We start from the raw sequence: 72,089 nt of genomic DNA on the forward strand, positions 1-72,089 counted from the left end.
TTATTCTGGATAAAATCAGAGGATTTTCTCGGGAATGTCCCATTTACCTGAACAATAAAAATTCTTTAAGTGCAGTTTGTGACTCTTCATTTAAACCAACTGTAAGTGTATGTGTTGATGCGTGGTTTTGATTCAAGTGTTTATTACGAGTATATATAATATTAGGTCCTTTAAAAATTTCCGGTTCTAGGAGGAGAATGTTTTCAGTTTGGGTAGTAGAATTATGTACTGTAATGGCTCGGGCTTACAAATTATAACATCACATTCCTCTCAGGAAAGTTCTTTGCTTTTGAACACAGTAGATATTATGGCAATGTTATTGGCGCATGCGGCTCTTGAAGAAATATTACTGGCCTATTACTATTATTTTTCTGAGGACTATTTTTTAATTCTATTAATAATGTGAAGTTGGAGAAAACTTCGGTAACTTCTGTATCATTTATTGCCAATGAAGAAGTTGTTCAATAATGACACCAATTTTTCTTTTAATTTGTGCAAGCGCTAAGCATAGTTATTGGAAGTCGTAATTTGAAGTTTTAAATTTAAACCCACGCTGAGTTGAGCTTACAAACCAGGGGTTCCGATTCGAATCCCGGTCAATCGATCCTAAATTTATAAGTTATGCTGCAAGCCCATGGTTCACGCAACATAGTGGTTTTCTCCAGGTTCTCTGGTTCCTCTGTGATATCCCAACAATTGATCATCATCATCGTCGTCGTCGTCGTCGTCGTCGTCGTCGTCATCATCATCATCATCATCATCATCATCATCATCATCATCCATTAAAAGTTAGTGCAATGTACAGTAGTGGCAAAAAAACGGGACCGACCCTTGTAGCTGATTTCAGAGCCTTGTTCACTCCAGAGCACGATAAACTGGTAACTAAGACTTTCGTGGTTCGAATCCTGCCTGGGAAGGAAACTTTTTTTTGTTCCTTATTCAAATTTCTTCTTAATACTTTTCGATTGCAACGATATTTTACTACTTAATTAACTTTTTATTCCCAGGACATGAATTTTAACAGCAATCGAAAAGTATTGGGAATAAATTTGAATAAGGAAGAAAAAAAAAAGTTTCCTTCCCAAGCAGGATTTGAATCACGAAAGCCTTAGTTACCAGTCTATTGTGCTCTGGAGTGAACAAGGCCCTGAAGTCAGCTACAAGGGTCGGTCCGGTTTTTTTGCCACTACTGTACATCCACCGCTTGTGGTTAAGGCTGGTTCACAATACACCGGAAACGGAAACGACAACGGGGATGAAAACGGAAGTAATGTTAAAATAAATGTATTTAAATATGAACATTCACAATAGTTAATTGTGAATGCTCCCATTTAAATACATTTATTTTAACATTATTTCCGTTTTCGTTCTTGTTGTTGTTTCCGTTCCCGATTTATTGTAAACCAGCCTTTAGTCTTTGATGAACTAAATGGTCTACGCTTCTCGGCATACCTACCTATGAGCCATGCTCATAGAGTCGGGACGAATAACGTCCTACCACTACAGAAATATAAATAAATAATAATTAAATAAAAATAAAATAAACATTGTAATATTAATCTAAATTAAAATCTACTGTTACTGTTTCCACAGTTTGTGTTGAAACTTGGTTGAAAGCAGTATCGTAAATAATGGCTGTTGTTCTTTTGAAAGAAAAAAAAAAACAAAATTTGAAGACGATAATCTTTTAAGACAATCAAGATATTTTCTTCATACTAGCAAAAAAAAAAAGTCATATTTTGTGATATAATACTGAGTTAAAAACGTAACTTATTAATCTTAACAGGGATTTCTTGATTTTCAGTCACTCACCACCGTTCCCCTAGGAAAAATGAGCCGAATACATAGGTAGATCATTTCACCGCTTTTGGCGTTGCCTCTGTTAAGGTTAACCTATGTTACACCTGTATGATAATATTAATAGAGCAACGGAAGAGGAAAGGGGTGTACTCCACGAAAATCTACCACAAACCACCGTCAATATCCATCACATATTCGTTTTTGACTCTCCTGGATATGTATCCGATTTCTAAAAGAACCTCTATTGGTCTTTATCTATTCTTTAACAAAGTAAAATTCATTACATTTTTACAGGAAAAACGTTGTGTACAACAGTTTACGAATAACTACATTATCTTATTAACTGCTTCTTTGTTTCCATATTGCTTCTCAAAACTAACCTGTTTCCAACCATGCAGGACGAGAATCTCTTTTCAAAGTCGTTATGTGCATTCGACATCAGTGTTGTTAGGCAGTCTTAGTTTCCTGTCACTCCACAGTTTCCTCCTCTGTCCACTCATTATCATTGCCGCTAAGTGACGTGAATGCTGAGACTCTTGCTGAGCACTAAAACAGTCACTAATAAAGGCAACTTGAAACTTAATTTCCAGTAAGGAAAAGTACTATATTACATAGCAAAATGACGAAACTGTAACAAAGTTGGCACAGATAAGATGCATCTGTAATAACTTCAATCATTTTCGAATTATTATTTTGTCTCGAGCGAACTGCTTTGCAAAGCGATTCATTTAAATTTCGAACGAATTATCAACCTTAATTTTGCCTCCCCTCCAGACACGGTTACAATCAACTGATTAAGCGTGTAATGCACTTAAATTATAATATTATTTTACTATAATTTCACTATCTTCATATCATCACCTCGCAGACGAAGAGACGTAACTCCAAAAAATCGATTTTAGAGATATGGTAGTTTTGAATACATCCGTATGTACTTTACGTATCTCTAAAATAGATTTTTTTTGGAGTTACGTCTCTTCGTCTGCTAGGCGACGATATAACCATATACCTAGTTATTACAATGCAAATTTTAATTGGAACAAGCCCAATCACTGCAACTGCATAGCATTATAGACTGGATTTACTCACAATCTCAGTTACTCCATATTAACATATAAAATGAAATCGCATCAATTTTATAGCCGTTTCTAGACTTTAATACTTTATTTGTATGCCCTTTACTTGTAGTTTAGAAGAAATGCCCAGGAAAGCACATGATTATACTCCTGTAGTGTAGGTTCTGTTTGTCTCTAACAAGCAAACGTTCTGATGGGGGCAGGGAATAAAGTTAATTTTTTTTCTGCCACCATATTAATAATGTCAAAAGAAGTGCTTATACAAATTTCGGCCATTCGACCGCAATTACGAGGGCCGTAAAAAATAATTTCTCCAGGGGCCGTTAACAGAAAAAAAACAATTTCAATGGACAAATTTATTGGAAGAGACACAGCAAATTTTTAGCTAATTTTCAACATATTTTCCATCGGAATTGAGACATTTCTCATATCATGGGATCGACAGAGAGAGGTGCAGACGCAGTCAAATGCTGGTTCCGAGCTGAGGCGGCTGACTTCTACGACACAAAAATTGATCTCATGGTATGACAAATGTCTCAATTCCAGTGGAGGATATGTTGACAAATAGCGCAACAATTGCTGTATCTGTTCAATAAATATTTCCATGTAATTGCGCTTTTTTCTATAAACGGCCCCAGGGAAAATCACTTTCTGGACGGCCACGTAATTGCGGTCGAGTGGCCAAAATTTGTATAAGCACTTCTTTTGACATTATTAACATGATGGAAGAAAAAAAAATTAACTTTTTTATCTGCCCACATCAGAAGTTTGCTTGTAAGTATACAGAAAATTTACCAAGAATGTAAATATTATGTCTCTTATCAGATATATTTCAATAGATATTTAAATAGAAATGTATCTTAGGATAATCGTAAAATATTCAAAACTATTCACTTTGGATTAAAAGAGTAAAACTAAGAAAATTAAAGCGATAAGAATCAAATAAAAGTTAAACACATGACTCCATTCCCGGTTCTGAAAGATGAGGGCTTTGCTCGGAGTTCTACTGTTTCCCCTGAATATTACATATTTCATTTCACCAACACTGTCCATTTCACCTTAATCTTTCCTTTATTTAATGAAAAATGTGGTTTCAGGGTAAGATGTACGAGACTGAATGAAGCTGCTTCTTTGTGCAAGACGGCGATGGCAACGCTCTATGTGCGGTGCCTGCTTCCTTTGTGGCGTTCCTTGTCAATAACCACGGGATGATCATGCCAATCGAGACCGCCTGGATGGTTGCTGTTGAGAGAGCGGTCTGTGTTGTCTTGTTCGCTAGAGACCTGGCTGTATGGTCTGCGCGGTATTTCCGTGGTTGAAAAGTAATTAGTAGGTCCACCAACTCATTTAATATGACCTCTACTTTCTATTTTTTTCACTTAGACAAACACACAAATTATTAAAAATGCAGAATAACATGTAGCGAAGTGTGTTATGTTCGCTGTACTTTAATATCACAGTTCTTGTAACCCTTGTGCATATAATTCTATATTAATTTCACGCCCAGTTTTCTGCCCATGAGCAGGTCTTTTATAAATACCCAGCATTCTCCAATATTTTCTACTTTCCGCCTTCCTCTTAGTCTCCGCATACATAATTCCACATAAACTTCCAAAATTGATCTACTGTATGCTACTGATACTGTCAACATGTTTTTATTTTAATCACAAGTGCAATGCATACTATAGTAAGAAGGGTCCAGCTGCAAATCTGACTGCTCTCAATTTGAAATCCAAAACTAGCAAACCAGAAATGATGAAGATTTCCCGCTTCAGTTTGCAAAAGAAGCAAGTGATGCCATTCTAAATCACAACTTAGTTTTATAATTCCAATCCAAGTTACTTCACTCCGTTTCATAATACCTGAAGCCCATATTTTAAGCCTACAATCTCTCTTTACAATACATTATTTATTTATTACCACGCATCTTTCTATATATATTTTATACAGAATAAATGATTAAGAAATGAATTACTGTATTACCTATAGAACACCGTAAATTAATTCTTAATTATTGTTACTGAACCGTAACATTGAGTAAATTACATAATCTCTGTGTGTTGTTTATGTTATGACGACCAGGAATGGCTCTTGTCAAATTTCTGTACATTTAAAGGACAAAACTAAAATTATTTCAAGCATTTATTATCATAATACACAGCTTTCTTAAAATTGACTGAGCATATTAGGAATTAAATCAATGGCTTTCCCTAAACAAGCTATGAAATGTTCGATATAAAACAATTTTTATCTCGAAAAGAAAGCAAAAACGAACAAAATTGTATTAAACGTTTTTGTTTGAAATATCTCAAAGAATAACCCCCTGAAATTATTGACATTATTTACAGTCCACGCTATATATTGCAGTTATTAAATGATTTTATAAGCCGTTTTTGTTAAGATTTCCGAACGGTATTGTTATCATACGTGCAGTACCTATTTTCTAAATCTACAAACAATATACCTACTTATGTGGTCTTTCCAATTATTTTACGTATCTAAACAACAAAGTATACTTATAAATCGTAAGTAATTAATTATATTATATAATGTATTAATTCGATCAAAAACGTTTCAAGGTGTTTTCTAAATTGACTCAACATATAACATGTTTTTTTTACTAGTATTGGAAACGGGAACGAAGGTATTTAAAACTGAATTTCATACCAGTTATTTAATTTACAATAGGCCTATCGTCGTTAGGTGTCGATAGCTATCATTTTCTTACATTGTTAACATTTTAATTTAGGACTTGAAATAAATCTGCATCATAGACCGAATACGATATTCCGATGCACAGAAAAATTAATATCTCTAACTCATCTAAATTGAAGCTTCTATTAACATGCTGATCAGAGGATAAAAATGCAAGGAAAAAATGGAATAAACTGCTAACTCTGACATGTAGTGCTGAGTTCGAGAGTTAGACAAAAACTGATGATGTGTTCAACGGAAAACAAGACAAAGCATGGAAACCGGATATACTTTACAATGAACAACAGTATATCAAAATAATGAGACTAAGACGCAAAAGCAATGAACAATTTACTTTTACAAGGTAAAGCCAAATGTAATATGTCTAATTTGTAGAATGCAGAACACTAACAGATAGGTAATAAAATACGAATCCACGACCCACAAAATGAAAAATTCAACTTGCATACATTTATAAGAAAACCAGGATACATAAATGTTAATTATTTTGCGTCAAGATAAAAATATACCCTCAACCCCGCAAAAAAAAAAAAAAAAAAAAAAAACAATATTACCCCTACCATAAGTTCAAACCAACTGAATATTTTAATTTTCACTTTATGTACAGACGCAGAAACATAATTTTGGCCACCTAATTTTACTAAGTTCCAGATACAGCGCTTTGCGCATGTGCAGTAAAGAAGGGCGCCTAAATGTATGCTACTTGTGGAGAGTCTTGCGAAGCTTGTTGCCTACATAGAAGACTGTTACCAAGACGGCTCATTTTTAATTTCGTATCTGTACACAATCAGAAATTCAGAATAAAGTATTTTTCCTATAGTATAGTTCTCCGGATATATTCTTCATTTTTATTTACAATATCATGTAGTTGACACTCAATAATTCTTGTTTTGTGAGGACGTTGTGAACTACTATTATTAAAGAAGGTTTGCTATTTTATTATTACTAGGAGGCGGATTTTAGCATATTTGCCTGTTTTAATCCTTAGTTGCAAATTAACTTACATGCTACCATTATATAAAATAAATTCATTTCAAGTTATTTGTCACCGAAGGTCAAGATTTTATAGTCCAATAATATGCATATTTAAGGGGTTAATGCATATTTCAGCTTTTAGATCATATAAAAGCATATCTTGTTATTTCTCAGCAATGTGGTGCTTAAACCAAGATTAAGAATACGGAAAAATCTAAAAAATGAATACAGAAGAAACGCAGACATTGAAACACATTACATTAGTTATATTTTACTTATTGAAATCTGACAACATGCATACAGTGCATCGTTATCGGCGAATCATTGTGGACAATTACGCGGCAATCAACAAAGCATTCGGTAACTAAATGCATTGCTTACTTTATGCAAATGTATAAATATTGGGGTGTTAATGGATGGAAGTTGAGATTAAAAGAACAGATAATCAAAACAAGAAGCCGCTTTGTCGTCTACTTCGCACGTGCAAAAGATTTTGACAGCTGTCACGAGAATGCTGCACTATGATCGGCGCTAAAGTTACAGGAAGTCCTTGATAGACTTCTTTGCGCTCGAATTCGAATTTCACCGCCTGTCGACAATAATAATAAATAGGCACCATGCAATTTCCTGCTTTCTACTTGCCGGCGTGGCAAATCAGAATATTTATTTTATTATGGTGCCTAGTCAATCAGAAAAACTTCGACTGTATGTATACACATGTGAACAAATTATTAGACTAAATTAATTATATGTGCAACGAAGCTGTATTTATCGCTAGAATTAATGAACAAAAATGTATTTTTCATAAATATAATGAACAGAAAATTGAGTCTTGAGGTTACTAATATTTTGTGAACATTCCCTTATTCTGTATTAACATGTTGATTTTGTTAGGGATGCTGGAAACCAAAGTTTGACACTTTCTTTCAATATCAGCATCATTTAACCAGATATCGGACAGTGCTTAAATCAGTTCATGTTTTGTTGTAGACTCTTTTTGTTCACTTTCTTCTTCAGTATAGATCACAGATTTTCAATTTCGTTCATGTCCGGTCTTCTTGCAGGCCATGGGAGAATATCTTCTGCAGTATATAATTAAAACACCAGTAGTACCAACAAAGCCAGAAAAAAAAATATTTAACCATTGGAAAAATATACCAGAAAATGTAAACAATCATATTTACAACAATAGAGACTCTGTGAATTATACTGATAGCTGATGTGACGAAGTATATTATGTTTCCAAGAAAAACGTTTTAGTGTAATAATTTGTCCATGTTTGTAGAATGCATGTATGATAGAACAGCTTAGCCGCAAGAAAATTATTAATTTTTCATTACTATTATCAACAATGTTTAAAGAAACGTGTGGCAGAAGTGTACTGCCTAAACAGTGCAGTGCGTTGAAGGACATGCAACTTTAATAACTGATGGTGTCTCAATATTCTTAATGTATTAAAAAAAACATAAATAGTACTCCGTAAATTGCTTAAAATAATTTTTTAACAGTACATAGCTTTTTGTTTTTAGTGTATATAAATCCGCCCCCTAACTGTTACTTGAATGAACATGACAGCATTATATTCCATTTTGGCGTCTTGCAATACTGTTTGGAATTTGGAGGTCACAGCAATTATTCGGCCTAAGATTTTTCTGTTCTTTCCCGATGTTACGTAAGCTCTACTGTGGTACACTGTTACACAAAGAAACAAGAAATAAACACCTGGACTCAACTACTTTTCATACTTCAGATGCTCAACGAAGTTAAACAAAGGTGAATGGAATTCAAGTTCTCTGAACCATGTTACCATAAAAAATCTATTGTAAACTGTATGAAATAGAGTTAAAGATAGTATACAATACAATCCGTAAAATACGACAAAGTAAGGTCAAGAACAAAGAATGTCTATAGGCCAGGCCAGTTACAACAAACCATCGTGGTCATCCAATCGAAGTTCATTCAGTCATGGTCCACAAAGTCAGTACTGTTTCTCCGTGGTGTATCTCTTTTGCATTAATTAATTGGGTGGAAACTGTTTTGGCTATGCGTCCTTGACCTTGTGACGCTATTCTAAAGATAAAAAAACCTCGGCTGGCAGTAGTTAACCTAGGAACGTGTCCTTGTAGCTACGCAACACTACGCAGCTGCCGTCCGCTGTCAGACGCACCTGACGCAATGCAACGCGTGGGAATATAAAACACCTTTCATCTTCTTTTCATTGTGTCGGTTCGCTCGCACAGCTGGCGTTCCTCAATGACTACAACGGTGATGACGTTCCTAAGTATCGAATTTTGCAACAGACCGGGCTGTGAAAGATGACGCTCAATAGTCCGTTCACAACATCTTTGAAGTGGACGTATAGTAACAGTCGAAGTTTTTTTTTAGTGGGTTATTTTACGATGGTGTATCAACATCTCAGGTTATTTAGCGCCTGAAAGAAATGAAAGTGATAATGTCGGTGAAATGAGTCTGGGGTCCAGCATTGATAGTTACCCAGCATTTGCTCATATTGGATTGAAAGAAAGCCTCGGAAAAAAACCTCAACCAGCTAACTTGTCCCGACCCGATTCGAACCCGGGCCACGTGGTTTCGCGGTCAGCCGCGCTAACCGACGGCCTAGGTGTAGGGCGCAGATTTGGTTTCATTCTGTGCGGTTCCTATGGTACGGATTTATCACTGAGATGTCAAAACTGGTTGCAATAACTTTGTGTCAGTAATCAAATTTACTCGACGACTTAGAAGCGGAATATAACTCACGATCTGTATCTATTTGCTTCCAGTCCCAAACTTTCCATTACCATATTACAGCATAAAATTAAATATTAAAGAGGGTTCATTAAATGCAGTGGCGTGTGGTGATAAATAATCCTGGTGGTGCACAAATATTTATTATGATTATGATTATCATATTATTATTATTATTATTATTATTATTATTATTATAGGTTGTAACTACTACATAACTACTAACATATGTTTTACGTAGGTATAAATTTACATAATTTTGTTAGTCATGAAATTGCAGTTAATCAGTTTCCTATGTAGGTCCAGTAATAGCAAAGTAAAGTGTTCAATTTTATTGCGGCACACCGTAAATAATATTGTTTTCGCTATATTGCGTTTTATAACACAGTTCACACGTTCACAAGCATTCGATACGTGTGTTGTCTCATCAGCCTTAACTGCTAAAAAGTCAGCAGCTTTCTTTATTTCTTTGAAATCTCATCATGGCATACATCAAAATGGCTTGAAGAACTTCGTTCTGTATAGTGTTTGATGTGCTCTTAAACATTGTTCCTCTTTCCAAATGTTCCTTAAGAGTGCGTCTAATTCAGAACTGAAATTGATGAGGCCAAGAAAAATACTCGCGTTTAAAGATGAGTTTCCGTCTTCGTGACCTCTTAAAGCCAACTCAAAAGCTCCACAAAACCGCACGCACATATCTGTTCTTGGTAACTTTATCATTGTGAAGTTCAACAATCCAATTGAATCCAATTGTGTCTGTATGTTTGTTTGACCCAACACTGCTAATTTAACATTATTGTTGATGTATGCAGCTGAAGAATCGTGTTTTTTAATTCTTTCATTCATATGCTTCAAATCAATCATATCTGCAGAACGATAATCAAAATTATGTAGTTACTACGCAAGTCCTAAATTCAAACAGAAAAATAAATACAATTCATAAAACGTACTTATTTTTGTCAATAATTAATGTTCGCCGTCGAACAATAGGCAAGGAAAACAAAATACAGCGTATTTTATATTGCAGCCGCATATTGCATTTCTCGTAAGTCCGAATGTTGAATTTTCTTCTCACTTCTCTATTACTGTTCTTCGTCACTTATAATTTTAATTCATGTGTAGGTCTACCCATCTTCTTTATTTTGATCTTTTCGTGTAAAGGTCTTACAGAAAATTACCCATTTTAAAGATTTTGCACACTATTCATTGTAACATTTATGATCGAACGAGCTTGAGAAGACATCTGAAAGTGCTCCATACCCCGCCTACGCACACTGTACTGCCTCCCTACCATGCTCCAAAGCCTGCCAGTGAAACAGTACTACTGCGCATGCTCGAATGGAACAGTGTGCCGCAAGTGTCGAGCGGTAAACGTAAGTCCCAGGCGTCAACAAGACCAGTACACGTGCAGTGTTATATTTACATAGTATTATAATAAAGAATTATGTCGCTCACATAGTCTACTGCAGCTCAGTGATATAAATTTAAAAACATGCGTTATTTGAAGAGGTGGTGCACTGCTCCTGTGCTCCTTAAGAGAAATCGCCACTGATTAAATGCAACATTATGCGTTACAAGTAGTGCAAAATCAATCGGAACGATCTATAATGATATCCTGAGTAATATGGTATGGATAACTGGTGGAGGCTGAAACAAGCCCACGGACATTTACGCCATTGTGTTATCTTCAAATTATGATGTAGACCACCTCCTATGCTGCATCAAGGGCAACGCTCTGAGGCATAGAGACTATAAGTATGGCGTGTCACTGGGATACATGACGTCAAAGTCAAATATTCGTCATTGCAAAAAATCTTTTAAAATCAAAGTATCCTTCAGATCAAAAATCCACTTAGCCTACATTTAGTAAATCCTAATATCGACTTTCCATATAAAAATAACCAACAGTAGAATCATTTCCTATTTTGAACTGAACTTTTAAGACTGTGAAGCAGCTAACAACATTTCACACTCGAGTCGCATGTTTAGTCCATCCGCTCAATACAAAAGCGTCTTACATCATATACTTTCCTACCATTTTCTCCCAGATGGCATACTAATAACAACGTTCCAGTTGACAGTTAATTTATCAAACTGTTATTTCGGAACTGTTCTTTGTAACCTGGTATTTAAGGTGAACCGGAAAAAGTGGACCGGTCTCAGAAAAAAGCTTTTCCTTCTCTACTGTGCAACAAATGACATCGTATGAATTGTGCTCTTCTGCTCGTCAGTGTCCGATACCGAAAATTTCTAACAGTATACTTTTAAAGAATACCATCATCAAGGACTTTCAATTGGCGTCAATGTAACTTAGGTATAAATCAGGCAAAGTACTTGACGCGACTTACGAATAGTGCTTACTTACTTATTTACAAATGGATTTTAAGGAACCCGAAGGTTCATTGCCGCCCTCACATAAGCCCGCCATCGGTCCCTATCCTGTGCAAGATTAATCCAGTCTCTATCATCACACCCCACCTCTCTCAAATCCATTTTAATATTATCCTCCCATCTACGTCTCGGCCTCCCCAAAGGTCTTTTCCCTCCGATCTCCCAACTAACACTCCATATGCATTTCTGGATTCGCCCATACGTGCTACATGTCCTGCCCATCTCAAACGTCTGGATTTTAAGTTCCTAATTATGTTAGGTGAAGAATACAATGCGTGCAGTTCTGTGTTGTGTAACTTTCTTCATTCTCCTGTAACTTCATCCCGCTTAGCCCCAAATATTTTCCTAAGAACCTTATTCTCAAACACCCTTAACCTATGTTCCTCTCTCAGAGTGAGAGTCCAAGTTTCAGAACCATACAGAAGAACCGGTAATATAACTTTTATAAATTCTAACTTTCAGATTTTTGGACAGCAGACTGTACGAATAGTGCTACTAATTCGAATTAGTCTGTCATTAATTAGGCCTATAACACGCTTTAACGACATTATTTTTCTGTGACTACTACACTTTTACTACGTCATACTACTATTAACCAATATCGCTACAATTTTATCACTTCCCTAGCATTTGTTTATTTTTATCACTTCCCTAACTTTTGTTTGTTTTTATCACTCCCCTACCATTTGTTTCTTTGTTTTCCAACATTTTAAACTGCAAATTCTTTACGGTACTATAAAACATGCGTTGCGATCATCAGTTGTTTCTCGCACAGATAATCGTCTGAAAATGGCGGCTCGGTTCAAATGTTTTGGTGAAGGAAACATTAGTGAAATAGAATTTTAGTAAGCCAATTAGGCCTAATATCTATTTTATTGTATTGGAGTACTTTATGTCTTCTAATCTTTATATAGTCTACTTTCTTCTGTTTTTATCACCTCCCTATCATTTGTTCCTTTGTTTGCCAATATTTCAAACTGCAAATTCTTTAGGGTACTATAAAACATACTTTGCGATCGTCATTTGTTTACCGCAAACACAGTCAACTGAAAATGGCGGCTCCGTTCAAACGTTTTGGTGAAGCTAATATTAGTGAAATAGAATTTTAGTAAGTCAATTAATATTTTATTATATTAGAGTACTTTATTTCTTCTAATCTTTATATACTTTCTTTTAATCGTGCAATAGTCAATTAAATCCCACTCGAGTTTTGATTTTCTCTAGATAAATCAAAAACTCTAGTGAGATTACTGTTGATAAATTGGTTGTGTACACTAATAGTTGAAAGATACCATTTTCTGTTCATACAGTAAATTGAATATTACATTTCAACATTCAAGTATTTCCTGCTCCTGATCCTCCTACCACTACCACTACTCCTACTACTACTACTACTACTAATTACATCATCATTAATATCCGATCTCAATTCATTGAGACTGAATAACTGTTTTTGAAAACCACTTAAATGCGTTAACATAGCTGTTCAAAGAAAGAGATTCACGCACGTACGCACACATAAACGCATCTTTATACAGCTCAACAACTACAATACATATTCTTATAAGAAGAATTATGACAGACGTAAGCTCATGACGTCACCGTCTGGATGTCTCATAAACAATAAACTATGAATTAATATTCAAGAAACGAACGTATTAACAAGAGAAACGCTTGGCGACGGACACTTCCTGCGTTCGAGTACATGCTATTTGTCATAGTTCCAACTGCAGTCGTTGGCTACCAAACAAGCACGCATATACTTTTTTATACTCTACAGAAAACACGCTCTTTTTTATTAGAAATTTGGCTTATCAAGTAAGATCGAAATTAATTAAATACATATTTAAACTCTAAATTGTCAAATAGTTTTATTAATTTAATGAATTGTAACTACACGTGAAAAACTGCAGTCACCAGAATCTTCCACGTCAAAACAGCGCACAGTCAGGTTGACCCAAAGAGAGATCGAACACGAACTTCCCCTCGGTGCCAAGGAAGTGGAAGAATACGCGGAATATAGGCCTAATAATTTTTAACAGGGAACAATTTTCAGTTGCGTATCACTACATATAACCCTCACTACAGAAATATGCATTCGATTCCCCAAGAGTAGTAGCGGTAAGAGTATTTTATTTAACGACGCTTTCAACTGCACAGATTATTCTGAATCGAAATTAATGATGGGCAAGAAATGACCGACGAATTTTACCTAGAGTCCTCTAGCAAAGAAACGGTTCTTTTACGTAGCATAATTCTACGGCACAGGCTATCAGCCTCACTTCCCTCCCAGAGAAGTCATGCTAAAAATATATAGCCCTTTAAAATGCATCACCCTCGGACCCAGCAACAGCAAGACCATCGAAGACAACTAGACTTCCCTAGAGAAGTACAGTATTTATGTCGCTACTCCCTCCGTAGCATCTGTATCTTGATTCGTACTGTGACAACTCTTGTGAAAAGTCATATATATACCATTTGTCAATATCAAGAATTGTCAGGCAAGGAAGATTATGTTGTTCCGAAATGGGTTTGCAAAAGTGAAATAAGCCTGTTCTAAAATTTTTACGTTCGTACGTTACGAAAGATATAGTGAACAGCAATGGGTAGACTATGTTTTTTGTGACAGGGTGCATTGGCGTTCATTAGAAATCCCGATAGATTTTTGCCGTTTCCTGGGGACTTTGATAAATAAACAAAAAAAAAAAAAAACAGTACCTAACGTATTGTAAACCCTATTGTTGTTTTTAAAATCATAAGTGGTGTTTATTTTCCACTTAAATTCCTGATTAAGTTACGGTACATCATTATTTCAATTTAAAGATATGTTGTTAAATTTTAGTGAATCTTGGTTACTTGGCTCATGCGATCACAGGGTAGTATATACAGTCACGAAGCTCATTACGTAGGGAATATGCATTCATAGATAGTTGCTAACCACTAGGATCGCTATTATCGCCTCATCACAGACAATGCGAAATAGTACCGGCACAGTCTATTGTTCCTAGTACCCTCAACAACTCAAGCTTCGCGACTGTATCTACTAGACTGTGATGCGATTGTAATTTGCTAAATAAAAAGTTGAAAGTAACATTTCATTTCTCATTGTAATTGTTGTTGTTTTGTTATTTTTAATTAGATAATGTATCATTTTTATTTTGAAAAATGTTTATATATCGATGTTACGATTATAATCATTTAATTATATTTCTAATGATTATTATGAAACAAAATATCTAGAATAAAGAGAAAGCAATTAAAATGAAGTTTGAATATAATTCAATCAGATTTCTGATCATTTTCAGGGTTAATTAATTTTAACCCAGACATGTATAGGTAAGAAATGAAGCTGTATTGGAAAGAGTGGGTGAAGAAAGAATGATGCTGAAACTGATCAGGAAGAGAAAAAGGAATTGGTTGAGTCAATGACTGAGATGAAACTGCCTATTGAAGGATGCACTGAAAGGAATGGTGAACGGAAAAAGAGTTCAGGGTAGAAGAAGATATCAGATGATAGACAACATTAAGATATATGGGTCATATGAGGAAACAAGGAGGAAGGCAGAAAATAGGAAAGACTAGAGAAAGCTGGGTTTGCAGTGAAAGACTTGCCCTTGGCTAGAACACTAAATAAACGATTGAACATGTAGGCCTCTAGGATTCCTCGAAAACCGATACAAAAATGTATTGGGATTTCTAAAAAATGCAAGTGTACCTTACTAATTTTTATGTGATCGCGAGATTATCAAATAGCAAATATATAATAATAATAATAATAATAATAATAATAATAATAATAATAATAATAATAATAATAATAATAATAATAATAATTTATTTAACCTGGCAGAGTTAAGGCCATACGGCCTTCTCTAACACGCAACCAGGAAATAATTAATCGATTTTTAACTAGCTACATCTGACTTTTTCGAAAGATTTCCGTAAAATTAATAAACATCAAGTTGATATAATTCAAGACTTCTACACTATACAAAATGGTGTGAGAATTTTGAGTTATTGTGCCTTATTATCCATTCCCTCCCACCGAACAACCTCATATTCATTTCCTTTTATTGTGGTTGTCCCTCGACTTCGGAATTCCCTACCGAGTAATGTCATAGACTGTCAGACATCAAACCAATTTAAGAATAGACTAAGGAAATATTTTTCTAACAATTCTTGTTGACAATAATAGTCGTTTCAGATTCCTCAATGTTTAATGGTTATATATACATATCACAGAATAAATATTTAAATTATCTCATTATTATTATTATTATTATTATTATTATTATTATTATTATTATTATTATTATTACTATTACTATTATATTTTTACCAATGTTTATTATTGTCTCACTAACATTACTTATCCAACTTTCATTATTTACTTTCATGTTGTTTTACGGTCTAGATATTAATGTAATAATTATGCTAACCAATTTATTGTATTCAATTAGAATTAGAGTCTGGCTGGGAGGAAGAAAAGGCTTACTGGCGTTAGCTCTGCCAGATTAAATAAATAAATTTTTATTAATCATTATTATTATTCTCGAAGACGAAAAAATATCCGATATTCGGCTATATGTAATGGGTCTATAATTCGGTAAGGCAAAAAAAGGGAAATATATATGTTGGATCTATAGTACAGCTATTTTCTAGGGCTGGATTTAACAGATAACCTCCTTTCATTGACTTCCCCTGAAATCGGAGCCGACATGTAGTTCTGAAACATTGTATCTTTCTGCCTATGTGACAAGGTAAAGAATCCTAAAAGTCTAGCACGATATAAATTTTATCTAGGCCTCCGATTAGGAGTCAAGTTGTTTCTCTCGGACGAACAGACGGATAGACGGATAACCACGACGACACACAGTGTGTTGTGTCTTAGCAATGTCTGTGATTAAACTTAAACATTTTTCTAGATTTAACTGACATTTTCATTTGTTTTAATAGTCTCAATTACTATCTAAAGTGCTGCGAAAGATAATAGAAAATAAATAAACAGAAAATATGGAGCCGGAAATCGATCAGCAACATTTTTTATCATTAACTGTAATGAACGTGAGCACACAGCCGGACCGTGAACATTTTTTAATTCTTAAGCTATTATAGATAACCAATACCACTATAATTTGAATTTTCTGACCCAAAGATTTGTACTAAGTACTGAAACCACTATAATACTCGTAGTCGTAATAAACACTCTTCAATAAAACAGACAATAAAATTCAATACATTCTTTCCCAGAATAAGTCCCAAACGAATCTCAAGTAACTTATAAACATTCAATACTCTTATCTTATGTAACTCTTATCTAAATCTAATTGTTGAATTTTTTTGTAAGTTCATACATACTTACTGTATTATTATTTATTGGGTTATTTTACGACGCTGTATCAACATCTAGGTTATTTAGCGTCTGAATGATATGAAGGTGATAATGCTGGTGAAATGACTCCGGGGTCCAGCACCGAAAGTTACCCGCATTTGCTCGTATTGGGTTAAGGGAAAACCCCGGAAAAAACCTCAACCAGGTAACTTGCCCCGACTGGGATTCGAACCCGGGCCACCTGGTTTCGCGGCCAGACGCGCTGACCGTTACTCCACAGGTATGGACTACATATGTATGTATACTTTTTGTTGGTTGAGTGGAAGAGAAGGCCTTACGGCACTTAACTCTGCCAGCTAAAATAAATCATTATTATTATTATTCAATATACGCACTGAAAATTCATTTGTAGTTTTAACTTTCAAGGGCTATTAAAATCATCATAAACCAAGTTTGTTGTAGAACTTTCCCTTTTAAACATAAATCTAAATATAACACAACAAATTAATGTGAATTTAAAACTCACTATCCAATTACACTACTGAAACGCGAACATGAATCGTTGTTAAGATTCTGAGAATAAAAGTGGCAATTAAGTGAAAAAATATGTTAGGCAGGTCTTAACAAAAACTTGCAGCCGTTCCTGGCATTTCGAAATACTATCCCTACTTCGTACTTATTTCTGACACCACTTCCAGAGAGCCATCGAAATCAACTAATCTCGCAAGAGGCAGCGTCAATCATGTTGAATCAATTGTTGTAAAATGTTCGTCTTCCTACATCCAATTAATAGCAACTCAATGGTACTAATAAATGAAAAAGTAAACTGAGAAGTCCACGGGAATTCTTAATCCAAAATTGTATTTACTTAGACATTAGATATTTTACTTCCTTTCGAAACGACTTACTGAAAAAGTTTTCTTATTGAGTAAGCAACTTTAATCTCGGTTATTATTGGGCTCTCAGAATTGTTATTTTAATTGGAGTCGGCCTGGTTGGCGCAATTGGTATAGCGCTGGCCTTCTATTCCCGAGGTTGCGGGTTCGATCCCGGGCAGGTCGATGGCATTTAAGTATGCTTAAATGCGATAGACTCATGTCAGTAGATTTATTGGCATGTACAAGAACTCCTACGGGACAAAATTCCGGCACACCGGCGACGCTGATATAACCTCGGCAGTTAAGAGCGTCATTAAATACAACACTTATTTTTTTTAATCGGATATTGGATAACGAGTATTTATTAAGAACGACAATGAAAATAATTAAAAACTGCATAAATTCCTAGAAATATGGCTCTTCCTAAGATTGTTACCTTTACATGCAAGTGTTGACGATTATTATTATCTTCACAATTTGGTTACCATGCTAACCCCCGAATCCGAGATTCATGGATTCAGGCTCGCCGAGGACGATGAATTTTAGAGGGCAATACAATTCTTAGCATGGCTTCCTCAGATGAGTAAAACTATGGGTCCCGTGTCGTAGATTTACAGCATGTGAACGAACCCATTCCTTAATAGAGAGTTTCACGTAAAATAAATTTCAGAAATTCCTCGTTCACATTAAATTTCGACGCTCCATAAATTCTGTAGCTGAAATCCGTCGTTAAAATTAATCAATTAAAATCTGCTGCCGCCGCCGCCACCACCACCCCCGCCGCCACCGCCGCCACCACCACCACCTTCACAATTAGGCCTACATGCTAGTCTAGTCGTGAGAAGAATTTCATGTATGAAGCGGAGTAATTTTTGACAATAGACTTCCACAAGATAGGATGAAGGGTCATAATGATGGTGACGGACTGCAAATATGATTCGTCGCCAGTGAGAAATGAGTGTGTTACCTTTCAGCAAGAAATAGATCTTTTACGTGCCTTAAATTCATAACTCAGGCCTCCGATTCTACTTCGCTACGCCAAAGACTTCATCCGTCGACAAAAATGCGTCGCCACTGACCAAGGTTGAAATCGCTAATATAATGACAAGTATGGCAACGTAATCACTTAGAAAAATAGAAATCTCAAGTATGCCTACTAAGTCTAAAACTTTTATGGTTAGTGGTCGAAAAAAGTGAGTCACTACCAATACATGAGCGAAAAATATATAATGTAATCCAAGAGATTTAACAAACTAGACAACATACACTAGATGATATTTCCTTTATTTTAATTTTTTAAAATATATAACTATTTATAAAACATTTTCGGGAGATGCCTGTTTTTCTTTACCTACTGCGTACCAAAATTCCCTTTCTCGGAGTTTTTCGACCATCGTCTCCATTAACAGCTCTTGACGTTTTATTGTGCGGATATGTGAAACAGGTTTTCTATCGAATACTTCCAGCGAAGGATCATCGATATTGTCCATAGCATACTACCAGAACAACAAAGTAATATCGGGATGAAATTAAACATCTTGAAGTAAATGGATTACACTTTGGACAATTTTGGTAGTGTATACAGACATTTTATTGTAATGGAAGCACAAAGTTTTTAGACATAAACGAAGAATTTTTACCGCAGAATAAACATGCCTGATGATAAAGCCGTAGCTCCGAAACATTGGATGTTTCTGTATCTATGAGGCGGTGGGGATATTCAAAAATTATTTTGAAATTTTTTATAAGTTTGACTTAAAAACTGAACTCACGAACTGCCAATGCTCTAAGAGTATGTCGTAATAGGAGCTATGGAAAATTGGCTAGTGTTTATTAGGCCGTTAAAGCATTCAAGACATTCAGTTACTTCGTATGAAGAGAAGATTTTTAATCTAATCGAAATACATGTGGAAAACAATGTACGACTTCTGAGTGTTAATTCCCTTTGACAAAAGAACTTTCTTGTCTCTCATCACCTCCATTATATGAATACAACAAATCTAAACACGATGCGCATTTACTGCAGATAGAAGAAATTAATTTTTTATAATTCAATATTTCTGGACCGAAAACATTTATGATTTCAATTGAGGCTTAGCAACATTCATTACATGCGGCCAAAGTAAGTAGTTTTGTTTTCCGAGATAGAACCACAGTAATTATGTGACATAATATTTGTTTTTCTGATAGTACTATAATGAACAGTATCAAAACGCAAACAAATTCTGCAGAGAAAACAGTCTCGATATATCATTTACAGCAAACTCTCGTCCTTGCTCGAAGGCAGAAAATATTTTTATTTTGAAAATCGTCTTAATTATAGACGAACCAAGGAGACTAGTCTGCAGGGGAAAAGTAGTTATTTTTTGTTCCAAATATGTTTATGGGAGAATAAGATAATAACTGTTTATTTCTATTACATATTAGGCAATGGAATACATAACAAATCTACAATACTACTGATATTGCCCAGCCTAGGGGTTACTTACGATTGTGTCAATGTCTAGTGTTTGTCCTTAGAATCGTCCCCTCCCCTACAGAAATCGGTGTATAAGACATATAACAGGAAAGATTAAACGAAAAATGAAAAAATGAAAAAAAAAAAAACCACTGATCTTGGGTTCATTATAGGCCTATATATAATTAAACTGAATATCTGCAATACTTTTGAATCTAATTCACTAATAATTTCGGTAACGCTAATAAATTATGTAGGTATTCGAATTGTATGTGTAAGTATCAAAAAAATAATGCTTCTCTACGCACTGAAGTTTACAACACAGAACTAGACAAATTTTGTTGAATTACTATGTGTATTACTGTCGCCATAAGATTCCAACACAAATTCCATATAATTGTATATTTTCGTTGTTACTACATATTTGTCAAGAGCTAAATATTCTGTAGAATGACAGGACCCAGAATGGAGACTGAATTTTTTATTTCACCATAACTTACAGTTTACTCTTCCTGTTTGTTACAAAATTGATTACTGGGTTATTTCAAGGAGTAAAATTATCGTTCAGAGTGCAGTACATACTTTTGTAATGCCGAATTATAGAAAGCATGGGAACCCTACACCCCTTTCTCCTATACTCCTCAATAGTGTGTATACGATCATTCATTTCTTAATTAAAGCCCATATTTATATTGAGAAATTAAAATAAATAACAATAATAATAATAATAATAATAATAATAATAATAATAATAATAATAATAATAATAAATAAATTAATTAAAAATTCCATAATTGTAACATACGCAGCAGAGCTATGGTAATATATTCCATATAAAAACAGTGATGCTGTTTTAACTGGAATAAACTGTAGCGAAGTAAAGAACGGAAAACTTATTAAACATAATCAGGTATACCGTATGTTTTTCTGAATATAGGAAATAGGAATTTAATATTGTCATAAGAAACCTATATATAAAAACAATGAAGAAATAACTTCAAGAAACCTATGTATAAAACTATGAAGAAATAACTTTATGTTTAGAAAGAAGCAGGCTTTGCCAATTAGCAAAACAAGAGAACATCATTTATGGTTCAAGGTTACTGAAGAATACGATACAGAAATATTACACCCCACTGATGAAACAAAAATGGCGACGATGGCGTAATAATATAATAATTATATATGCAAAGCACACCAAAAACCTCAACAAAACTAACCTAATTTGTCACTGATTCTCGGCCATACGAAAATTCTTAAAAAAAATCCGTATCATATTCTCCAGTAAACCCTATGGTTGCTTATATTTTCATGTTCTCTTCTTTTACAAATTGTCAAAGACTGCTAATTTCTAAATATTAAGTTATTTCTTCACTGTTTTTATACAAATTCCTATGACCTACGCTATGCCCACAAAAACAAACTGTACAGTATAAGACCGTATATTGATTCTTCGAATTTCAGTAAATCGCATGGTATTTACATGAAAATATTAACTTTTTGTGTAAAAATTATTTTATCCTCCTGAGTCCTGAGAATATAGTATACTATACTACACTTCATACATGATTATAAGATGTATTGCAGAAACCTGAAGTATAGTGTAATATGCCTGCATTTGTGCCCTAACTGTAACCTGCAGAATTTTTCAGCCCTTTTCCTCATGTCAGTGACGTTTTTTTGGAAATATAGAATTATATTGAGCTTTAAAAATAAAACAACAAATGCCTCAGGACTCAGGAGGGTATACTATGTGTCTTGTTCTCGAATAAAATTACTAGTTCTGAGAACGAAACAAATCTATTCTATAGTTAAGATGAAACTATCTAAACCAGTTTATTTATCATTACAATAAATTCTCATCATGCCTTCATTAATCAGAGAGGTTAGTAATGACAATGAGAAAGTAAAAATTTTAAACAAAATATCAAGCTATTACGCGTCACAGTTTTGAAATACGAGGTATAACAGCTATAAAGTGAGGCTGTATCAGTAAATAAGTTTTGTTTACTAACAAGTATGTAAATATAAAAGCAACTTCAGTGACATAGAATGACGTAATATAATGCCTTTAAAATACGTACCGGTCAAGATTGTGAAATAATGGATGAATTTTTTCACGAACTGATGTAAACACAGCGATATATTTAAAAGAAGCATTACTTATTTCATTATCTACTGATATTGGCCATAAAACTGCGGTTGTGGCACAGTGGTAGCCTATAAGACTACAAACCTAGCAGCGAGAGACCTGGGTAGTTATCTTCTATCAGCTATCAAAACGGATGTGGGGGGCCCTTGCCGGATATTCTGTGTTAGAGGTCTTTCGCCATTACGTCGATATGGATGGAATTCTGCAATTCGTGTTATCTAAGATACGTCTATTGAACAGTCGATAAGTTATCGTGTATTCATTCGGCCGTTCCCCCTGGCAAACTATTTCAATACGATATATTTTAATTCGTTTTGTTCCACTTCTTGATGGAAATTACGTAATATACCGAAACGCACTAATAAACAGACGGAGCTAGAATGAGACAAGGGTGGGTGCCATATAGGCTATATATATACATACAGGGACATCATTCTATTTTTACTTGCATTTTTATTATACCTGCATTTCTGAATGTACTTCACTCTCACCCCTCCACTAATGTCCTTGCTCCCGTCAGACACACAAACTTACGGCCGCTGTTGCATTCAAAGTCTTCAAGCAGTGAAGTAAACACTGCAGTGCATAGTGTGTTTCAGAAATATGGTTGCGTTTTCTATAGAAGAAAGAACCTATATTAATAATATCGTACTAAAATATTATATTCAAGAAACAATAAATTCAATTTCAGAGAATATGCTTCAAAATGTTTTTAATAATATGCGTAAAGAATTGAAGCCTGCATTGTAATGAACGGCAACCATTTTCAGCAACTTGTTTAAAAATTCAGATTAGCTTATTTTGAATTGAGGTGGCTAGAAGCAAAGGAATGCTAGTGAATTTGTAATAACATGAGTTAAGTGCATCCAGTGTAAGCTAAAGCATCTAAAATTTTAGTGGCAAAGGGATATTTTAATCTCATCACACATTAAAATTTAAATAAATATTTCACCGATTTTACGAAAGCTTAAATATTTAAACCCCATTTTCTCAAAAGTAACTTAAGTGCACTTACAGCCCTTTACTTATGAGCCCTCAATTTAAATGCACTCTCTATATTGTATGTTAACACCAATAATTAATATGGTAAATAAAGTAGACATTACATAACGAACATAGCCGCCTGAAAAGTTGAGTTTTTGAAAAAAAAAAAAGTTACTACTCCACTGTATTTTGATAAATTGCATAAAAGTGATGATCAAATTGAAAATCGTAATATCGTATTTCCCTACAACATAAATGGATACACTACTTTTCTCTCCTCCTATAGCTAGTAAAATGATTTGTTTACATATTGCACTAGCAACATCAAACTCCTGTAATGGAAGGGGGCAACAGTGTTTCCGAGTATAGCCAGGTTAATGTTAAAAATGTTGGTAAAAATAAAGTGATGTCCCTGTGTGTGTGTGTGTGTGTGTGTGTATATATAAGTTGGTTATTTAACGAAGCTGTATCAACTACGAGGTTATTTAGAGTCGATGAGATTGGTGATAGCGAGATGGTATTGGCGAGATGAGACCGAGGGTGGGTGCCATATATATATATATATATATATATATATATATATATATATATATATATATATATATACACTGGTCAAAAAAAGTTAAGCATAATTCCAGTTTACCCTATAATATCTGATATTCATGTTTCTTTTGGTTTTATGTGGCACATATTATGTTTACTAATTCAAATTCTTTCATTTGTTTTATTCTGCATCACTAGGTAACGTCCAAATCACGGCTAGTAAACAAAGCCTGTAATTCGAGCAAAGTTCTATCAGTGTCGTTTTGCTTCATAGTGCTCCATAGTGCAGTAAACAAAGTCTGTAATTCGAGCGAAGTTCAATCAGTGTCGTTTTGCTTCATAGTGCTTCATAGTGCAGTACAATGGCTCGGAACACCCTTACAATGGCAGACCGCATCAAAATCATCACTTTGATGGAACAAAACATGAGACAAGTTGATGTTGCTAACATCCTTCATGTGAATCAGAGTATTGTCTCCAGACTGTGGAGAAAGTTCCAGGAAACCTAGTCAATAGCAGATCGACCTCGCGAGGGCCGTCCACGCAAAACAACACCAGGTCAGGACCGGTATGTAAGGTTATCTGCACGTAGGAACCCTATAGCCTCAGCTACAACTCTGCGCCATGACCTGCGCGAAGCCACTGGAGTTGTTGTAAGTAGCCAAACTGTGCGCAATAGACCTCATGACATAGGATTGTATGCTCGAAGACCACTCAAGACTCCAGCACTCCGTCCACATCACAGGGGTGCTCGTGCATGATGCGCTAGAGCACATGAGAATTGGACTCGAGACCAATGGACCAGAAATTTATTCTCAGACGAAGTGAGAATGGGCCTACACCCTGACAATAACTCTATTCGCGTATGGAGACGAACAGGGGAACGAAATCATCCCTCAATGACCGTGGAACGTCACCAACAGTTTGGTGGTTCAATCTTGTTTTGGGCAGGTGTCATGTTTGGCCGCCGCACACCACTGGTTTCAATAGAGGAAAACATGACTGCTGCCGTGTATGAGAACAACATCCTCCAACCCATAGTAAGTGGTTTTGCAGAGACTTTAGGAGAAGGGTTCATTCTACAGGACGATAATGCTCGGCCTCATCGTGCTCATAGTGTGCAGCGGTATCTGGTAGAGCATGGGATCCGAAGAATGGATTGGCCAGCATGCTCACTGGATATGAACTGCATAGAGCATGCATGGAGCTTTCTCAGGAGAGCCATTTCCAATCGTCCACATCACCCATTAACGATTCAAGAACTCAGGAATGCTGCCTTGGAAGAATGGGTCAATTTGCCTCAGGAGAGCTTAGATGCGTTGGTACTGAGTATGCCCCGTCACATACAAGAGTGCCTCAGGGTTCGTGGAGGACCAACACGTTATTAAACAGGGCACTGAAAGCACCATTTCCTTTTCTTTGATGATGTACGAATTTCAACTTCCCTTATCTTTTCCGTTGTTTCCAAACAATGCAACTTTTTCATTTCATATTGAGTCCATTGTTAACAAATAGTGTATTTCTACTTTTAAGTTTATTCTGTGGAACCAAGAAACCCAATTATAATTTATCTATTTTATTTTAATTAATAAAAACCGTTATATGCCTAATTATGCTTAACTTTTTTTGACCAGTGTATATATATATATATAAGAGTTGGTTATTTAACGAAGCTGTATCAACTAGGAGGTTATTTAGAGTCGATGAGATTGGTGATAGCGAGATGGTATTGGCGAGATGAGACCGAGGATTCGCCAGAGATTACCTGGCATTCACCTTACTGTTGGGGAAAACCTCGGAAAAAACCCAACCAGGTAAACAGCCCAAGCGGGGATCGAACCCGCGCCCGAACGCAACTTCAGATCGGCAGGCAAGCACCTCAACCGACTGAGCCACGCAGGTGGTTTACTCCAAAAATTACTTGGATCTTAATGTCTGAAGACACTAAGCCACTGACAGGACTTTATCACTATGTAATAGGGAAACTATAGGCCTAGTTGGGAATAAAACTACTCCCTAAACCATTAGATTGGAAGATATGAAAAAATTAGGTTAAAAAGCTGGAACAAAACTGCATTTTTTGGAATACCTACCGCAATTTCAATTAGTTTTCCACGAAGTAATAAACCATCTGTAATTGCAGTTTAAGTGTATGGCGGTCGTTGTAGGAAAACTTTATCCTCTTCACAACAAGAAGCGCATTAACCTCCACTAATAAATTATACCGAATAAGGAATTTATTCTCTGTCACACTAAGAGGACTTCGCAATGTAATTATTGCGGATGGGAGCTATTCTTTAAATATGAATTGGTTGCTCGTTAAATTATAAATTTTCACTAAACTCTGTGTCTTACTGAAAACTAATTGCTGAATCTCAAAAAGTAGTTTATTTGATGATATGAGCAGATATTACACTTCCCACTAAAATAGTCTTCCGCCCTATCACCGCTCTCACAGACTGAAAATCCTAGTGGGTTACTGTGCTACTTTAGAATACTATAAATTCATTTAAGAGATCATTGGTTGCTGTCTGTCAATCGGTGCCACTGATTAATCAAATAGTGCAATAATAATGATTATATCGTCTTTTTTGCGTCGTTAAGGGGTATATTTTTTTAAATATTCAACATGTTTTTCCTCCATTACTGTATCTTGTACAATAATGAAAATTGGTAGGTGTAAAACACTGTCCTTCCGCTATATGAAAAAAAAATTACGATTTAAAGGAAATTGTTTATATATATATGTTTAAAAAGTCAAAATGGTGGCAGTTTACTGTGCAGTGACGAAGCGTTTCCCTCATAACTCATAAACTTGTTAACTTTTCACGTTCTCTCTCTTTTATTTTATTGCTGAAATTCATGTTCACAATATCATGCTCTTTCAACTACATTCCTTAATAAATACTATTTTTTTATTTTGTGTTACAAGAAAATACTGACATTTGACCATTTTTTAAACGAATTTATGTTTTATCAGACAATCTATCAAAGGTAGAGACGTGATCTTGCATCATATTGTAGATATAACATGCACAAATACACACAAAAAATTTCATCACAGAATGTTGGATAGTTTTTTAGTTATGTAGGAAACGCTTCATCACTGCACAATGAACTGAATTTTGAAAAAAAAAAAAAAAAAAAAAAGTAATTTTTTTAAATAGTAAAAATATGTTTTTCATATAGCATAAGGATAGTGTTTTACACATACTAATTTTCATTATTGTACAAGATACAGTAATGGAGGAAAAAATGTTGAATATTTCCAAAATGTTACTGCTGTAAGCTGTACCTAACCCTTTAAGTGTAACACTGATCAATACATGTCCACAAGACATTACCCAGATTGGAATTGTAAGTTCAAAATGACAGAGAGGATAAACGTAGTAGTGTGGGCGTCGATTATTATTATTATTATTATTATTATTATTATTATTATCATTATTATTATTATCATTATTATTATTATTATTATTATTATTATTATTATTATTATTATTATTATTATTATAATGTTACACGAGATAATAGTCTAACAAAAAAGGCGCACTAGAGGAGACGGCTTCACATCGACATACTTCTCTGAATTAAAGTTGTTACTTCACGTAACAGTAATGAAGTGATTCTAATATAAAGTTCCCTAATTCTTCGTGTATCGAATTACTGTAACAAAAACATTTTAAGATCAGAAGTGCATAAGATTTGCTCTTCATAACGTTTCTCCCTGATAGCCTAATTATGCAGTCTGTGTTCGGTCTTTAATTCAGTTATTCTAAATCTAATAGCAGACAAACACAGTGAGATTCACGTGATTCTCGTACACTACCGCAACTTTACCTGAGACAATACGGGATAGAACATTATTTTATAAACTAACATTCCAGTCCACCATCATGACTTTAACGCATGGTTATAGCTTAACCTACTGCATGTCCACTACTGTGCTGAGGTTAGTGCGTCTGGCCGTGAAACGAGCAGGAACGGGTTTAAATACTGATTGGGACAAGTTACCTGGTTGGGGTTTTTCCCGGGGTTTTCCCTCAACCAACTGAAGCAGAATTGCTGGGTAACTTAGGCGTGGACCTCGGACTCATTTCACCGTCATTAATTCACACATCCATACAATAGCGCAGGTTAATTTCACGGTACGGCGTGCTGTACTTGTACAAGAGCGCGGCAGTTCGGCTACCCAATCATTCACAAAATAGGAGTGGTAAGCACAATAAGCCTCAGACTGCAGTGCAAGCCTTCGGGTCCCTCCTCCGTACAAAGCAATGCAGCGTAATGCAGCGATTCTCAAGAGGGGGCCTCGACCCTCCTGGAGATTCGCAGAGCAGTTAATGGAAGGTCGTGATAATAATAATAATAATAATAATAATAATAATAATAATAATCATCATCATCATCATCATCCGTGGCGCTACAGCCCGTGAAGGACCTCACGTCCACATGCCGAAGCAGAGGTGGACGTCATCCAACCAGAATGGAGGTATCGTGTGGTTAGCACGATGATCCCCCCCCCCCCAGCCGTTATAGCTGGCATTCGCAACCGGATTTCGCTACTATCGTAGCTTCCCAAGTGCATCACGATCATGATGTTGGGTGGGCACCGGTCCCATACACTGGCCGAACTTTCATGAGAAAATTTCTTCCCCCATGAGGACTCGAACCAGCTCGCATTCCGTAACGCGAATCCTAGGCAGGATGCCTTAGACCACGACGCCACGGCGCGGGACAACAACAACAACAACAACAACAACAACAATAATAATAATAATAATAATAATAATAATAATAATAATAACAATTTTATATTTCAAAATATATGATTTCTTTTGCATTTAATAAAAATACAATCAAATTGTTTTCCTTTTAAATAGACACAAAATTTCACAATATTGTGTCATACATTCTACTCTACAACTTACGCCAGACGGCCGCAGGTAAGTAATGCGAGGACAAGGACTCATCATCAAAATGTTAAGAAACACTGCCAGTCGATTTATTCGCAAACTTTCACAAATAGTACATAATATAAGTCTATATATATATATATATATATATATATATATATATATATATAATTTGAACTAGTAATGGAAATTACGAGAAAACGGCTGAACGGATTTTAATGAGTGACCCCTCATTTTGAAGCTTGGCATTCAAGGATTTTTGGAAAAATAATAGTTTTCAGTGAAATGTCAATTTTTCTACATAATTTTCCTATTTTCCAAAATCCTCTGTCGTCAGTTTTGAGAACGAATATCTTGTCAGAATAAAACAAATCAATAAAATAAACATTATCAAAGAGGCCATGCCTCCAGGACTGCCAACAGATTCTCTGACATCATAATGCCAATAGGTCGATCTTCATTTGTATAATTTACTGAGAACTCCAAAACTTATTACAAAGGTTATATTATTATGAATTTACAGCTATGATTGTCTGTTGTGTAATTTTCTTAGTAGTCTACAGCTGAGTCTAGGTTATTTAAAAACTACAAAACTCAAGAAGGTTTGTTGGCATTATCACCATTAAAAATGAAATATTACAGGTAATTCCATAGTGTATTTGTCATTAATGACGCAAATTTATACTATTACTGATGATGAAAGTGAAACCTTTTGGGGTTATATATGTAAACGTAGAGGATATCTTACATTAGATCTTCATGTCTATAATTTTCCGAGTAACAGCTTTACATATACATCACGTCATTAATTGAACATATTAAACTAACGTTTTAACGTGGCCAAAATGATGCGCAGCATTTACTGGTATCTAATACACTCTAAAATGTCATAATTCTTGCCAACAACCCGCAATGATCTGAAATAGCTACTATTTAACTCCCACATGAAAAAAACCGCTGATCGCCTTGACGTTGTTACTTGCGTTTTCGCATTGAAACTCAAAGAAATGAAGATGGATATGTTCAAAAAGAGCATTTAGCATAAAATCCATTCAGAGAGAAGTTTTTTTAAAAGAGAAAATTTTTGACAAGGTTACACTTCATTGAGTTATTAAGTTACTTTCAATATTACATCTTTCGTGGAGTATGTTTCATTATTATGGAAAATATCTGGTATTCTGCCTGAAAAATAAATCTGAAAAATCTTTATTTAAACTTATATTGAACTTAGTCTGCAGCATTTGCTGCACAAGCCACTAGTAATGTATATTATGAATTTCAGGTTTTAACATACAGTAAAAGAACAGGATATATAGAACGAAAAAGTAGTCAAAATATATTCCGAGTTCTGTCGCCATATGGATATCCACAAATCTGGGATTAATAAGACATAGAATAGTAGATTAATTAAAAAATAACCTGTCCAATTTTAATTTTCATTCACTAAACTGACAAAGTGCTGAAAATGGAAGTCTGCTTTTCTAATCGAGAACGCTCCACCCCATGGGACACGGTATCAGGCGCATTGCATTATCTTATCAATGCTTCCTTCCCTCCTTCGTTCTGTATGCTGTATATATCCGACACAAGTTTTATGTGCTATAAGCAATATCAGAGCAGTCAACATATATATATAACTAGCAGATTGTGTCATATCCTTCCTGACACAAGGGGACTTTCAAGACTCGTAGTAGTGACTAAGTTACCACGTTTCCACAGGTTATTCCAGACTCAGTTAAATTGCAACAGAACAAACCCAATTAAACCTGCTTCTTCTCCTTGTTTTACAATACTCGGAAAGCTTAACCTGTTGCAACATCAAAGGAAATTATATATGAATCTTGTCGCGGAACCACATTCCACATATCTGTAGTAATAGTCTTGTAGTAGGGCTATATGAATTGTTTATAAAAACAGTATTTTAAATATTATGTCCTTATTTGTGTAATATTCGGTTGGTTTTTGAGGAAATAACTAGTAAGAGAGAGTAGAAATTCTGTCCTGAAATCTGAATCTTGCGTTTTCCTTTTCTGTTCAATATCCAGCTCTCTGATCCATATGTTCAGATCGGAATGGTTTTATGAAATGTAATTGAGTGTCTCGTCTTGATTTCTTGCGTAATATTTTACTTAACCTACTACAGAGCCACTGAAATTTGCTCATTTTATAACTCTTTTGTGTAAACATTACAGCCCAAATAATTGATCGTGGCTACCTATACTATTATCTTATTACTAACGAAGATCTTTAAAAATTATTACTAAACTTTAGTCTATAAAAGAGCTCTCTCATTATAATAATCAAAAACTTGATATCGAAATTTTTGTCTTTTGGAACTAATAGAAAATTTAAAAGGGGTGATATTCACTTGAAGTCTATCGTTCAATTAAGTAGATTCGTCTTATTCTAGTTTACTATACATTATGGAGAGCTTACGAATTGTTATGTGTAACTTAAGTCTATTTTTACACATACTAATGTCACATTCCCAATTGAGGACCGTTTTTGCAAAACTTGCTAACTGCAAAATTTTCTAAATTGAGATTTTGGTGGATTAGTTAACATAAGTCAGGCCTCTACACGATGTTAAAGGCTTCTTAGGAAAATCTTATTATTTTTCTTCACAGTAGTGTGTTAAAGTGTGATCGTTTTTTCAAAACTTGCTTTCTCCTATGTGAAAGTTATAGCAAAACTTACAGTTATTTCAGTTTTTTGTGTCTCCTATAAAATTTAGTTTTTACAGTTAGCAAGTTTTGCAAAAACGGTCCTCAATTCCATATTCCTAATTGAAAAATTGTTCTTTTAATTTAAATTGCATTTAGTGGAACTGTGTAATACATATTAAGGCAAATAATTTCTACTGAGGTGAATTAAATTTCATTAGTACTTCTTATATTAGGCCTAAATACTCAGAAATAATTTCGAAATTATATAAGAAGAAAAGAAAAGAAAAAACAAAAAACAAAAAAATCTTTCGTGCCATGTTTTTAATAAATACGTTAATGAATAAAAGAATACATGCAAATATACTTGTATGATAAAGAATAACTCGCTCTCTTGTGCTGATTTTCACATTCACACCTGACACTGATCCCTTTTCCTGAATGACTGACTTCGGAAATATGGTATGCGAAAACTGACACCATCAGTAGAAGAAGAAAGAAAATTTGTCTCTCTGTCTCTGCTGTAACAATGGAAGAACTAAGGGGACAGAGACTACTTGCTGAAACAATGGAAGAACTAACGGGACAGAGAGTAAGGTAGTTAGTTCGAGGGTGAACAGAAAAGAGAACTGTTGTTCTTCTTTGTCAACGTGGAGACAATTGAAGAAGTAACGGGACAAAGGGACAGAGAATGGTTTCAGAAGCGGGGTTTACCTTGCTATCTTTCCATGAGCATTTGTGATTGATACTGTACACTACTGTGCAAAAAGTCTTAGGCAGGGATTCAGAATCTAGAGACTTGTACTGTACATAAGTCGAAGGGATCTAATATGCGGATATACCATCATCTATCAATTGTGCGGGTATGTAGCATTGATGGAATTAGACACTAGCAAACGGTATTCTGGGAAAATAAGTTTAAGTATTTACCATGGATTATCCAACATTCGTCTTACAGTGGGGAAAAACTTTGGGGATGGAACAATCCGGTAATGAACCCAAACGGTACAAAATTTGCTCAATTTCACAATTCAAACACATTGTTATAATCGAGGACACTATAAGATATCGCAAACAGTGTCCTCTCCTTAAAGGCCAAAACCATTAGCTATGGAACAAAATCGCTTCCCTAGTGAATTAGGATTAGAACATGAGCCTATTATTCCGCAAAATCTGGATTGAAACCCGGTGTTGTCTTGATTAGGCAATGTGATAGACATGCTGAGAGCATCAACGTTCTCGCCGTAATAATGTTGTTTTTCACCAACTTCACAAATTTAATTCCATTAAAAAAGACTACTTTTTAAGTTACTTTTCTCCTCATTACTTACCATGTACAATATACACACAAAAGACAGAATGACGTGCCATTTGGCGATGGCCAGCTGAACACACTATATGATCTATTCAATACACAATTTCGACGTACGAGTCCTCCTCCAGCATTGACATGTAGATCTGGCGATCGTTAAGAAGTTATCTGAGTCATCTTTGTGGTATCTCCGAGGCTGGAATTCCATCTGTTGATATCCTCTCATTAAATTTCACCCCTTTCTCCCACGGAGGACAGTACACACGATAAAAAGGACGATCGAGATCCCGAGATAAAAGTGATTTAGCGCCTCTCTCTCTATTTCTCTCTCTGGTTTCAATTCTTCAGAACATGTATTCCGATTAATACACTTTAACTAGGGTACATCTAAAAGGAATAAAATACTTTATGCAGTTTGACAAATCTCGTAGAGTTTCGAAGATACTTAGACGGACAAGGGCACCAATGCTTTCTGCGGGTAGCCTAATCTTCCAGAGATTTAATGCTTGCTCGAGGCACTGATAATATAATTATTGAAGGAGCCGTTGATGTACGAAAAAAATGCAGAGAAATGTTAAATTCATATTGATTTCAACTATCACTTGTCAAAATATTTTCATTTATTTCCTTAACACTCTGTATAAGGTCATATAACAAAAATGACAAAAACATTTCACAAAAACTGAACGTGATCTGTAACTCAGAATATATTGATAAAATGTTCTCAATTCACTGAATTTTCATGCAATACAACATTCCTGAATTAAGAGCTCATATGATTCAAGAACGCATCTGAATCAGAAACATTTATTTTATTTTATTTTAGCTAGTAGGCAAAGTGAGTACAAATTAAAATTATACAACAAAAATGTTTCTAGCCACTACCGTACCGTAAGAGCCAGGCTCGTGTACGGTGTGGTGTCTTTCACGTCTCAGAGAGGTGGACAGAATAGACTGCAAAGTACAACAGCAATAAAGACGATAATTTACACACGACAAACGTTTAAGTGAAATCTATGCATGACAAGGAAGCGGGAATTTCCCTGTTATCACCTTTCTCTCCAAACCAGCAGGTGGTTTTGTATTATGGCTTGCCTCCAAACACACTAAATATCTACGCGAAATGTCACGTTTCCTCCACATGTCATTCAAGCAACCTTACCAACTTTTGAATGAATATTATCACAATGACTTTCCGGTAATACAATAATGTGCTTTCCCTCTCGATAGAAGACAGAACGTTTACGTCAACAAAGTTTGTATGTTAATTGCTTATCAGCGGACGATATAATACGCTACTCATTGAGCTGGAGACCGACTATACACTACATGGCAGTTGAAGGCCTCAGCCAGTAACTTGTTTCAATTACTTTTGACTTCCTTCCGAAATTTACATAAATGTAACAAGGAAAATATACTATTTTATGTCCTGCCTTGTTTCTACACGTATCAACTAGAGATGAACAACGATCGAGAAAACGAGACTAAGAGCGCCCGCAAAGCCGAAAACCCGCACGACAATGTTGTATTACGTCGTGTCCTTGACGTAAATACTGGTTGTGAGTTTTCCGAGACTCGTTATTGATCATCTTCCGAAGTCCCGAACTCAGCAGTTGTTTATACCTGACTGAACTTTTATCTACTTTGGCAACTGTTAAATAATATATAACATATTATGTATAAACAATAACGCAGCCTATTTGAAACATCTCTAGCTTTCAGTGTATAATAATCCATTCCCCAGTCTTTATTTAATTACTAAGCCCTTATTAAAAGACTAGGGGCCAGTTTGTCCAAGTAATGTTTAATTTTGCTTAACGAATGTTAAATTAACAGTCTGTTTATTTTTAACGCTTTGTTAATGTATTTTCCATTTGTTCAACATAATTTTGTTTAAGATAACCAACACTTAACTATAACTTCTGTTAGCACTATTTTAACTACTCAACAGCAGTTGGTAATGATTCTACACATGTAAGACAATTTTTGATTGGCTAAAATTAATCTTTAAATTCTATATTACAGAGTGAGTCATGAAACTTGCATAAAATGACAACCTGCTATAGTAGGCCACGCTCCATAAACAAACAGTTGACAAATGAAAATTGTAGGTGACGTGCTGAATAATAATTACAAAGTAAGGTTATAGGCCTATTTCCTCATTGCTATTATGGATACGAAATACGAAAGAAATAAAAAGAATAGAGGAACTAATTTTTCAGAAACAGAAAAAAGAATAATAATTCATTTAGTAACCGAAAAGAAAGATATAATAGAAAACAAAACGACTGTTGGTGTTCATATCAGGGAAAAAGAGCATGCATGGGAAGAACTATGCAATCAATTTAATAGTAATATAAATGTTACCAGACGGACTGTGAAACAACTTAGACAGTTCTATGAAAATTACAAACGGAAGGTAAAACAAAACAGAGCACAAGATAAAGTGAACAAATACAAGACTGGAGGTGGACCAGCTCCGACATCACTGCTTGATGATACTTCTGAGCAACTTCTTTCCATCATACAAGATCAAGTGCAGCCACTAGAAAACTTCTTTGATAGTGATGCAACATACAATGCTGGTAAGTTGACTATTTGTGTTATGGAAACTTAGGTTCTATTCTGTAAGTTCACATAATTTTTAACAACAATTAACTTCATTAATACAGTATAAAAATTTACTGGATCCTTTTATCGAAATTCAGACAATTCCAGATTAAGGGTACACACTACTGCATTTTGTAACTTATACAATTAGTTAAATATCAGAATAATTTTTTATCACATATTGCCTATATTGCATTGTGTATGTATGTACCATGCTGCAATAATCTAGAGTAAATCTTACTCAGAAAAAAAATCATTGAAAAGAAAATTATTAATGCATTATTAATCGTATTGTCACAGAGAAATAAGTTAATGTTATTTTCTAAAGCTTAGCATGTAGCCAACATACCGTTCTACTGAATTTTGCATTGGTTTTATTGAATTATATTAATGGTTCAAGTGCACAAAATAATTCAGTTGGAATTATTTTTTTCTAACACACATTAAAAAAATTATGATCTCAATTTCTTTAAGCATACAGTAAAGCTAATTCATAGTTCCATTCTTCTATATGTTCTGAAGTAGTGTAGAAAATATAATTACTCTTATGTCAAATGGTTCAGAAGAAAAATGATTGACAAAATATGAAAATGTTGAAAATTTGATTAGTAGATAATTGAAATGAAAGTTTTGTGATCAGAATTATTAATATCACTTACTTCTAATGACCCTAAAATACTCCTGCTACATAGCTACATCCTTCCTTCTGTAGTCTACTAGATTCCTCTTTCATTTTGGCTAGTTTCACTCCACTTCTGTGTTTCTGGTACTTCGTTGGCTGAGTGACTTGCCTATAGTCACGATTGCCCCATAGCTTCTTGCATTCTAATCCTGGTGACAACTCACATTCCAACAATATTACTGACTGTGTTTCACTGCATCCTACATTGAAGTCACTTACTGCATATATCAACTTGTTTCTTAGAAACAAAACTTTCCTTGGGGCTCCTTTTCCATATCATGTTAAGGAGACACCCGTTCAAGTTCTGTGTCCTATCTAACAAACATCTTTGTAACAAAGTTATTGAAGCTAATCTCTTATACACAGGGATCATTTTGGTGAGAACTGCAATGGAAATGGGTGTTTGGACATTGTCTCTAAGTGAGCCTGGTGTTCATCCTTCATTACTTACACGATTATAAAAACACCAGGATTCAGGAGCAGGTGGACATTTAGTGTGGTTAGGTTGGTCATGAATTGAGTTGCTGAAACAGCTGATTTCATAGAATGAACATTATTGGTATTGTGTGTATGTATGTATCTAATGCCTACTTACTTCACTTGCGTGAACCTAGTTGAACCTAGTGAAACAGAACACGTTTTTTCATCTGCTGCCTTCACTTTGGCCCACCTACATTCACTTTTCAATTTAGCAAGCTCTTTTCTCCTCTTCTTTGATACAGGTTTGACTCGAATTGTACTTATTTTATTACTAGCCATGTTTTCTAGGCCTAACTTCAAATTCTTTCTATATTATATGTACTAGTTTTTAAAATCGATATTCACACCTTATATTATTACTAAAGTTATGTATAACTGTTTACACTACAAACGAATAAACATAAACACTAAAATATGTCATTATAAAAACTTTGTCACTTAGAAGTACAAAGAATTCAAACAATGTTTTTGTCACTGGGAAACATCTGTTTCGAATAAGTTAAAAATCTGTTGCCTATCCTGGTTGTTTGTATAAACTATATGAGAATTATATGAGTTAAAAGTTCCACAAGAAAATTACATACTGTAGAATTATGTCTTTCGTTCCGAAATTATGAAAGAAAACTATCGATAGTGGCAGATTTCAGTTGCCACGTCCCCAATTAAAAACCCATGTGTTGCAGGCTTACATAAACGAGCGAAATAGTTATTCATGAAATATCAGAATAAAAATTGCACTGTCGAATTTCTCATAAATTTACATATATTTTAGTGGCAAAATTAAAAATTACACAAAATTGAGTAGCGTGTACCCTTTAATACAGGCATATTATCAGTAATATAACCTTTCAGTGTTGTTATTTATTTTTTAATTTAAATTATTCTACATGGACAGAACTTAAACTAAAACTGAGTTCTTCTAAACTAAATGAACACTAATTACAGGTACCGGTAGCAAAAGAAAATTATCATAGCCTAATTAACTATTTTATAAAGCATATCACATTCACATATGTATGTATATTCATTTTTTATAAAAATATAAAATAGTCTTTATTATCATTGAATGCAGAATGTGAACCAGCCTCAGAAACAGTTGCTGTGGAAGTTGTAGTACCACTACTTGAACAACCACCTGATGTATTAACAACTGCAGGTACTATGGTTTCTCTAGAACTGCCTGGTTCCTCTTCATCAGCTGTAGCTTCCCGGACACCAAAGAAAAAAATTGTTGCATCCAAATGGACAGCAAGAAACAGATCATTATGTTCAAAACTTAAGAAAACAGAAGCTGCAAGGGCTCGTGAAAAGCTTTCAGAGCTCTCTGAAGCCAGGAGGGAGCTCTGTAAGAAAGAGATGGAATGTCTTATTGAAAAACACCAGGAAGAATTGGAGCTTATTAACATGAAGAAAGAAATTGAAAAGACTAAACTCCTGTATTACAAATCAAAAATAGACAAACTCTAAAGAATATATTAATTAATATAATTAAATATTGTTTTCAAATAATTTGTACTATTATTACTAGTTTGTATGTATTAACATAAACCTGTCAGTCATTAACACTTTAAAATGTATTAGTTTCATTTTAAAATTGCAAACAGTTTCGTTTAAATAAATGAATAATACTCTGCTTCATAAAAATGTTAATGCAAAGTGATTTTGTACAATTCTCAAGCGATATGCAGCAGCAGCTTCTCCATGAGGGACAGGTACAGCTGCTACAGGAACATCTTCAAATGCAAGGTAATTTCTGTCCACTTCTCTTATTGCTTGTAGGTAATGGTGTAGGATTACGTCCTCAGGAGGTTCAGCTTCTTTAATTTGTATTGCTATATTGTGGAGGACACCTGTGGCCACAATTATTGTCAAAGAGGTATTTACAGCTGTTCGTAAGCCCAATGATAGTGCTGGAAATCTTCTTTTCCATACTCCATATTGTCTTTCCACAGTATTCCTAGTTGCAATATGTGCTTGGTTATAACTTTCTTCACCATGATTATCAGGGTTCAGAAATGGCGTTAATAAGTAGGTGTTCAATCGATAACCACTGTCCCCAAGCAAATGCCCTTCTTGTATCATTCCATTTTCAAACATCATTCGAATTTCTGTGTTGTCAAAAATGAAGCGTCGTGAACCGACCCTGGCCAACGTGCAACCAAGTTCCGAAATATTAGGTTAGCATCAGAAATAGTCTGCACATTAATGCTAAAATATGACTTTCTGTTTCGAAATATCTAAGCATTGTGGCCACCAGGTGACACTATAGGGATGTGGGTGCAGTCAACTGTACCCAAAACCCCAGGAAAATTTCGTATCATGTAAAATTCCCTAATCACTCTTTCTGCTTCAGGTCCATGTGGAAATTGTATGTAATATTGTCTCAAAGAAGCAATTGCTGCTGAAACCTTTTTGATATATTTACTCACTGTATATTTTGAAACACTATTGACATCGGCTACAGTCAGTTGAAAAGAGCATAGAATCTTAGAGTTAGTAGTAGCTGTTGAATTGGAGTAAGTGGCCCATTTCTATTAGTAGGATATTCAAGTCTGGGTTCAATTTCTTGCAAAATTTTGAGGACTACTTGCTTTGAAAATCTGTATCGCGTCACAAATTGAGTATCATCCATAGTATAGAAATCATCATTTCTAGTTCTTATGCCACGTTCTGATCCCACATTTTCCAAATATTCAATATATAATAGCTCAGCATCAAAATAAGCAGCCATTATGATAATTTAATTAGTTCACTTTTAAATACTATCTTCCCTATATACACTGATGTATTTAAACAATCCAAAGTATTTTTTAAATGTTATATTACCAGTCATATGCTAAACATTCCCTACAGAGAGACACAAAATATTAATTTCGCAGCTTCTGTTCGAACAGCTGTGGAGACATCAGCCATATTAAACTAACTGTTAAACGAGTTAACTGCCCGAAATCCTACATTTAAAGTTAACAAACGGTTAAGAATCTGTTAAGCCAAACTGGTGTTGAACAAATGGAAAAACTGTATTTAACAAACTGTTGAAGGTTTAACAGTCGTTAAGTGTTCTAACATTTCTTGGACAAACCGGCCATAGGAATTTTCTTTTCATATGTTTAAGATCAAGTGTGCAATCTCAAGTAAAAAGATATTAATGTCATGTTTTATGTTTCTTAGATATGCAAATTTATTTGAAAATTGTTTTTTTTTATTTATATAACCATTGGTAATATCATATAATAGAACCAGAACATTTTGATAACTAAGATACTGTTCTGTTTTATCTTTTTGTCTCATTTAAACATTTATGTTATTTATTTCAATTATGTATGTTATTCAAAGTTACGAAATCTTTCCAGGCCGACCAAATGCTATTTCGAGATGACGAGCGAGACTCGATGCGACGAGAATGACGAGCCGAGACTCGAAAGACAAATGCAACGAACACAGCGAGCGAGAGCGGCATTAGTTTTGCTCATCTCTAGTAACAACAGTACCTAAACATAGAATAACAAACCATTTCTGTGCAGATGTTCAACTTCTGATTACAATTGAAATTCACGTCGCCATTCGTTTATTATTGGGCCAGAGAGCGAAGTGTGCAGTAGTAAGAAAAAGTGCAATTTGTGTTAATTGTGCAGCACAGAGAGTCATATTATTTTCGCCAGAAACCAAAATTTTATATTATATGTATTGTTGCAGGATGAATTTCAGCTAAATACTACTTCTGTTATATGGAGTACTGACAAAAAATCCCGCATTTTAAGAAATAGTCATGCGTATAAGAAAAATACAGGGAGAACCAGCCAGGGCTAGAATTCTAACCGCACTCACGGCGGGTGATTCATACGTAAAGATACTACCATATGCGGAGGATTCGTCCGCGCTTTTGCGGTTAGTATTGCTTAATGATGTACTTACCGAATTCACAATTCATGTTCGAAATTACATCTCTGTGACATCTGGCATACTGCACATCTCCTGAAGACATGTCCAGCAACTCGCCACAGTTCGTTCTCCGAAATGGCTCGAATTTTGTGCCGGATATTTTGTTTGAGTTCCTCAAGTGAATGTGGGTTATTCGCGTAAACTTTACTTTTAACCATAGACGCGGAATCATGCTTCGTCACTATAAAAAATTAAGGTGAGGTTTACGGTATACAGCTGCATCCTCACTGTGTGAACGTGTTTACGTAAATAAACACGAAACGTACGCGAGCAAGATGTCTGGGGCGCAGCAGTTACTACGCATACGACCTCCCGCTGACGCTAGTCTAGCCCTGGCTGACTCACTCTTTATCTTGTGTTCCTCGTGATTTCTTCAAGAGATAAGTCTAATGATGGCCGCATATTTTACAAACTTAAAGTTGAATTATTAAATGATTAATAAAAACTGTTGGTGCCAGATACAGGCCTAAGGTAATTTTCAAGACTATGAGTAAAGCAGTGTCAAATTTTATAAACTGTTTTAAGTGCAATTTAATATAGACATATTAGTTTACAGAAAGAGTGGCTTCGAGGTGAACAGATACTTGTATAATTAAGAAAACTTCACCTGTTTAATGAATGTAAGGATGTTGATTAGAATCAATATTCTGTCTTCATATATTTTTTAAATGTGTTAAATTAAGGGGAATCGGTTCTTAAGCCATGCGAAAGCTGTGAAAATATAATTATATTTATGCTTGGCCATGCCGAAATGTAGTAATTATTCACCTGGAAGTAGCCCTTTAATGCACTCCTTAAAGTACACCTATTCATTAAAGTTCAGGTGTTCAGCCAATGACAAATCACCTTTGTACCATTACAAAACCGCAAGTATCGATTATTCTCGGATATGCAATCGAAAGACAATTAGCGAAAAGTCACGGAGGCTGGAAATCCAATACTGTCGCAGAAGTTTATGTTCTGTTACTATAATAATTAGCGTTAATTGTAAATAATATTCAAATAAATTCAATTTGTCATCTCGTTTTTCAATCCTAAATCAATTTCTAGATTATATTAAGACTAATGTTCATCTTATTCTTTACGTTATATCAATGTCAATGACATTCGGCCTCGGAAAAAATCAATACTTTCGCGTCTGCGCACATCTCACAATTCAGGTCAGTTCGCTACTCACATAACCATAACATGACCTACTTTTGAATAATTTCAAGTCCACACCTGTGGAGTAACGGTCAGCGCGTCTGGCTGCGAAACCAGGTGGCCCGGGTTCGAATCCCGGTCGCGGCAAGTTACCTGGTTGCGGTTTTTTCCGGGGTTTTCCCTCAACCCAATACAAGCAAATGCTGGGTAACTTTCGGTGTTGGACCCTGGACTCATTTCACCGGCATTGTCACCTTCATATCATTCAGACGCTAAATAACCTAGATGTTGATACAGCATCGTAAAATAACCAAATAAAAAAATAAAAATAATTTCAAGTTAGAAATATGGTCGAGCATAAAAAGTCGTATAAAACTTGCCTATAATGGTAATTAAGACGCTCGTATGAAAATTATGAAACTCGCTTGCGCTCGTTTCATAAACAAACATACTTGCGTCTTAATTACTACCATTATAGGCTCGTTGCATAATGTACTATTTATTTTGTCATAGCTTAGGTTCTAATACATGCAACTACATGATGTTTTTGCTTATATATCTTCTTTCTACTCTTTAAATGTGTACTAGAAATTCAGATACATTGTTTTACTTCTTGAAAAAAAAAATAAATAAGTTTTCATTAATAAAATTATAATACTTGCAAATGCATTAGTAGAAATTTATTCACATTTCAGATGTCAAACAAATTTTAATCGCGTAGACTCAGAAGTAGTAGTAGTAGTAGTAGTAGTAGTAGTCACTCTTGCCAGAATAAGAATATGGTTCGTTTAAATATTATGGTTTTGGGGCATATTTGAATTTTTTAATAATTAAAAGTTTTTTCTGTCATATAATTGAATGTAGAATAGAATAATCTTAATACATTTCAATAAAATAGGTTAGCATTATTATTAGGGCTAGGATTATTAGGTAAATAAATATTTTATTTGCACTGTAATAGAAACTCGTCATTGTGTTTTAAGTTTCGGAAGTCACCTGAGCATATATTTTAAATTTTATTTCACATAAAAGCACATATTTTGAATTTTTAAATGTAAATACATATTTTCTAATATTCACATAAAAACACAAAAATTAAGTTTTCATCAAATAATTTTCGACAAAGCCCCATTTCAGATTAATCATCACCCGATGCTTAGACGTAATATCTAGTAACTATTTCTCGGAATTGCCTACCTGTGGAACTGCAGTCTTCTCTCTCACCACAAGCGATAAGATCTGTCATCACTAAAAAATTGTTCGTAACTATCACACATAAACACTGCTGTGTCATTTAGGAGTGATTTGTAAGTTATCATAACGCTGATTCAGGAAGCAATTATAATTTCGTAAACATCAGGTGCATCTGTTTACGTTTCCAATCATAAACATGTCTCTAGGGAGTGCATGTTGTTTCTCAATGGCCAGGGCGCTCTTTTTCCCAGTACAATGCAACGCAGTGTTTCGCGATAATCGTCAGTCATTTATCATGGACAACTTGAGGATGAATCTCATTATGTACTGCAATTCTTCAGCAGTTGGCGAGACAGCATAATTTATATTGGTGAGTACTGCATATTGTTTATATTTACATAAAATAACTGAAACATAATTAAGTACTTTTATTTTTTTTTCATCACGCAAAGTGCATTAATAATTAGGAAAATATACGTTTCGGCGAATAGCGTTCGAAGTATATTATTGGTCATTATGATGACACAATTTGAAGAAGCATATTTATTGACTGCAAAATATATTTTCGGAATATATAAAAATTACATTACAGTACATCAAAATGTTAAAAAAGGAACGTTCTTTAATATAAGCAATAAATATTTTTTTTATCCTGTTAACGACCAACATCCCTGAAATAAAAACATACTCAAAAGTGTCTAAAACTAGTAAAATACAAATGTTACGCATAATCTTGCAGGTAAATGTGTAAACTGTAACGGCCAACTCTCCTTAAATAAAAATATGCTCAAAAGTGTTTAAAAGTACATAGTAAAATATAAATATTAAACATAATATTTCAGGTGAATGTGTAAAATATAAATGAATATGTGAACTGAACTTTCGCGTACTGAAAACTGATTATAATATACTGCATAGACTGTAATTTCTCTTTCATTGAATTACATACCGGCAGGTGTTCATGTTTCTATTTCACATTAACAATTGCATGGTAATCAAAGAGCAGAGTACACAGTAAGACGAAGTGCATTTTTTCATGGTACTATATTGAAGTAGAACGATAAGAGAAACTCGTATTATCTTCGTCGGTAAAGAAAATTTAATTGACCTAGAACACGTCGACCATAATTCAAGGTGAACCTCAACTCAATAATACTCTATTATAATGATATTTCATTAGTCATAACTAGAACCCGGATGTTTAGGCCTTTATTTTGGTTAAAACAGGCAGGCATATAGACACTAAAATAATAAAAGTAGGCAGTGAAATAGGCTTTTATTATTCATGGAAACAGAAAAAAAACAGTCAAACACTTAATAAACTATCCCATACGGTACTCACTCTCCTTGGTTACATGTCACAACAAGATACTTTTTTAACTTGCCAACTGTCATAGTGAGCCGCCTATCAGAGAGAACGTTTTTCATGGTGGAAAAAGATCTTTCTACGATTAGAGCAAACTTAAAATAACTTATTTCAGCACGACTGACTCTACTTTCCTTCAGAGCTCGGAAAAAAACGGACTGTGTATTGTCTCAGAAAGAGGGGTGTGAGAAGGCATTAGAGACTTCAAAGTACACGTGACTTGTGCGTGCAAGCCAGAACAGTAATGGGACCTGGAGACTTGCTTTTAATACTTCCCTCATCCCCTTATTTTCGCTGGTAAACCCCGAAGTGACCTGAGCACTGAGGGTTAAACTATCAAACATGTTTTTTGAGGGACATAAAAGATGGAATCGGTAGGGGAGAAAAGTTTACGACTTCTTGGAAACATATGTAGTGCTGGAGAATAAGATTCTCAACAAATATTTGTGTGGGGTGAATATATATTTTTAATTTGTACAACCGTTCTTTTTTGTTTTTTGATATAATTTATGTGTGGTTTATTTTAAATGCATTAAAAATATATAAAATGTACAATAACGACGTAAAAAAGCTAAAAAAAAAAAGGCATTTAACTTTAAAATAGGCAACGGGAGCTAAAATAGGCAAAAAAGGCAAAATAAAAATTGGTCCTTTCGTCCCCAAATGTGTGGAAACGTGTTTATCTCTAATAGGTCTTTCATACATACACTCAGTTTAAAAAAGGCATTTTGCCTAACATCCGGGCTCTAGTCATAACATACCCTACTATGCTTAGAAATAACGACCTGTTGCATGGTTTGTAATGTGTTGCTTCAGAAATGAAACTAGCGTTATTTTGAACCGTGCTTCACCAGTCAAGTCAGTGTCAAATCGAAGATATACCCAATGAGTAAACATTATCATATGGACAAAATAAATGATAATAGAATGACATTTGGGAACTTGGCTGCGACAGCTGAAAACTAGCCTAACCAGCATCACGCGCAGTACGAAATGAATTTTACAAATTTATCAATTTAGATTGGAATGCAAGAACAAGACACATTCGTTAGCACAGAAAGATGATGCACAGGAATCTATAGTATATTTATTACCATGAAATGGGTAAGGACGATCAGACAAAAGCAGTAATCTAGTTGAAATGCTCAATTCCCTTTTTGAATAAGGTGTTTTTCATTGTATTTATATTAATTACAGTAAGTGCTTTGGAATATATTACTGCCTAAAGTTATCTGCCCAGACATACAAGCAAATATGTACAGAGTGTTAACAAAGCATTCGATATTTTTAGAGGTCGTAGTATTTACCAAAGCAAGAAAAAAATGTGTAATAAACATGGGTCCTAAAAGTAATATCTTCAGAGATACAAGTATTTATTCATCAACATCAAAGGAAATGTTCAATGTGATTTTCACTAAAAAAAAAGAGGATGTTCAATATTTTGAGAAGTGGTAGTACTCATCAAAACAAGATAAAAAAAGCCTAATAAACATGGGCCCTAAAATTAATATCTTCCGAGATACGAGCACTCGTTCATCAACATTGTAGGACAGCCATTTTCAACCGGTGTGCCACGGCACACTTGTGTGTCGCAAATGATCCGCTAGTGTACCTCGAGAAAATGAAAATAGTAAAGGTTGTCGTAGCAAAAATTGAAAAAAATAAAAGTCAAGAGAGTAGCAAACAAAGTGAGTCGACAAAAGTCAACTTTCAGCGAATGTGACGCTCAGCTAGGGTTGCCAGAACAGTAAAGTTAAAATATCGTATCAACCTCAAAAATACAGCGTTTCACTTGTTTTTATGAAAAAATCCCCCCTTCCGGTTTAAAACCGCTAGTTTAGATTACATTGGTACATCGCGGAATTTTAAATTACAACTTTAGTCTGTCACATATTGAAAAAGATTAAAAAACGCTGTTACAGGAGACGCTCAACATGATTTTCATTTAAAAAAGAGCATTCAATGTTCCGAGAGGTGATAGTACTCATCAAAACAATACAAATCAGTCTGTAAACGGGAATTCCTAGTTTTTACGCTAACGAAATTAAAATATATATATATATATATATATATATATATATATATCGGACTTTTTTCATTGCAGTTAATGAATAAAATTCAGAAAATATCAAATTTACTGTAATGTAGTCTATTTCTTGCCCAGGATGTTGTGTCATTCCAAAAAATTGAAAGAAGCTTAATTTAAGCAAAACTACGAATTCCAATAAATATGTATTATAGAAACAGGAAAAGAATTACCGCAAGCTAATAAGATAAATATTTTCATAATAATATTTACAATTCAGAATTACTATTTTCACAGCACTGGATTATTTTTGCTGCAAAATATTGTAGACTATTAGTAGACTGATGAGTGATGACTGAAGTGCCAACTGATGATATGTGCGAAATAATGTGAATCTAATGTCAAAAATAGCTTGTATATAAATACCTTAACAGTTGATTCGAAATATGCACTTACTTACAAACGGCTTTTAGAGAATCCCGAGATTCATTGTAGCCCTCACGTAAGCCCGCCATCGTCCATATTCTGGGCAAGATTAATCCAGTCCCTACCATCACATTCCATCTCCTTCAAACCTATTTTTATATTATCCTCCCATCTACGCCTCGACCTCCGCAAAGATCTTTTTCCCTTCGGCCTTCCAACTAATGCTCTATATGCTTTTCTGATTTGTCCATACGTGCTACATGCCCTGCCCATCTCAAACGTCTGGATTTAATATTCCTAATTATGTCAGGTGAAGAATACAATGCGTGCAGTTCTGCATCGTGTAACTTTCTTTAACTCAATTTCTTTTAGCCCCAAATATTTTCCTAAGCACCTTATTCTCAAACACCTTAGCCTCTGTTCCTTTCTCAAAGTGAGAGTCGAAGTTTCACAACCATACAGAACAATCGGTATAATATAACTGTTTTATAAATAATTGTAACTTCCAACATTTTTGAGAACAGTCTGGATGACAAAAGCTTCTCAACCGAATAATAACAGGCATTTCCCATATTTATTCTGCGTTTAATTTCTTACCGAATGTCATTTATTTGTTACTGTTGCTCAGAGATATCTGAATTTTTGTCCACCTTTTCAAACGATAAATTTCCAATTTTTATATTTCCATTTCGTACTATGTTCTAGTCACGAGACATAATCATATAATTTGTCTTTTTTCGGGATTTATTTCCAAACCTATTTCTTTACTTGCTTCTGTTATCTTGAACTTTCCTAATGGCATATTCTAGAGAAAAGTTAAAAAGTAAAGGTGATAGTGCATCTCCTTGCTTTAGCCCGCAGTGAATTGGAAAAGCATCAGACAGAAACTGGCCTATACTGATTCTGCTGTACGTTTCACTGAGACACATTTTAATCAATGGAATTAGTTTGTTAAGATATCAAATTCAATAAGAATATTATATAAAACTTCTCTCTTATCCGAGTCATAAAATATGCCTTTTTTAAATATATGAATAACTGATGTACTGTGCCCTTATACTTCCATTTTTCTCTCCAATATCTTTCGTATATATGTATTAGTTTCACTTAATTGTACTTATACAAAATATTACTGAAACCACTAATTTGTACACAAACTACAAGCAAATGAACATTTACGTACTGAGAATCAGATATTATGAAAAAAGTTTCGAATCTATGCTACTAGCAATAAGACGTGCTATGTATTGTCACTCGCCATGATCTTTTTTCTTTTCTTTTTTGTATCAGGTATAAGGTACGTAACGGATATCACGTAACTGACGTAACAGAGTAAAAACAGTCCGAGTAGAACAATTTTTTTAAGAACACAAAGTATGCGGTGGAATTCATTAATCCCTCCCATTGTTTTCAAGGTTGAAATGTCCTGAACAGAGGAACCATTAGCATAGTAACCATGCACATATATAACGAACGCAACGCAATGCATGAATGACCCCAACATTGTAACAACACGCAATAAGGCAGGAGGAACATCACGGCCCATGACGTGGCGTGACAGTCACGGTCACATCTCCTGGATGCTCTGGATGGTCAGTAGACGGAGAGAGTGGTCGTTGGACACACTGTCGGAATGGCTCCAAACAGTGAAACAATACACAAAATCATCTTGTGTTGATATAGTACCCGTATTCTTAAGTTCAAAAATTCAAATTATATATTTTTAATATCTAACACATCTTCTGATAACCCTTTTCCATTCCTCTCTATTGTAATACTGGTCCTCTTCTAGATTTAATATCTTCATGGCTGTTTGTACATTCTCCTTCCAAGTGGTTGCAGACCTTCCTCTCTTACGCTTTCTTTGAGTTATCAATTATAAATGGTGTCATGTTTTCTTGCATCCTTTTTACATGACTGTAAAATCCTAATTGTTTCAATGTCATATCACCCAAAATTGTAGATTTTGCTTCCAACAGTTGTCTAATTGTATTATTCCCAATTTTATCCTTTCTCGAAGCTCGGACTGCCCGATACAAAAAAGTAGGCTATTTTTCAGTTGCAAATAGTTGAGACTGAATTACCAGTCTGATTGGCCAAATGTCCCATAAATGATCATATTTTTAATAATAATGCAAGTTCACTGCTGTGGACTAACGGTTAGCATACCTGACCGTGAAATAAGCGGGCCCGGGTTCAAACCCTGGTTGGGACAAGTTCCTTGTTGAGGTTTCTTCCGGGTTTTTCCCTCAACCCATTAACAGCAAATGCTGGGTAACTTTCGGCGCTGGACTCTGAACTCATTTCGCGGCATTATCACCTTCATCTCACTCACACGCTACATAACCATAGCAGTTGATAAAGCGTCGTGAAATAAACCAATAAGGAACCAATAGTGCTATAAATGTATATTTTTTATATTACTTACTATGTTTATGTTCTATAAAATTCCTTTAATTTCATCATGTTTCCCGTATTTATTTTAACTCCTAAAGAATCGACTTTATTTTGACATTTAATAATCTTGTACCTTCAATCATTGTTAGATCATTGTATAATTTCAATAACGTATTCTACAATATACACCTTTTGTCTATGTGGCAGTCTCTTAATACAGGGAGCTGTATAAATGAATAAAAAATTCTGTATCTCCAATTACTAAATATTTTGATTCAGTTGTGTTGATATTCAATCCAAATTCATTATTTTCAAATTAATTATATAATTTTTATTTTCTCCATGTACTAAATATAAAAGAAAGGTATTAATTGTGATGTACAGTATATTATTTCGAGATTTTCATGGATATACACATTTTTAGAATTCCTGATATCGAGAAAGTGGTTTTGGATATGCATCTGACTATCTGTTTCTTAACTAGTGAACGAACTTTGTTCATCTTGAGATGTACCTATGAATTTACCCGGGAACTGCAGTATGCATATGCACGATTTCTTCATGACTGTTTTATATGAAGTAAAATAAAGTACTAAGTGAAAGATGTACCTCATATCAACCAAAACAGTATTTCTATAGAGAAATTAAATGTTGCCTAAGAATTAATTAATTGTAATTTTTCTTTCAGTTCTACCGTTTCCGCGCAGAAGAATCATGACACAAGACCACGCGCGTGCAGGTAGCTGCAGGCTACAACAATAATTCCGGGTTCCGAAGGATTAGTGTTTGCTTTCTAAACCCACTTCCCATGTTATGCGTGAGCGAATGTCCACAGAAGCAATTGTCATTATAAGCCACTAATAATATCGCTATTAAAAATAATGATATTCCTGAATAAAAATAACATTACTCGTAAATATTAATACAATTCACGAATAGTTATTTTATGCAAACCTGAACAAAAATGACACACATCTTCTTAAAATGTACAATTTATAGGTATATTATTTAATTACCGAGACTTACTCTAAGGTCTATGCGACCGAAGATAAGAGCTTTCTCGATCGCAGCCAATTCACGGCATAAATTTGTATGGTTGTTGATACTTCAGTGAGATTACAGTAGAGCGTCTCGTTTAGGCATAGTGAAAACGTAAACAAAGTGCAGGTAACGTGTGGTGGGAGGACGAGCCGTACGATAAACAAGAGGGATGCAGAGGGTTTAGTTACATTTATGGCGGAGCATTAATTGAAATTATATTTTTCCAAAAACACACAAAACAAAAGAACAATGTTTCATATACACATTTTAACAAACAAGCGATTGTAACGCTGAAATAATTCAATATAACAAATGAAATTTTGCTGCTTATACGATGTTGCTTTGAAGCAGCATTTTTACTTTATGAATTTCATTCTCTATAGGACTAACATAATATCACCGTCTTCTCTGATTGAATTAACAAAACGACAGTACTGTAATTATGTTTAGGAAATAATGTTGTCACTTCAGACCAATATACTGTAGTTTTGTTAATTCGGCCACAGAAGACGGTGATATTATGTTAGACCTAAAGAGAATGAAATTTATGACAGTAAAAATGTTGCTTCAAAGCAACATCATATAAGTAGCAAAATTTCATTTGTTATATTGAATTATTTCAACGTTACAATTGCTTGTTTGTTAAAATGTGTATATGATAACGTTACGCAATTTGTGTTCTTTTGCTTTGTGTGTTTTTGAAAAAAATATAATTTTAATTAATGCTCCGCCATAAACGTTGTAGCTAAAACCTTGTGTAACCCTCGTGTTTATCGTACGGCTCGTCCTCCCCCCACACGTTACCTGCACTTTTTTTTTTACGTTTTCACTGTGCCTAAACGAGACGCTCTACTGTATTTCACTTCAAAATTAAACATATTACCTGGAGACATTTTGTGTCTATATATACAGTAGTCAAAAGTAGTTCCTATAAGCTCAACATCACTGTGCCGTTAATAATAATGTGAGAATCAGAGTGCTGCATTGGAGTTAAATCGCTCGCTTGAACTCGGTCGAGTGTCGCACCCTCGAGTGAGATACGATCCGACGTGATACGCTCGTAATAAATAGAAGCACAGTACAAGGTCATCTCACCGACATGTCTTATCTTGTATGGAAGGCGACAGATAAGATACATATATATGTTTTGCTCACACGGTAAAAATAAGGCTTTATTTTCTGCGTTTATGACAAACGTTTAATGGAACAGCCAATGGAACGTACCAAAACAGGAACATGAAATCATAAATAAAATAGTATGAAAAACTTCGATATACAGCTGTTATTATTGCTAATTAATAATTATTCAATGTTTGATTTACCACATATATAATATGATAGGCCCATACATAGTGTTCCGCCTATATACTGCGACAATGTAGAAACGTTTTACAAAATATTATTGATATAGCAGTAGATTAATAACAATAATAGTACAGAGATAACGTCACAGAAAATATAATAAAACGAATAATCATGCTGCACAACTGTTACAGACGCAAAGATTGATACACTAATTATTAGAGATTATTATTATTATTATTATTATTATTATTATTATTATTACTAGAAAACTTGATACAGTGCTTGCATTATCGTGATTGTGTTCTCCGTTTATAATAATTACATTTACATCCAATAACATCTATCAGATGTGGCAAAAACAAAATCACTCCTGTGTGGAAAGAAAAAAAACATTTACCTACAACATTTATATTACATTTTAAAGCAAGTTTTGTAGTTGTACTATGGAGAGGTTAGTTAAACACTGCAGTTTTGAAATGATTAACATCTATGATGTTACTACACAGTTCATCACTGTAACAAGAACGAATGTCTAACCTCGGCTTATACCGTTCGAGGATTTATCGCTCGTGACAATTTTACCCATCACGCATGTGCGCTACCTATCGGATTATGCTATGAACTAGTTGGCGTTCGAACGAAAACGTCCGATGCAGACCTCTGGTGAGAATGAAGGACTGCAAGGAACATACATGATTATAATAAATGCACATATTCTGATTATATGGTCCTACACAATTTTTGTCGGATGTTAGATATATCTGGGTCAATGGAATGTTGAACAGCATCTATCTTAACGTTCACAATAACAAACTACATGGTATATACTCAAAACAGAAATACTTTTGATGTAAAATAATTGTGTAACAATCTGTCTTCTTCCAAATGGGTTTCCCGTTGCCAAACTATTTGTAGTAACGGTGAATAAAAGTGTCCGTGTCCGTGTACATGCTAATGAGCCGCTCAGGAGACAAGAAGGTAGAGATCCAATGCTTTCTTGACCTCGGCACTAAATGGAGGTGATGTGACCAGCATTACGTTCCGAGCGCCTTTCATTGACGGGAAAAACCCTGTACTCAGTTTTGTAGAAAGTTGAAGTTGAGTGGACTTTGGAGCTGTTCTGGCACTTATGACTAAATGATCTCGCCTTCACCTTAGCTTGAACTTGGGCTCTTTCAGTCACTGCGGATTGCGTTCCTGCTCTACTGTCAGGGACAATATTCGGCTCCTATGTAGTGGTACGGCTGCAATATTACATTGCTGATATCCTATTTGGGTATAATACTGTAAGGTTACACAAGCTTTCCCGTTATAAGTTTTACATATTTCGCACAGTTCAAGTCAATTATCGTGTTACCAATGATATTTCTGTTAGGTCTACTAGTCTATTTTACTGAACTGTTATTGAAAACATATGCATGATTGAATGAAATAATTTACTTTGCATCCAAGCAAGATGATAAAATTTCATTTTTGTGGGCAGTACACAAAGGGCACTTTTCTTAAGTCCGAAAAGTGAGATATCGAACTCCATTACGGTTTAAGTAGATATACCGGTACGTCATCAATCTTACATACATTCACTTTAAATAGATATCGTATATCGTAATAATAGGGAGTTTTTGCCATGTTTCTTGTTACCGTAAACTGTAATGTCACCTGACCGAATACGGTAAGTACAATAGCGAGCTTTGTCATAAAAATAGTTTTGCCCAGTCATCTGCATTGAATACGATAAAGACAAGGAAAATGAAAAAATCACATACATTTCTCATTTCGTATTCAATTTCGAATTTTATCGGAGATTAAAAACTATACTAATATACTCAACATGCTTTTAAACATAAAATTACTTATTTTGACAGCATTTTGCACACTTCGCATTTATCGTGATTGTGAAAATCTACCATCCACACAAATAATAAATCTGTAACCAAAATGTTTCTGGTAATTTTCGCTTTTCCAAAAATAACTGGTGTTAACATGTATAATTAACCATCCTGAGACCAAAAATTGCATTTTTGAAATTTTGTATGTATGTCGTTATAACTTAGATTTTAGGCTATATGGCATTGAAAACACTGTATTTTATTTAAAAGGGGGGTTATAAGGGGACCTGAATTAAATAAATCGAAATATCTTGCTTAGTAGTTTCTCTATGTAATGATATATGAGGACTGAGGTAAGATTAAAATAGATTCTTACGCACAGAAAACTTGATAGTCTGTCGAAATATTGTATAACTTGATTATTTAAACTTTATTTGGTCCACATAAAATAGGCCTATTTTCTAATTTTATACACTACAGTTTCTTTCTGTCCACAGAACATAATAGTATTTTTAAGAGTTTTGTCGTAAAGATGAGCATTTTTACTGCACCATAAATACAGCACATATGGAGTAAAAATTAGTATTTTACCGTTGAGCTCGTTGGACCTAGTTATTTTAAAAAGTGTCACGAAATGGCGTTATGCGCTCATAATTTACCGAAATTCGTTTCCTGTGTTTCTTAAAATAATATTTCTGTACACATTCATTTTCATTTTTTTATTTACATAAACAATGATGCACAACCGAGAGAGTTGGCTCAGACGGTAGATTTTGAGACTCACATTCGGGAGGTCACGGGTTCAATCTCTGTGGCCGAACAATTTCACTGGGGTTTTTCATGGTTTCCCTTACTCAAAAAGGTAAATGCCAGAATGGAAATTTACATGCATGTCTGTTGAACAGTTGTGAAGCTGTTTTGTTTCTTACTTTGTACATTAATTTGATCTTTATGAAGAAAATAATTTGATTTTATATTTTACATTTATACTTACTTTCGTAAATCTGCAATGTCAGATTTTCGCCATACTTTGATAAAATGATCCATAATATGCTCCTTTATGACTCGCATGCATACTCTCGTATATAATTATATGAAGACAGTGTTTTATCATGAATATCTTTCCACAGATTTCAGTTTTCATAGGGATTAATTACAATTACTTCACGCATTAATATTAAGTCATCATTAATGTTGAAACTAGCCTTTCCTGCGTCATTCTGCTCATGATAAAGCTTTACGACAAACGAATGAGATTATGGTGTTACCGTATCAGAATATCTGGCAACTATAATGTGACGCATGCGTAGAACATCGATCATGTGACTACAGATTACCGTAAACGAAAACAGTGTGGCAAAAACGCTCTAATATTTAATCTAGATTTCCGTTTACGAATATCGGTTTTCAAAAGTAGGCCTAATGTAAATATTAAAATATATCAGTAGTTTATAATGAAGTGCTATCGAAATAATCACTGCTTTGTGAAACCAAACAGTTGAAAGGAAAATTGCAAAACTAAGAAATACTAAAGTGGACATTAATCCACACATAACGGATATAAAGAACCAATGACCACTAATATAAATTATGAATTATTGTCGATTCCAAATAAAAGCCCATTCATTTGTTACTGAAATTATATTTCGATTCTACACCGTAGCTGCGTGGTTTAAGCCGTCATGCCTTGGACTGGAATAAGCAATGTGCGCTGGTTCGAGTCTTCATGGGGAAATAAATTTCTCATGAAATTTCGACCAATGTATGGAACCGGTGCCCAGCTAGTATCTTGATGAATTTGTGGAGCTACAATGAGCAGCGAAATCCGGTTTCGTAAGCCAGCAATAGCAACTCAGGGAATCATAGTTCTGTCCACATGTTGTTCCCGTACTGGTTGGATGATCATTCACCTTTGCTGAGGAATATAGATGTGAGGCCAGCAGTGGCCTGGACGGTCTTAAACCTCAAAGGGCTTTAGCGCCATGGAAACAATTATATTTTAAGTCCATGATTCCCGTATAAATTGACTCATAGATACTGAATATGAAAGAAATCCGTTCAATGATTCAGGACACGGACAGATGACATACCCATAATCAGTTTTTCGGTATCAGGGAAGTTGAAAACGTGAAAATTCTTGAAAATATCGAAATCAATTTTTAGTAGCACCACAATGTTCTGTCGTATAATAAGAAATTATAAATTAATATTACTGTAAAAATAACAAACAGTATGCTGACGAAAGAAAATAAGTCCGCTCCGATTAAGAAAACAATAATTAACTTATTATTGAAGCGCTGAAAGCAGAAACTACTTTAAGACCCCGTTACATGAAATACATATTGTGAAAAATGAACAAGAAGATAGATTTTTGAGTATTTACAGATGTACATTGATGAAGAAAGGAAATGCATTATTACAAGAACTACAACATTAATTTATACTTTTTCCAAATCTATAAGTTTTTAACCATACCGATATACAGTACAATGACACAATGTATCATCGAATGTACAGCAGTGGTAAAAAAATCGGTCTGACCCTTGTAGCTGATTTCAGAGCCTTGTTCACTCCAGAGCATGATAGACTGGTAACTAAAACTTTCGTGGTTCTACTCCTGCCTGGGAAGGAAAGTTTTTTTTTTTTTTTTTTTTTTTTTCCCCAATACTTTTCGATTGCTGGTAAAATTCATGTTCTGGGAATAATAAGTTAATTAAGTAGTAAAATATCGCTGCAATCGAAAAGTATTGGGAATAAATTTGAATAAGGAACAAAAAAATGTTTCCTTCCCAGGCAGGATTCGAACCAAGAAAGTCTTAGTTACCAGTCTATCGTGCTTTGGAGTGAACAAGGCTCTGAAATCAGCTACAAGGGTCGGTCCGGTTTTTTTTTTGGCCACTACTGTACACTATTCTGTTATGTGATTGCACTGATGACATAATAATTCGAAATCTCCACATTGTCTATGGAATTTAACGTTTATTTCATTTAAATACTTCAGCTCTTTCATAAAAAAAAAAAGATTCAGAACAACGATTACAGGTAAAACGTCTGATGATAGCCTATCAGTTTTTACGTAGTTTAATTTTGCAACACAATGAATTGGTTTGTTTTCATTGCAGCAGGTTATATAAAATTTAATTCCCTCTGATGCTATTTCGTGAGTTATGAATGTTATGATGTAGCACACTTAATACTTATTACTTCATTTGGAATCACTTGAAGTTTTGTGTGTGTGTGTTTGTGTGTGTGTGTGTTTGTGTGTGTGTGTTACGATAATATTAGTTATCGTTGCACAAATTTCACAACACAGTCTTTCCGTGATCAGTATATAACTACAAGAAAATATGCGGGCCCATCTCTGCAAATAACGAAAGCCAGTACGACGCTGTGTTAAGTGGCATAACATAATCAGGAGGTGTCGCTTCGATTATTTTTTCCTCTATTCTCGGAGATAAACAGAACATTTGTGCAAGTTTCATTTAAGTTTTAGCCGTTGCGTGGCCGTTCTGTTTTGCTGGTTTTGGTTCCAAAATGCTGCTTCGCTTATGTAAGTTCCACTGTCTGACTACAGGAGAATAATGTTGTTGTTCTCAGCAACTTCAGTTCCTTCTATCGTGACATGACACAAATGCCTCTCCTCAATTACGGTTTCACGTAGCGTTTCAATGCAAAAGAAAAAAAATCCGTATTACAGTCGTGGTACATTCGTAGTTATGCAATTCTCATACTCGTAACTACTGAACTAGACATCAAAATGGAACAAACCTTCATAAAAACGCAAAGTACACACTATGACGTTTAGATACGACTATTTCAACTGTCCAAACTAGAATGGCAAGGTAAACACTTATTTGCAAGTAATACACGTACATTAGAAACATATTATTGCTAACTTAACAGCAAGAGTAACATGGGAAGAATAATTTCTCATTACTCTTCCCAATTCACTGTTTCCACACGTCTTTTCCCACACTTAATTTTTCCCAACCCGTACTTTTCCCTATACATATTTACCAATATCCATTTTTCCCAAACCAGATTTTTACCACATTTAATTTTTTCCAACGCGTATTTTTTCCAATACATTTTTAACAATAGCCATCTTTCTCAAACCAGATATTCTTCTTTATTGATAGTAACTACAAAGTCCATATTAAGAATTATGGAATGAACAAACTTTCGGATAAGTTCATTATTAGAACTGTATATTGACTATTTATTTATATACTGTTAAATTAAGGACGTCACTCGTTGTGTTCATTTTGAATTGAAAATAATAGTGACTTTCAAGGTTCATTACTTAAATGCTATAAATTTATTATTCCGTAGGCGATGATAGGAGGAAAGTTTTCGAAAATCTAAAGCAGGCTAGGTACAAAGAAATCTCAAAGAACCTACCGACAGGAAATCTAGCATAATTGTAAACCTTGAAACGAGATAACGCATTATAAAATACAATGAATTTATTACAATCCTTTTTGAAAATTACAGTGCCGCCACTGATGGACCTTGCACGGGAAAAGAATGTAAACAACTTCACGCGGAAGTCGACCATTCCCAATAGAGTGGAGTGAGGCTGACGTCATATTTCCCCTACTTACGGGTTCTGCAGGCCTGATCATAAGCGAAGGGTGGCATAACACCATCCATCAGTTTATGGTCTCTTAAATGAATTCGTTAAAGAACAAGCTTATACAGAGACAACGATTGCACAGATGGAATTAGATCAAGTGAATTCGTTAAAGAACAAGCTGATACAGAGACAACGATTGCACATATGGAATTAGATCAAGTGGTACGCAAGAAACCAAAAAAGAAGTGGCTCCGCTTTCAAGATAGTATTCAAAATATTGTTAGTGAGTATACCGTCTTCAGAGAAAAAGAAAGGCTGGATGAATATTTACAGACATTAGGACACAATTTTGTATTACAAATTTTTCAGAAAGTTGTAAATAAAAGCACACATTATCACTACTTTATTTCGTAAATCTTGAAATCCCGTATTGGGAAACATAAAAAAATGTATTGGGAAAAGTAGGTTTTGGGGATAAAAAATACTGGGAAGTACGGATAGTGGAATAAAATGCTTTGGGAAATTGGTATTGAAAAAATGGGTTTTGGGAGCTAGTATATTGGGAAAAATAGTGGTTGGGAAAAGTATGGTGTAATCGGGAAAAATATCGATGGTGTTCAGGTAAAAGGGCTTACCCCAAAAATGGAATGTAAACTTAATTGTCAAAATACGTATCTTAAAGTTTTGTAATTAAATTTTAACTAATTACAGCAAAAAAATTCACATTTAAAAATGAGGGTTAAGCTCTTTTACCTAAACACCATCGATATCATGTTACCTTCAATTAATGAAAAAGTCCATATACAATACTGTAGGCCTATATATTGAGGAAGAAAAGGAAATGACACCTTTTTCTAATTCATACCAACTTTAATAATTAAAACGGATTTGCCGAATATAACATAGCATTCTCATTCAATATTTACAGGACTATAAGTGTTGAACATCAAATCCGTTTAAGTACGAGTTATGAGTCCTTGTAACACTACACAAAGAAATTATTTTAAGATGACAGCTCGAAATGGAAATTTAGAAGTCCAATATACAAGGCACATATTTTATTTTCTTGCCGTTAAAAAGTATATCCACTCTCCGAAGCTGAGCTACTGACTTCCTTCATGTAGCTCGAATGGTAGTTGCAAATATTGTCTTGGACAGTCATTATTACCATTTTCATTATTATATTTTAAAAACTAAAAGACATAGTTTTATTTGAAAGCGTTATGCAAGAAGTAATGTATCAGGATTCCCTGAATCAAAACATGTTGTCTCCACCTAAGCATTTCGTCTTGTACACTTCAAGTGTCGTCTTCGGTGGTCTTGCGGTTACCATGCCGTGTCGCGAGCTCAATCGCGGACTGGATTTAGCTTGGCAGCCAATGGCAGAGAATGAGGGGGTCCAAACAAAACTCGTCGGCCATTTCACGTTGAATTTGAAGCTGAGTAGCCTCTGCATATGGAAAGCTGCGTTAAATAAACTACCACCACCACCACCACCACCACCACCAATGCTGTGAAGTAACGATCTTCATGCCTGACTGTGAAACGAGAGAGACCGGGGTCAAATCCTGGTTGGAACAAGTTATCTGGTTGCTGAGTAAATTTTGGCGTTGGATCTCGGACTCATTTCTCCTTTATTAATTTCACTTCATCTATCACCCTTCAATAGTTTTAGGTCGACCGATGATACAGCAGGATGTAGTACTGTGATTGCATACAGATATCAATGATCTGAGGAGACTGCAGACCTCTCAGGGGGACGGAGGGGCGTTCCAGGGTTCCGTCGTACCTGGGTGTTTGTTTTTAATGAACTATTTTACCACGCTTTATCAACTGCTAAGGTTATCTAGCGTCTGAATGAGACGAAGGTGATAATGCCGACGAAATGAGTCCAGGGTCCAGCGCCGAAAGTTACCCACCATTTGCTCTTAACGGGTTGAGGGAAACTCCCGGAGAAAAACATCAATCAGGTAACTTGTCCTAACCAGGATTTGAACCCGCGACCGCTCGTTTCACGGTCAGGCATGTTAACCGTTACTCCACAGCGGTGGACACCTGGGTGTTGTGTAGATTGATCGATAGATGGCATCAAACAGTGAATCACGATATTTACAGGTCCTACGGACTTGAAACAATCATCCCTACCTAAAGGTAAGCACAATAAGCCTCAAGCTGCGGTTCAGACTTCCGTAAAAACTACTACTACCGCTATCATTACCACTACTGAGACTACACTTCCAATATCAAAACAAGTTATGCACTGGAGGACTACTGAGAACTTTAACACATTGGAAATTCTCTATAAACCTTCCTTGTATTTGTCGGATAGAGTTACAACACGAAAAACACACACACGCTGCTGTAGTGTATGATAAACCGAGAAACATCTATTCCAATCACATGATCACCACCAAAGAAATTCTCGACCCTAACCGACTGCCACAATCAGTAGAAAACTTAACTCCCGTTCCCACGCAATTCCACCTACCAGGTCACTGTTAATCGCATTCTTGACAATGGCCAACTCATCAGATCGTAGCAGTATTGTTCAACGTTCATGAGAAGAAGCCTTACAGCTGGACTGGTCACTTTTTATAGAAGAGGAAGAGGAGGAAACAGCAGGAAATAGTAGGCGTGTGCACGTGGGCGGAAGCCACACTTTTGGGCATCAGAGCTGGTTGTCTACTGATCAATCTGCAAATATTGTCACTATATTGTTGAGTCCAGGCTTCATACGGTTAACGCTTCATCAGTCAATGGTTAGCAGCTAAGACTTACAAAACAGAATACATATAATCCTAGCGTTTAATTATTGTTTTTCTTCGTTTATTAATTAGTTTACAATTTCTAGCACTGCTTAATGTAATTTTCTTTGAGGGGCGAATGCTTTATGATGAGTAGAGCTAGGACATATATCCGCAGAAGAAGAAATCAAGTTACCTACGACGCGCATAGTTATGAGTGAAGTCATACATCACAGATCTTCCGAGGACTGTACAGTCTCTGGTACGACAACAGTACGGATAGATTAACGTTGTTTTGTAGTCGTTCCATGTTTATACTCTATTCTACGGCTACGTGAACTTCAATAATGTTAGAAACATCACTTGCTGCCGCATTAAATACGTTATTGGATAAATTTGATAGACAAAATTTCATTGTAAATTGGGGATTGTAATCATTAAAGCAACACTGTAATACTGAAGATAGCTTTGCCATAAGAAATGCACAATCGTTGTTTTAATAAAATGTGTTATTCATTAAAAACAAATTTGCAGACGTGACAAAAACCATTAAGGGATTAGAAACGATAAATATTCAAATGCTGATGCTCTGCGGCTTGTAGAAGAACTTTATCAGAAAAACTGACAGAGCAGCTCCTGGGCCTATCATAGAAAAACCGTTCTTGAGACAAATCCTAGATTATGCTACAATGTTATAAGCAATTATTTGCTGGAATCTCACAAAACACTATCTACTTCTGAACATGATCTACAATATTTTCTGTTCGTTCCATCACATCGTGTGGTATGGAGCGAAGTTCATATTATAAACATTGTTTAAACAACAGGAAGAGAAGCTTCATTTTTAAATGTTATAAAATCTATATATACACATTATTATTCATTTCAATGTGTTTGGCGAACAAAGATGGCAATACAAATGAATTTCTACTATATTTTGCATTGTACAAACTATTTTTATTTACTAGGCATGGTCATATCATACTCATACGGTCCACACCTGTGGAGTAACGGTTAGCGCGTCTGGCCGGGAAACCAGTTTTTTTTATTTTTATTTTATTGGATTATTTTACGACGCTGTATCAACATCTACAGTACTTAACAAAAGTTTAAGACCATGAGCAAATTTCATATAATTATTTCCTGGTCCTATATTTTTGTTTCTATTTCCCTCATGAATATTTTGTCAATTATTTGGACTGTGAGACATCTATCGACGCAAAGAAAGTAAAATTATGACATTTAGTTTTCGAGTTATGATTTTAATGAAATATTTTGTTACTGTAAAAAATGCTACATTTATAATTACGGAATAATTTATTCATGCTAAACCAACATGCTTATTGTAGTGATGATTTTTTTCAAGCAATTTGAGAAGTGTGAGTACACATTGGCACCAGAAAGAAAAATTTAAAAAATTTTATTTTCGTTTTATAATTTTTTGCATATTTTTCCAAAATAAGGAAAATAATAGTAGAAATAACGTTAAGTAAAGGCATTCATAGCTTCACTGTGGAATAAGCTAACGTAACCGGACCTACGCCAATCGAAAGTACGTGATTTCGTACTTTCGATTGGCGTAGGTCCGGTTACGTTAGCTTATTCCACAGTGAAGCTATGAATGCCTTTACTTAACGTTATTTCTACTATTATTTTCCTTATTTTGGAAAAATATGCAAAAAATTATAAAACGAAAATAAAATTTTTTAAATTTTTCTTTCTGGTACCAATGTGTTCTCACACTTCTCAAATTGCTTGAAAAAAATCATCACTACAATAAACTTGTTGGTTTAGCATGAATAAATTATTCCGTAATTATAAATGTAACATTTTTTACAGTAACAAAATATTTCATTAAAATCATAACTCGAAAACTAAATGTCATAATTTTACTTTCTTTGCGTCGATAGATATCTCACAGTCCAAATAATTGACAAAATATTCATGAGGGAAATAGAAACAAAAATATAGGACCAGAAAATAATTATATGAAATTTGCTCATGGTCTTAAACTTTTGTTAAGTACTGTAGGTTATTTAGCGTCTGAATGAAATGAAGGTGATAATTCCGGTGAAATGAGTCCGGGGTCCAGCACCGAAAGTTACCCAGCATTTGCTCGTATTGGGTGAGGGAAAACCCCGGAAAAAACCTCAACCAGGTAACTTGCCCCCACCGGGATTCGAACCCGTGCCACCTGGTTTCGCGGCCAGACGTGCTGACCGTTACTCCACAGGTGTGGACACCGGGAAACCAGGTGGCCCGGACTCGATTCCCGGTCGGGGCACCCAATGTGAGCAAATCTGGGTAACTTACGGTGCTGGACCCCGGACTCACTTCACCGGTATTATCACCTTCATTTCGTTCAGATGCTAAATAACCTAAGATGTTGATGAAGTGTCGTAAAATAACCTACTAAAAAAATAGAATACTCATACGCTGCGTCTAATTGATATTGTTTTAGGCAACACCATATGCTCATACAGGTGGAGAGTGGGAAAAGAGATCGCATAGCTTACAAGGATCATTTCGTGATCTGGATACAGTGAATGTCGCTAAACTTACATAATTTGTTATGTTTTCAGGCGTACAGTACTAATGATTATTACGATATAAGCTACATTTATATTATAAATTTGTTTCGCGTCACTAGTTAATACTTGTACTCTAATTATTTAGCTACTTACACACACCCCTGCCCCTATTGCTTACAGTTTCAGTTTACCTGGATTGCGTCCTTCGCCACTCCTTCCAAACAAGCTATATTCGCAACGCGCAAACATTGCAAGCAACGGGATATTTGTCCGGGCTCTAATGATGAGTGATGACCATAGCGAAACGCACTAGAAATCCCAAGTAGGCAAGACCACATGCTCATACACGTGGAGAGTGGGAAAAGAGATCACATAGCTTACAGGGACCATTTCGTGATCTGGATACAGTGAATGTCGCTAAACATACAGAAATAAAATGGACGCACTGTATTTATAGAAGAAAATTTATATTATAGCAAATAATAATATGCGATATAAATTCAGGTACGCCTGCCTTACCATCTTACGGATGACACCTAAAAAGAATGCAAAATGAAATAGTTGAAACATTTTAGACTGACAAGTAAGAGAAAAATGAAGAAAAGAAAGGCTATGAATGGATGGGTTTAGACGAAGTATGAAATATCATGATCTGATAGAGGAATATACTGATGACAAGGAATTGTGGAGAAGGAAAATTAGTTTTGGCCCAAGGAAAACTATTGTATTTTTAAAATCCTTTAACAATAAACCAAAACAATACCAATTAGACGCAACGTATGCCTTTATTGACTGACAAGTGAGTTAGACATCACATACGTTTTATATCACGAATTCAAACTTCGACATCATCATCATCATCATCATCATCATCATCATCATTTTCATGTACGATTCGGAATTAGGTCCATAGATCATGTTCCGCTATTACTCTTGAAGGTGCTCTGGGTGATTCCACCTAAAATGTCAATGCATTGTAATTAAGAGTAAGACTTGATTCATATTTCTTCATTGACCTAATTTTTAAACTTGAACATTCCAAGAATAATACGAATAAAACTGAATGAGCTAGCCATCAGGAAAATTCTATGCATTACGGGATTACTGCGTAATCTTAAAGACAATTGGACATTTTGCAGAAAGGAACCAACCCACAAACAAATTTAATGTATCAATAATGAAATAATTCCATATTTTAAACAAATATACGTCCTATAATATGCTTTTGGTTAAAGCATATAAGTATGTAATAATTTGTGAATTTATTACTCACGTTTAACTTTAAAGTGCATTTTTCTCAGTTACCTTCAAATTGTACTAGAGCAGTGTTTTCAAACATATATAATTATAAATTTCCGTGAATAAAGTGGTGATTTTATGTTGAAAAGCAAAACTACTGGAGTAGAGCCTATGTCGGCTATTTCGAGTACCATTCAAACTGATAAACGCACAAGAGAACGTTTACTATTATTATTGCCACAAAATTATAACAAAATGTTTAATTTCGACTGCAAATATTGCAGGGAAAGAAAATGACAATAATAATAATAATAATAATAATAATAATAATAATACATTAATACATTATTACAGTGTTTTTCCACAATGTGGTGGCACATTTCAGACTCGGAGTTAGATGTGCAATTATTTTGGTCGATAGCTATTACTATTTATCTTTTCCATTACGTTACACCATTCATACCAGGACGCTGTCCAGTATTTTTACACTAGTACAGTAAGTTGTACTTGAGATAAGCCGCATAAAAATTTCCGGACGCTCTGTGATAAGATACATAATTTTACGTTTCACAACTTTTATCAGTCAAGCGAGAAGGAACACTTTTAACTTGCTGATAGGAGAAGTAAGGAAATATACAAATGTAACCGTATGCATTCGTGCAAACTTGAAAGGCAATTGTAAGCCCTAATCAGCACCTTACTCACTGCTGCATAAGTTCGTCATTTCAAGAACTGTGAGTAAACCTAGAAAAATTCTGCAGTCGAATAGGTATGTAGGCTATATATTTTTTCACATGAAACTACGAATAAATTCAACATACGATGACGATCCCAGAAGTAATGCACACTGCGCATGCGCTCCTATATCCATAGCTGATATGCGTGGTTGTTATTCATTGCGTTAATAGTGAGAGTTATTCCGAACGATTCTGTGTAACTTCAATTAAATTACTTTTGTGTAAAAGCGATTGAGATGGACGACGAAAATCAGTCAGGTCACGTCACTGTCTGACATCTTACATCATTCATTGAAATAGAAACTTTACGTGGACGTATGTGGAAATTATAATTGCTTCGAGAAAAGCGTGTGTGGTGACTCTACAGTAGTAATCTGGAAAATATCCGGGCAACTGCGTCTTTGTTTACGTAACAACATAAGAAAATTCAATGTAATAATATAATTAATACCTGGTACAAACTATAAAACGGACCAATTTCATTGTGGAACGAGTTGCCGCGGAGCAGATTTCTAACTTAGAATGAGTTGTCGTAGTACGAATTACCTGGGACAAATTGTCCGGACACGTAATCGAATATGTAGGTTATGTGTCCTATTTGAAACTATTATTTTCTCTTCGCTTTGCAGCTCAATCTGTAGCGAGAATTTTTTTAGTTGGTTATTTAACGACTCTGTATCAACTAGTAGGTTATTTAGCTTCGAATTGACTGGGACCTATCGTCCAAACTTCACTTGAGTACTACACTGAATAAATGAGGAATAATGAAAGTGCTAATTCACAAATCCACAATATGCCCACTTATGGAGTGCTATTGGTTATATCCTGAAATGACGTACTTCAATTATTACTATCGTAATGTAAAATTTATTTTAGTTATCTTGAACATCATAATCGTGACACCGTGGCCATGCGCATTGTTATTACTCTGTTGGACAGACTGCAATCATGGGCTCTGAGTTTTTCAAATGCTTGTGGAATTCCTTGTTACATAAAAATGAAGAATTATGTAACGTCCGCAATACAAAACGCTACACGGAAACGGGAAGTAAAACTTGTCATCAAGTGAAATGTTGCTAATATGAGCCTTCGTGTATCAAAATGCATGTCACAATACATTTTTGTCGTCGAGCAAATAAAACGCATTGTTATTTGAAGTGCATGTTGAAGGATATTTGTAGATATATTTAGACAAAAGTGTTGGACTATGAAAGTTTCATATTGTAAAGGCATAGTAACATTTGGACAAAATTTCCTCATTTGTACTTACGTCTGATCTCGAGGCAATATAGGCCTATACCCACACAACCGTCTTCAGAAAAATAAACATTTCATCAGTGACTTGCACCTTAATTCGCAAGCGACATCCGGGTCACATAAACACACTAAACAAGAGACTGGTCAACATGTTCTTTAAAATGTCTAGTCATTCTATTCCAGAGTCACGTACGAACGAATGTCCCTAACGATCAAGATCATGGTCATGGTTATTGTAGGCTATTCCAAACTGAAGAAACGTAACGTATGACATTTTCATCGCTGTATGCATATTCCTATTAATAATAGACGAATTAACAAAGTTTAATACAAACTATAGCATTTAGCCTACCAATGACAAATACAGAGTGCAAATCCGATTAAAAAAATTGAAAGTCAGACTAATGAGAAATTATGAAGATTTTAATCAAGTATTTTCCTTCCTAATCTTAATAGCTTAAATTCATAAAGTTTTCTTAATGTCTTATGGAAGAACTAACATAAATTAAAACAAGAAATTTTCAAATAAGTATGAGGGTATAACATTTGCTTCTTTCCTAAATATAACTTTATAAATACCAAATTTTCAAATCTTCATACTCTAATTGTACAGCCTTGTGTAAAGAGAAATAGTACATGAGCGACCTGACCTTGTGCTGCTTACAGTAATTCTTTCACTTTATACTTGGAGGACTCTTTCATGTCTCCAAAAATGTGCCTGACTCAGCAAGGTCTGGATAGTTGGGTGGATAGAGTATAATTATAAACCCGAGTTTTGAAATATGTTCTTGAGTTTTGAAACTTGTATAGGGGAGCATTCTGTCACGCTGAAGCATTATTTTTACTGGTTTCTTTTAAGTTCAAACTCGTCTTCTCAAAAATTCTCAGTACAATGGCTTAAAAACGCATACACAAAAAAAATCCGTCATAGAATTCCAAAACACAGTGTTGCTGACCGTGCAAAGAGATATTTTCCGCTGTACTTCAAAATAATGAGTCAGGTTTCACCTACTAAAACATTAATTAGAGATGTTTTCGATTCCATAACGATGTGACAATTCGGAAGAAATATATATTCTGTAGTCAACTGTCAGGTTTTATAAACCCACTTCGGACACATCTTGCTGTAACGAAGAGCTTCAAAATGAAATTAACACTTCTCTTGTTGATGAAAAGCTCGAGCCTCAGTATTCGGTTTGTGATGCGTTGGCCCTGCAAATGACAGCATCAGTACACTGAAGCATGTCTACCATACAATAACTTAAAGTCCCGCGCTTAGCGTCGTGGTCTAAGGCATCATGCCTAGGAATCGCGTTATGGAATGAGTGCTGGTTCGAGTCCTCATGGGGAAGAAATTGTCTCATGAAATTTCAGCCAGTGTATGGGACCGGTGACCATCCGCCATCGCCAGTGTGATCCCAAAACGCGTTCAGTCCATTTTAATGAAATGACTGGGCTAGTTATTTTATCCACCGGTCAAGTGACATGCACAATAACACTAACTTTTAGACAAGGATTAGCGTTGTTTTGAAAGAAAACAAGCTTAACATATAACGATTGAGGTTTCAAAAAATCATATATGTATAAATCATACAAATGGCCAAATGGACTAAGCGAGTTTTGGGACCAAACTCTTTAATTTTGAAACCTATGATAGTGTGTGAAATCCGGTTACGAAAACTAGCTATAACAGCTGCGGAAATCATTATGCTAACCACATGGTATCTCAATTGTGATTGGATGATCGTTCATCTTCCCTGAGGCATGTGGACGTTAGACCAGCAACCACTTGGTCGGGCTTGGTCCTTCATGGGAGAAGGGGCTCGCGACAGGAACAGTTTGGCTGTGGCACATGCGCGGAGCTCTCATTCAGTGCCAGCGTGATTCTTACCTGGATTTATTTTCGCGTAACTTAGGCTACACATTCCAGATCAAATCAAAAGATTCCTTCCTGCTCCGATTATACATTTTGCATATGCGACTCTTAGCTTTGGTTACTTTAAGTTTTTATTAAGTAAGTATGCCCATGGGCAGTTATCATCTCACAGCCAAACTATTCCTGTCGCGAGCCGCACGTTTCATGGACCATAGATCACGGATTTATTATTATTATTATTATTATTAAAATCAATTTAAAATTGAAATGTTGAGCTCTGAATTCGTTTAGAACACATAGTCTAAGATTGAGGCTGATTATTTTTTCTTTCAATAGCTTGGTAGTTGCAATTCCGAAAGTTCTTCTATAAGCATTTACTACAATTTTCACAAATCACTTAATCATATTTTGTATTCACTGATTATTCTGAGCGAGAAGGAGCTGTGACAGGTAAAAAATCATATTTGTTTGAATAACTCTTGATTAGCATTATTTTCCCATGAATGAGGTAATTTCGACACAGAAAAAAATAGGGTCTTCGTATACGTGATCTCAAGATAGTAATTATTCATTCGAGATCATTGTAGAGACAAACTTCTTCTTTAGAAATGTTCACGTGTGTTCTGAAATTGATTTGTGTAAGAATGCCGGTTTGTTATTTACATCGGCCAGTTCCGTAATTACTTACAGTCGGGAGAAAAAATATAGACGGATGGAATTCTTCGCGTTACTTTAGTCCTAACCTACGTTTTACCCCTCTCTGTTCTCTAAAGAAGTGGTATCACGCAAACACCATTTCTAATACTTCAAACTATTAATGCTTGGCGCTGCGGTAATAGTTCAATACAAATCGAAAATAATGCTTAAGCCTGCAGTTACCCAAAGGATTAAAAATAAATTTGATATCCGGTCGACATCACTTGACGAAAAGAACTCATGGAAAATTCAGGTACGACGATAAATACTGAGTTTTATTTACGAACATTCAATTAAGTTTTCAAGATTAAAAAAAGAATCCAGTATTTTCCGAAAGAGACTCAATTACATATGGATATTGAATCCGTTTCCGAATGGGTTGAGTTTAATTGGCTGAAATTAAAATAAAATATTACGAAAAATCTCATTAAACTATAGCCTGTATCTACTGATGATAAGTTTAAATTAGACTTTTTTTTCGCAGAAAGTAAAGGAGATTTGTATCAAAAGAATACAAGAATACCTCGAGTTTGCAAAATAAGCTCTAAATTTTTTTTGTAATTGTTGCAACCAGGCATTTGTGCAAAATAAGTTTCTTGCCTATGTTTGACGTGAGAACAAAACTTTAAAATATCACTCAGTGTGTATCGAATACTGAGTCCAGATTTGAGAATCTATTTTCTGGGAAAAAAAAAACAAAAAAACAAAAAAAAAAACAAACAAACAAACAAAAAACAACAAGCACATTTATTGCATTATTTATTTCTTTACTTTATGAAAACTGAAGTTTTTTTTTTTTTTTGTATTTATGTTCAACAGTGTTTATGGTTCTAAATACAAAATAAATATAGCCTTTCTTAATAAAGTGTGTTTTCTTTTATTTTGTAAATCATCTCGCGATCTCAACTATTTGCACGACCCCGCTTTGAGAACCACTGCTATAAAGTGTCGTTGAAGAATTTCATCCGAAACAATCTTCCTCCTTCACACCTTTTGATTTCCAAAATAATATCCCTAAATTAATTCCTACCCACGAATTCAACAATACTTCAATTAATGATGTAATTGATAGATTTATTATTCTTAAAACTGCTGAAATAAGCATTCCTAAACAAAATAATTATCTACTAAAAGCAAAACGCGGTGGAACGAAGACGAATTTAACAACACTCATTCTAACTGTGAGGCATATCTATACACACTTGGTTTTTTGACAAGTGAGAACTCATCCTGTCATTTACTCGTACGTCTATGTCCATAGTATTTTTGAAGTGCTGATATATGCAAAGTAATTATGAGAACTGTTTGAAAAGTTTGTAGCCTGCTTTAGGAGCAAACAACGCTTTCATTAAAAATATATAGTATTCTTTTACATCAATGCACCTAGTCCACAGGTATTCCATCGGAGTTATCTCCGTTTCACATATATACCGCTGAACTATATTGTAAGTGGAACAGTTTCGAGCAAAGTAACAGCAGTGCCTACTTTAAGTTTACAAAAACTTCTTATCCTCTATCTTTCGAGGAGAAGGAATGAACTAAGAGACTTCCGAAATTAAATGCCCGTCTTTTTGGTGGGATTGCCCAATATTCAAAGCGCGAAAATTTGTGGTAAGTGTTGGCAAATTTATGTCGTCCTTAAATTTAAAATTCAAGTAGGAATTGCATATTTTACAATTATTCCTAGTTGAAATATTGTAGTCGTACCCACTTATAGTTAACTACCAACATGGACATGAAATTGTGAGGGAGGAGGAACATACTCGTATTTTTACCACGCTGATGATTCAAAATTACTAGTGGGGCGGCGTCTCAAGGTTTTGGTAGTTAACGTTGGGAGCCGCATCCAGCACCACTGGGTTATTATACCTGACCGTAGAGCGTGAAGCGGTGAACGTTATGACGGACGCATTACTGACTGACGGACGGATGGGAATGTCCTTGACTTTGTTCCGGTCTGCTGTACAATGTAGCCTCTTTTTCTTCATTCTTCACCAGAAAACTATGGGAATATCTTATTCAGATCTTCATAACAATTACTATTGTCATGCTCCGAGTATACACACACGTGGAATAGGCCTACATGCCGTAAAACAAGATTTTTAAGACCTCTTATATTAGTACAAGCTCCTACCTATGTGGACTGTCAAAGTTCTACTTGAAATCACGTCACAAAATAAAAATAGCAATGAATTATTACTTTTCAGTTATGAACTATGACTTCATCCGGTTTTAATCTGGTACCGCATAAATTATTATACCTACCGAAGAAGATATATTATGAAGTCACATTTTGAAGACTGAAGGACTACCAACCTGGCGGACCGGTTTCCATTCTTGGCAAGGAGGTATATTTATACTCTCTCATAAGATAGCGGGTGTGTTTCTTATATTGTATTTGTCCATTGTTCTTAAGCATTGGCCTTCTGCTGTTCTCACAATCTGATCAGAGAGCCCCTAAAAGTGTGCATTCTAATGAACCGGAGACAAGTAAATGACTTTAAAGTGAGCAATTTTTATAAGGAAAATGCATAATGACATTTTCCAGAGTCAAATATAATTATAAATTAACGTAGTATTCTGTTATGAAATTAACTTTCCTCTAAATAACACGGAACATTGTATAAACTGCGCAATTACCTACCATCGGTGGATTGGTTATAGCGAGCTGGCAATTTGGCGACATGAGTTTGAAGGAAATTACCTGACATTCACCTTACAGTCTGATATGTACATCTATTATCAAGCAGTACATCTCACTTAATATATGTCAGAGGAAGACAACTATCTGTATACATTTGAAGTCTAATTAGTGGAATATGTACCTAGCTAATCAGCGATGTATGCAATGGAGGAGAAAGGAACTGGCCACCCTACCCAATTAACTCCTGGCCTAGTTGCCTCATAAGTGGTGCCATATTGGTATCACTTGTAGGGTTCAGACCTGTCTTCGGACAGTTGACTGAATAACACCTTACAGTTGGGAAAATCTCGGGGAAAAGGAGGGAACCAACTATATAATCAGCGGAAGTGAGATCCGAACCGTCTCCTG

Source organism: Periplaneta americana, chromosome 4, assembly GCF_040183065.1.
Source record: "Periplaneta americana isolate PAMFEO1 chromosome 4, P.americana_PAMFEO1_priV1, whole genome shotgun sequence".
NCBI lineage: Eukaryota > Metazoa > Arthropoda > Insecta > Blattodea > Blattidae > Periplaneta > Periplaneta americana.